The sequence below is a fragment of the Solanum stenotomum genome, chromosome 4 (assembly GCF_019186545.1).
Source record: "Solanum stenotomum isolate F172 chromosome 4, ASM1918654v1, whole genome shotgun sequence".
Classification (NCBI taxonomy): domain Eukaryota; kingdom Viridiplantae; phylum Streptophyta; class Magnoliopsida; order Solanales; family Solanaceae; genus Solanum; species Solanum stenotomum.
This window is the reverse complement of record NC_064285.1, coordinates 14,343,154-14,397,327: the sequence shown is the minus strand read 5'-3', so window position 1 is coordinate 14,397,327 and position 54,174 is coordinate 14,343,154. Positions and strand designations below refer to the sequence as shown.

The 54,174-nt window shown below is 31.4% G+C and overlaps 4 protein-coding genes across 4 annotated transcripts; 3 read left to right on the top strand and 1 right to left on the bottom strand.

Moving 5' to 3' along the window:
* Positions 1-6,755: 6,755 nt before the first annotated feature.
* Positions 6,756-9,540, top strand: LOC125863261 (non-structural maintenance of chromosomes element 4 homolog A-like). The gene is made up of 7 exons (XM_049543445.1): positions 6,756-6,890; positions 6,995-7,075; positions 7,732-7,987; positions 8,102-8,192; positions 8,501-8,711; positions 8,821-8,912; positions 9,035-9,540. The coding sequence occupies exons 1-7, from the start codon at positions 6,785-6,787 to the stop codon at positions 9,329-9,331; spliced, it is 1,134 nt and encodes a 377-aa protein (XP_049399402.1). The 5' UTR covers positions 6,756-6,784; the 3' UTR covers positions 9,332-9,540.
* Positions 9,541-9,601: 61 nt separating this feature from the next.
* Positions 9,602-13,482, bottom strand: LOC125863263 (protein NEOXANTHIN-DEFICIENT 1). Its single transcript, XM_049543446.1, has 10 exons — positions 13,258-13,482; positions 13,098-13,181; positions 12,959-13,022; positions 12,724-12,770; positions 11,695-11,749; positions 11,423-11,461; positions 10,918-11,086; positions 10,331-10,394; positions 10,182-10,238; positions 9,602-10,018 (listed from the first exon to the last, which is right to left on the bottom strand). The coding sequence occupies exons 1-10, from the start codon at positions 13,323-13,325 to the stop codon at positions 9,775-9,777; spliced, it is 891 nt and encodes a 296-aa protein (XP_049399403.1). The 5' UTR covers positions 13,326-13,482; the 3' UTR covers positions 9,602-9,774.
* A 16,272-nt stretch (positions 13,483-29,754) lies between these two features.
* Positions 29,755-33,528, top strand: LOC125861286 (glutamine synthetase cytosolic isozyme-like). Its single transcript, XM_049541219.1, has 13 exons — positions 29,755-29,837; positions 30,074-30,113; positions 31,143-31,246; positions 31,354-31,402; positions 31,535-31,641; positions 31,901-31,988; positions 32,094-32,222; positions 32,282-32,405; positions 32,673-32,746; positions 32,831-32,884; positions 32,953-32,990; positions 33,092-33,251; positions 33,376-33,528. Exons 1-13 carry the CDS (start codon positions 29,755-29,757, stop codon positions 33,526-33,528), a joined length of 1,203 nt encoding a protein of 400 aa, XP_049397176.1.
* Positions 33,529-41,378: 7,850 nt separating this feature from the next.
* Positions 41,379-43,580, top strand: LOC125863264 (nudix hydrolase 18, mitochondrial-like). The gene is made up of 5 exons (XM_049543448.1): positions 41,379-41,652; positions 41,751-41,877; positions 41,957-42,046; positions 42,489-42,617; positions 42,874-43,580. The coding sequence occupies exons 1-5, from the start codon at positions 41,567-41,569 to the stop codon at positions 43,015-43,017; spliced, it is 576 nt and encodes a 191-aa protein (XP_049399405.1). The 5' UTR covers positions 41,379-41,566; the 3' UTR covers positions 43,018-43,580.
* Positions 43,581-54,174: the final 10,594 nt, after the last annotated feature.

The window sequence follows — 54,174 nt, the reverse complement described above, 5'->3', positions numbered from 1 at the left end:
ATCATTTTTATTGATTTGAAAAGACTGTTGTGGAGGAAAAACTGATTTCGTAATTTCTCCATTGCTTAGAGTGAAATCTTTCTCTAGCATAGAAACATAGTTATGAACATGTTTACACATAAACCAAGGAACAAAAGCAACTAATTTATTTATTCCTGAATTTATAATATCGTTATAAAATTCCTCTTGAAAACTATATTGTTCTTCTTTATTAAAGTTTTTGAAGAACCATTTTCTAAAAAGTTTCCATTTTTTTCGCTGAAAGTCTTTAGCGATTCTTGCTCTTGCCGGTGATCCCGGACTAAAATCAAACTGATTGTCAGACATCATAAAACAAATATTAAGTAGTTAGTCCATCTGGAAACTTCATTTCAGATTCAGTTATATCTAAGTCTGAGCTAGGCCTGGGGACAGGTCTTACAATATTATCATTATCAATTTTTATATTATCACATCTATAATTTTCCCTAATTTGAGAAGTAGAAGCTCTGGAAGGGATCTGAACAATAGAATCAATAGGGGAAATATAAGACGAATTGGATCTAGTCATTCTAGAAGACATGCTACGATTTTCAATAAACCTATTAGTTGGTTCGGAAAATCTAATTTTAACAGTTCCATCATTTAACTGTTCAATTTTCGAAACATCCGTATTAATATTATTACGTGGTTGAGTAGCATTCTCAATAACCCATTCTTGTGGAAAATCAATTTCTTCCCACTTAATAGGTCTTCTAGTAACAACTTTGGATTTATCAAAATTAGTTTCTATTAAAATAGTTTCATTTTTGAAATCAATGATTTTACACATATGATTTAAAGTATGCAAAAGTTTATAATAAATTCTATAACAGATACAAACAACTTCAGTGTCAGGCATATAATCATAACCATGAAGTTTAACATTTAACAAAAGAGAACTTAATGAGTTCTCATCCTGCAAGGAAATCTGCAAGTTAGGATAAGCATTAAAATAAACTGGTCCATATGCTAGACTAGTTTGAATTCTCCCTATAAGAGACTTCTTCCAATTATGATTTCTACCGTCACGTAAAGCTGCTATAAAACTTTTCGGTAAACCACGTAAAGTAAGGGACTTAAAAGCTACATGTACTAAACCAATATGCATAAAACGATAAATATCCCTATAAGGGGCTAAATCATTTTCAGATAATAATCTAAAAGTTTGATTATCGCTATCAATAGTGATAGTCTCCTCTGTGGTTTTAACCACTTGCTTGAAACCAAGTTTCTCAAAAGTACTCATCTGATATATGATCCTAGGTGATATTTTCGAAATAGTCCACTTATTAAGTAGATCTAGATGTTGAGGTATATCATATTCTTCTTTCCTACTGTTTTTAACAGTAGACATCTTCTTTATGATATTCATATTTTTAAAAATTATGTTGAACAGTAACATCTATAGTTACTATAAGTTCATGGCTCTGATGCCATAACAAACGCGGATCGTACATTCATACTGTGAGGAACTTTTACTAACATAAATTCAGCCTGGCTATAATATATGAAAATTCTTACTATCCGGGTCCGCCCTCCACATGGGTAATCCAACGGATCAATTCAGTGATCTTTCATAACTATACCGGGATAATCTATGTATGACCTTAATCTGAATGCTTAAACCATATTCATGATTGTAACTTACACCATTTATTATAGTAACCTAGTATGCTACAGCTCAACACAAACAGTTTAGCCTATCATGGGGCTCAATACACAGAGATGATTAATAAGATTAAGAATAAAATTAATACCTTTAGACGACGTCTCTAGCCAACCAAATTCCAACTTTTATTCAATTGCTTAAAGAAATATTACAAATAGAGTATTTTTAGAGAGAGAGAGAGGGGTTCTAAAACCTGTCTCTTTACTAAAACACACATCCTCTTATATAGAGGTCCAGAAATCAAAAATGAATAAAAGAAGTGGCCCACAATCTTTACATTGGCCAATAGAGATACGATAAGGCCGATAAACCCTTAAGGTCTTCACATGGCCTACTTTATTCTTAGTTGGCCGACATTACTTTCGACTATCCATACTTTATAAAAGTATCTTTAAATTTTTTGGCCTCTTATGACATGTGACCAAATGACCGAATATTATGCTTTTTCTTTTCCTTTGTCAGCGGTGCTTATACTAGAATATTCTTCTATTTGTCGTTGATAATTCCCGAGAATAGTTTCAATATCTATCTCTTCATCAATGTCTTGTCCTTCGCCAGCAGCACATGTATCATCTTCTTCATTAGTATGGCTTGCTGAGGCCATAGAAATATCATCTTTTATGTAATTGTCAAGATTTCTCATTAAATCTTTCTTTACCTCCTTCATGTATAAGGCAATAGCTTCCAACTTGGAGATGAGTCCTTTCTTCATTTGAAGTTTTTTTGTAATCTTTTTAAATGGACTTAAATCTTCTATGACTTGGGGTTCCATAGTAGCAGTATCATAATACTTGCTAATCTTAACATTGATTGAATCAATAATTTCTTCGCCATGTATCTTGCCTTCAGGATTTTTCTGAAGTAGTTTACTCCAGAACTTAGTATAAAAGGTCCTTTGTAAACAAGGAAATCCTTCTAAAGTAGTATTAACTTCAATCGACCATTTCATAATCCAAGGAATAGAGAATTCAATAAAGAAATACATTAAAGATATTCCTTCGAAGAATATATTTTCTTCCTTTAAACTTATCATTTTCGGGGAGATATCTACCCATTCTAGATATAGTTTTTTGTATGACTCTCGTAAATAATAATACTAATAATAATAATAATAATAATAATATTTTAAAAAAAAACATCCTGATAGACATGTTTGTCAACCGCTTCAGTTAAAAAAATTTAAACTGACAAAACTATTAATGTCATTTTTATAGAGACTCACTCCATTAGCAAAAATTCAATGGAAAATCCAGAAAAAAATGATTTATCCTATTGCAAGAGTTTTCCACTATACATGAATCTCAACAATACATATTGCAATTATTAAAAAGAAACAGGGAACAAACATGAATGGTGATTGATTTCTTATGTTGCTTTTAAGTTAACTAATGAGTTGCATTAAAGAATAATTGTTGTGAGAGTTCATTATAACTTAATTCATTAAAGGTTGATTTAGTTTGGATTACTATTTTTTCCTTTTTTTCATGCACATACATACTCAAGAAAATATCTATATTGTAATAAAAAAAATTGATTTTTATAGACAACATTTTCATCTTGGAATCAACAATATATATATATATATATAGTTAGGTAAATTATTTTAAATTTTATATATTTTTAAAAAATATATTTTATGATTTTGCAGGATTATGGATCACACTCATCACAGTTTGATTATGGGTTAGGAGTTTGAATTCAAGACAATTATTCAACACAATTTTTTTATTATATTTACCATTTTATTAATATCGATGTCTTTTCAAACTATACTACTTCCTGTTTTACTACTCAACATGAACTTTGCTTTCCTTATACATTAAAATTCAGTTTTAGAGCCTACTTTTATATAATAGAATTTTCGTAAAATACGCATAAAAATTGCTTTTTTTTAATCAAATATACAAGATTTATATTGCACAATTTTAAGTTGATATTAAACAAAATCTTTACAATTAACAATAAAAAATATATATATAAAAACTTATTATTAAAAAAGATCTCAATATTTAAAGTATTTTGATTGCATTAAATTAAATATTGTAAATGTATGTTTGAAACATACAACCTATTGTTGTTACTTATCTGTTTTAAAAAACTCAATATTTTTTTTAAATTGCGTGAAACAAAACCTTTGCGTATGCATAATTATATATTTTAATCTAATTTTAATTATTATTAGTTTGAAATAACCTTATATATTTATATAAAACTTTTTTTAAAAAAAACAGTTCCATATAAAAACAGTTTCATAACTCTACATTACCCATCCACTACTATCTAGTCTTATAATCAATGAGATTTGTGTTGATAACCTTATATTTTATCAGTACTTATCTTAAACTAAATAAAAAATAAATAATTACGATTATTTTAATTAATTGCGTCAAAATTTAAATATTTTAATAGTTAATATCATTTTTCGTCTTTATTTAGTAAATTTATAGTTATTTTTATTTTGTAAAAATGAAAATGTAACATTTATACAGTGTGAAACTATAATTATATATAAATCACTTAACTTCTCGCATATCACATTTCAAAAGATAAAAATGTAACAAGTATAATGATATCGTTGATTTTCAAGTTATTCAGTATTTCAGCTTATTAATGATATGACCATATTTTGTATATGAATATAGTTATATTCAAACAATTGGAAAGTACATAGTAAAGTATTTAAGAGACGAAATTCATGAAGTTGACATTTTCTACATAATATTCTAAAAACTATAATTAAGAAAATAAAAATTTTAATCTAACTATTTAAAATAAGAAAAAAAAACAAAAAAATGACCAGTGATTTGAGTATATATGAAGTCATTTGAGTACGTAAAGTTTTTGTTGCTTTAAAAAAAGAATTGGAAGTGACCTGAAAAAAGAATAGAATCCTAATTCAATATAAATATTTTTATAAAGTAATTATTGAACTTTTGTTTCCTTTTTTATTTTTGAATTACTTTTATTTGTATTTATTACGTTTTTTTAATTAATGATTATATAACAATAAGCATTTCATACTTTTTTGTCGATTACTAACTTTGATTTTCTGTATAATTTCAGGTTTTACATATTAAGTTGTTAATAACTCTTACAAATTATTTGTTAATAAGTTGACTTTAAATATTAAGGATAATTTTAATTGAAACCAAACAAAAAAACGTTCAAAATGGAATAAAAAAATTCATAAATCAGTTAAGCCTATTTTGTGGAACTACCTATTTTTGTGAAATTATATTTCTACAACATACTCTTGGAAAATAATTACACATAATGTAACTAAAATTTAGGAACTTGAATTTATTTACATAAACTATGTTGATATAGTACTTAAAATAAATGAACTCTCTTTAACTTTTGGAATCTATAAATCTATAGAATGTACAGAGATTCTAAAAATAAAATGGTACAAAGGAGATTTCTTCTATTACAAGGTTTCAAAGAATGGGAAATTATTTTGTCAAAAGTGAAATACATAATACGTCATTTGATTACTTAGAAATTACTATTTAAGTAATTAGGAATTATTAAACAAAAGGTGAAAAATATTAGGCCATTTAACAAAATTATGAAACAACTAACAATTGACTAACGATTTTAGCTTTTTCACAATTGTAGGATAATTATAACACTGGAAGGTACTCTCTAATAGTGCACATAATTATTTTGTTGGTTTAAAAATATTTTTATTTGTATACAAATTCAATTTTTATCTCAATTGTGTAGAAACTTTAATAATGATCATAAATAATTTCAATCATTATTATTAATAGGACATTAGAGGAATTATTAAATTTTCTCGAGATTTTTTCGATAAAAAATAGAAATTATTGTAAGTATTAATTTTTCTATTATAATTTTACACAAATTTAGGAATGTAAAGAATATTTTGAAACTTCTAAATTCAAAAAAAAAATATAAAATATACCAGTATGTCATTTAATCTTATGATATTTAATATTTTATGTGAAAAGTTTGAATTAATAAATTCTTAACAAGAACAAAATATTAATTTATTAATATAACATAAAAATAAAGGACAAACATGTAAGTTCCCCATAATAGATTAGAACTTTTATGGGGAACTTACATAAATCCCACTAACTTAGGAGCTAGTTACTTAGATACAGTCTAGTTTGCAATATTACATATCTCACATGATTTTGGTGCCTCTAGATACATGTATCTTGGATACATGAGGTCAAATTTAGGTGTAATTTGTTCTAGATACATTGTATCCAAATGAATTCATATGTATTTGAGATACATATCAAATCTCGCTCGCCTCCCTCGCCTCTCTCCCATCTTGCTTGCCGTTCTGCCATGTATTTGGTATTCCAGATACATGTGAATCACACCAGATACATGTGTGTGTATATATATACACACACATGTATCTGGTGTGATTCACATGTATCTGGATATACACGAATCTCGCTCGCCGCTCTCCTATGTATCTGATATCCCAGATACATGCAAATCACTCCAGATACACACACATAATTGCGTGCCTTTAGATCCCGTCTTTCTTGATTCATAATCAAGACGAAAGGTCGGATGTACTTGTTCAGGTCATGTCTACTTTTGGTTATTCTTCTCTTTGAAAAATAGAATATTGCTCAAAGAAAGTGACGACACACACATATATAGTGTGATTCACATGTATCTGGATATATATGAATCTTGCTCGCCTCTATCCCTATTTTTGTGTATCTGGTAGGAAAAATATGTGTAAAATACGTATAAAACTCTTAATTAGCGGTGAGATACATAATATTTTGAAAGTATAAGTAATAATAATATATATGGTAGTGAAATATGTCTAATAAAATAATTTTTCTAACTTTTATAATTGGTAAGGGATAAATCTCCTACCCAAAAAAAGTAAAAGAAAAACCAAAACCTAAAATAAAAGGAGCGGTAAATTTCCACAAAATTTACCTTAGTGGTAAAACATTCAAACAAGCGGGAATCCTCCCCCCATTTTACGTAATTGTTCCCAAAATAAACTTCTTGTTTTCCCTTTAAAAAGAAGACACAATTTTGTTCATCGTCATCTACTTAGTAAAAAATAAATATTTTTTTTATAAAAAAATGGCTGAGAGTACTCAAGAGGAGTTGAACGGTTTTACTGAGCAACCCATATCTCAAGCAAGAGTAGTTCGTTGCAAATACTCTACTATACAAAACAGTATTTCTGGTAATTTTTGGGGGAAAAATCTCTTTTTTTATTGGCCTTTGTGTTTTTTTTTTCTTATTTTGTTAAAAAAATGTTTTTTTTTTGTTTCTTGATGTATTATACAGAGGGGAAAGATGATATTGGGAGTGTTGATTCGGAGAAGTTCAAGGAAATTATGAATGAAATTGAAAATTCTCATAATGAAGGTATTTTATGGTGTGACTATGGATGGGTTTCTTGATCTTTAATCTTGAGTATGATGGTATTTAGATGTTAAAGTTTTAATTTTTATGTTGAATATTTACAAGATTTCGCATATGGTGCTAAGAACAAGAAAGAGATACACTTAAGTTTTGAGTAAAGTTACATTCTTGATGAAATTATGGGCTTTCTTGAAGAAGTTATTATCTTACTTTTATTACAACAACATACTCAGAAAAATCTCACAAGTGAGATATGGGCAGCGGTGTTCAAGATTTTGCATATGGTGTTCAAAATTTAATATATATGTATGAAAAATAATTTTTGATTTATATATTTTGTATAGTTTTCTCTATATATATATTAGGATTTTTTGACAAAGGCTCCCTTGAGGAGGGTAGAGTGTATGTTGACCATACCCCTACCTTGTGGAAGTATTTTACTTTCATTGCGGTAGATTGTTGTAACATTGGGATTTGGGAGAATTGTTTGGTGCTACTATCTTGTTTAATGTCGCATCCTTGAAAAAGCTTTAAAGTCCTAAAGCTCGAGTTTGTACATTTTCCATTTTTATAAGGTAGAATTGAACATTCTTAATGAAATTTTGCTTACATGCTAACTAGTGATAAAAAAAATATTAATCATTGTGTTTGATTGCTAGTCAAAAAGCCAAGAGAGCAAGTTGCTGATGCAGAGGCATTATTTGATCTCACCAGAACTTTGGTGGCTTCAGTTAGATCACATTCTGCTGATGATGTTACACCTTATATATTCATTTCCTCTTTGCTCGAAGCCTTCGGGCCACGAAGTGCAAAACATGAAAACGGGCTCTCTCCAAATGAAAATACAGTAGGCTGGAAGAAACTTGGGCTTGCTCTTTCACCAATTTTTAGGAATGGAAGAGGTTGCCACACAATGTAAGTTTTGTTTTGGCAACCCTTTTCTTGAATCATAATGCTCAATATTTTGTAAGTGTATGGGGGACTTGTTCTTGCATTTTTATGTGCTTTCTTTGTTTCTTTATCCTGAAGGATTGGACCCATGAACTGTGAAGTTAAGCAACGTAAGTGTACTACACGTAAACCACGCACAAAGGTTTACTTGCATACTCAACCTAAAGAGGTATAGTCTTTCTCATATTTTGTGTACTATGCAGTTACTGTTGTAAAAATGTACATGTTAGAGTTGTGTGTTTTGAATACTGATGCACGAGTGTGTATATCAAATTCCCTTACTTTGTGTCCAATTTGGATTCAAAGTATCGTCTTGGACACAGAGTTAGAGAATTTGCTATTGTTGTTTGGGATTGAGGTGCAGTAGTTGTTTATTTACTAGAAGCATAAATGGCTGCTTGAGTTAAATTCAGAGTATCTGCTTGAGACTACGTCTTTCCAACATGACACAATGATGTATTCTGTCTTGCATCACAGCTTGATGTTACGGAGGAGAAAACAGATACAGACAGCAACATATCAACTATGTTTCAAATCCTAAGGAAGAAGAAGAGAGTTAAGCTTGAGAATCTCATAATGAACAGAAAATCCTTTGCACAAAGCATTGAGAATTTATTTGCGCTTTCTTTTCTAGTGAAAGATGGACGGGTTGTCATAGATGTCGATGAAAATGGATCTCACTTTCTTTGTAAGACACCTTTCTAAATCTTTCATTTACTGTGCAGTGCAATTTATGTATGTCCTAGTCTTTCTTTCTGTAGTTTGTTTTTTCCTTTCTAATGTTCTTCCTTTCTCAGCTCCAAGGAATGGTCCCGATGCCAATTTAGTCAAGTCTGGTGAAGTTAAATACAGCCACTTTGTCTTCAGATTGGATTTTGCTGATTGGGAGGTAGGGAGATGCTATGTGCAAGAGTCCAGATTGTTTCTTTGTTACGCGAGCAATCCATATAATCACATATTACTTTTGCTTCTTGGTCTAACATTATAACCAAATGATCATTGTGCACACAGCTGATGAAGAATGCAGTACCAGAAGAAGAGCTGATGCCAAGCAGGGACATATCGATGAATCCAGTCTTTACTGAAGCTAATAAACCAAACAGAGACATATTGGTGAATCCAGTCTTTACTGAAGCTAATAAACCAGTTGCGATGGATGATTCTCGACGAATGTTACCTATCACTTGGGTCAAGAAATTGTCAAGGAACCGAGGCAAGGTATTAAGCAAAGCTTCAGAAGCTGATAACTCCCCTGTAATTGGTGATGCCAGCATTGACAATGGCAGCCTGAAGAGGAAGCTGCTATGAGACGTAGCTATAAGTTAACCTTCAACTCTCCACTGGTTGTGAACATGATTGTATATTCCAATTAGGCTATTTTTGGTGTACATAAGAAACTTCATGCCTTCGTACTGACTTAGGATCATTTTCTGCTGGCCTTTTTTGAATGTGTAAAGCTACTGGATCTGAGACTTTCCATACATTTACTATATTAAGTTCTATCATTAATGCTTTGAGGCAATTCTGCTTTACCTCCTTAACATTTTATCTTGTATAGCAAATAGAGTGCAAGAACAAGATCAAAATATGCCTCTTGTATAAGTGATTGTCATTGTACAAGGTGAAAATGACCAAGTTTTCTGATAATGATAACAATTGAATGAACAAAAGTAATTTATTTTATAAATGAACATGCATAAATTAGAAGATAAACAATCTTATTAAGGCATGTAAAAGATATCAATGACTAGTCAAGTAGTATCATGGGAACACGCGGTAACTGTAGTAGGAGCTTCAACTCTCATTTTCAGATGATTGAATTCTAAAGCCAAAATGGGCTTGGACAGCATCACAGATATGCTGAAATTTCTCTTGGTCCCTCTGGGCACTCTGCTTACTGATTCCACATTTGAGCTTTGATCTTCAGATGAATTTTCCTTGTCTGCATCCAACGCAGATGGTCCCGAAACTTTTGCTGGTTGCACTGCTCTTACCCTACTTATGCAAAGTGAAAAACCACAAATCACTTGCCCTAACAGCGAGTTCTAATGTCAATTAGTGGCAAAGAAGATGCTTCAGTTCCACTTGCTCAAGTGACCTATGGAATATTAGCAGAGAGATATATGGCAATGAATAGGTCGGGCTAAGAAGAACAGACCTGCACTCAATCTGGCAAGAGTACTTGAGGAGATTAGAATTGTACTTCGTCCGTCCACTGAAATTTAAAGCAGAACTGCTAGTTACGAGTCCAAATTTACTTCAAGGGTAAACACCCCAAGGAGTAAGGACCAAGATAGAAACAATTACCTGAAGTTTGGTAGTGACATTTTGATAAGTGGACCCATCCATCCCTTAGAATCCTGCTGAGAAGCTGCCAATTCCCAATGGACATTGTAACATCTAAAAAATGAGTATGATATTTGCGAGAAGTTTCCAAATAACCTGCTACTGGTCAAACACTCAAACTGCAAGATTTTGCCAATACCCCTTCCCTTGGTTAGCATATTGGGATTGGCATATTAGGCTACAATGCAAGAACGGAGGAGTTGATTCCACACTAAGATATTGAGACGTAATACACCAAATATTAAAATGGGTATGATATTCGAGATGAAGTTTCCAAATAACCTGCTACTGGTCAAACATGTAAACTGCAAGATTTTGCAAACACTCTCTCCCTTGGTTAGGATATGCAGAAGAGCATATTAGGCTACAATGCAAGAACGGAGGAATTGATTGCTTATTCTATTGAATAAAGGAACTACCTATTTGGCCAGTTAGACCATGTCCTGAATCAGACTTCACAACTATTTCTACAACGGAAGTTGCAGACGAACAACAATTGGATTATGAATTTAGTCTATCAAGAGATAATGCAGTGTCATCTTATTTACCAGTGGCATTAACATTGATGTTGCAGATACTCATTGCTGTCTGTTTCTTTATTTCAGTCACTTCTACGTCCATGTGATTCTTATAGTTAGAAGAAGATGTCCTCAAGCCAATCCTTCTTAGAAAACTGCTTGATTTACTTTCCGATGTCTGTGGAAGTGCTGTAATTTTCTGCATGCAGGTCAACAAAGTGAGTTGTAGCTCAGAATATATCACTTTTTTAAACATCAGCCGAGTAATTGGATAAACATTGGCTAGAACTACATTTTCAGCTACCTTCAGTATACCTTTAGAAAGAACATAGTAAAAACCATGTGCATAGCTTGTGGAAAAAGGAAATTCATAGCCAACATGGCAGAAAAGAGTATTTGTTTAAGAAGAATAAGGTAATTTGAAAGCATTTTGCGAAAGCTTGACCAGGAGAATTGAACTGCATGATGCTTGATATACAAAATTACAACTCAAATGTTCAACAACAGAAGATCCAATCCACCAACTCATATGTACCTTCGAAAACCTGGCAACTTGGCTTGGAAGACCTACAACCTGTTACACAGGAGATATGATTAAGATTATGTCAAAACCATGCAATATACAAAAATCAAATTAGTGATGCAAACTAGATTCTTAGTAAGAACATATAGTGAGTGCCCATCTTTATTGGTTTTCAAGCCTTCATGCTGGAAATAACTGTTTTAATCAAATGATTAAAAGAAGTCGTTCTAATTAACACAGAGGTTGGGAGTACAGATGTATATCAGAAAGTAATCTCTACCTACCTTCCGTCCATGAAGGCATGCCTCATCACTGCCCACCAGCACCCTGGCAGCCCATCTATTATTGACAAAAATATGTTTGTTAGCATACACAAATAGTTTTTGGTTTAACCATTTAGTATCTGAAACAAACTGCCGTAACTAATTTAGATTAGCACACCATAAGGTCAACAAAGTGGGAAAGCACTCCCTACTAAAAGTCTCTATTTCCAAGGCTTGAACACGAGACCTCTAGTTAATTAAGGGTGGTGAGATTCATCTCATGCCACACCCTGGTAATGATACAACTATATCCTTCTCAATATCTTGTCCCTAGTTATTGATTTTCAATTTTGTCTTCCGAGATAAAAGGAAACTAAATTATTTATAGGATAATAAAATGTTTGGATTAAGGTTTACATGGATTAGCCCCATTTTTTCCTATTGCTCAATGATTTACTCGTGACAGCTAAATTAGTAGTATCAACCTGTTACTATGCGGAGCTTCAATGAAACTCCCCCTTCTAAACCACCAGAGAAGGAAAAAAAGTAGACACAAGAGAAATGTGTTTGGAATGGAGGTAAATGACTCCCCATATAGAAGTTGGGAAAACAAGTTGCATAAGTGGCTTTCCAAGTTATTGTTTGCTCCCCCACCCACACCCCTTGACCATCCCATCCCCGCCATTCTCAAACCCCACTCCCCATCCCATTCCACCTCCATAATATTTTGCTATATAACATATAAATGCTCTTGGCATAATATTTTCTTGCTTCTTTACCAAACACTAGAAACTAAGTAAGAACTAAGAAACACACTTGTTTTCCAAGAAAACATTTTCCTTCATACCAAACATACCCAAGAAGGATGTTAAATTTCAGGACAAGAAAGAAAGCAATAAAAGGAACACTAAAGAAGTCAAATTGAATCTAAACGACGAGTCCAGATTGATTTTGTTGGGGCCATACTCAGTTTTCACAAGAAGCAGAAATTCCAAAATTCTTTCATAATGTATATAACTAGTACTAAGCAAAGGAAAGTAAAACACTTACGCACAAGATGTAGGTGGATTCCACACTAATCCTGCAATCACCACAAGCTGAACAACTTGCATTAGAATAATACTATTAACTAAACTAAAAAGCAGAATTCTTTAATCAAATCTATCACAATCCTGTACAAATTAAAGCAGGCAGCCTTGCAATATAGAATGAAATAATTCAACTTAAATAATACCAAACAAATCACTTGGTCTACTAAACAAAACTATAATACACAACACGAAACCTCATCGAAAATTCCAGCAGGACTATCATCATAGCTAGCAAGAAAAAACCCACCAAGAGTATATCTGCAAGTAAAGTAGTACAAATCAAAAACAAATTGGTATTCCAAACAAAACCTACAAAAATTAAAAAATGGATACCCAAATGCCTCAACTAGTTTGCACTCTTTAGGAATGAAAGCTCTAGCGTTCTCTGCTTTGACAAGATGAAGCTGATATAAAGCACTGCAACATTAAAATTAATGGCTGATTTATATTCACAAGACTAACAATTTGTAAGATAATTGGATACAACACTTGCCTGCCTTTAAAAATCCATGGAGGCTTTCCATAGCCCAATGAAGTACAATTTGTGTCTTTCACTTCCATCAACTCCAAAATAGCAATTAAATAATAGCATATGCCTTGCAATTAGGATGAAGAAACCAAGAAAAGGAAAGCTAATACTTGGAGTTTATTTAGAAGAAGATGAGGTAAGGCAGGTGAATCCTTTTCCTTGGCCCCCAATGTTGAGGCCCAAAAATATGAAAGTACTTATTAGTAAGTACTATATATATCATACTCCCTCCTTTCATTTTTTTTAAATTTATGGTCTAAATAAATCCTTTAAGATATATGTGTAAAAAGAAAATTTAAAGTATAATAATAAGGTGACATACTTATTGGGATGTGCTAAAAAAGAAAGGGTGTCGTAAAAAAATGAAATGGAGGAAGTATTATTCTAAGGGGTCGTTTGGTTTGAAGATGAGTTATGATGGGATAAGTTATGTTGGGATAAGTTATGTTGGGATTAGTTATGATGGGATAAGTTGTGTTGGGATTATTTTTTATTGAGTGTTTGGTTTGTTGTATTCAAAATAATAAATTTTAAGAACAATTTATTTGTTTACAAAAATGCCCTTCATTAATGTAAAAAGTGATATAACAAAAGGGTTGAAAGAGACATTTTTGTCATTTACCTATTTTATCCCGGGATAACTTATCCCGGGATTACTATACCACCCAAGGAGAGGGATAACTTATCCCGGTACTAATTATTAATCCCGGGATAAGTTATCCCGAACTTGCCAACCAAACAACAAAATAAGCGGTACTATAATTTAATCCCGGGACTATTTGGTATTATCCCTCACACCAAACGACCCCTAAAAGTGCAAGCTACAAATTTAAAGTTAAATTATTATTTTATTTTTGTACTAAATTAAAATATTATAAAAAAATCTAATTAATTAAATAAATAGTAAAATTCCCAAATTTCTATCATATTTAAGTAAAAACATATTATAATAAGTTGGATCTTTTCTACTACTCATAACATTTCGTAATAAATTGAGTCTTTTTTACTATTCATAACATTTCATTATAAATAAGTCTTTTCTACTATTTGATTTGGCTAAAATGTTCATAATTTTTTCATCTCGAGTGTCACTCCCTGAGTATACACCCTGGACGTGGCCGGTACTCGAGAACCATTGTTGATCCCCAAGTGAACCCTTTGCCTGGCTCAATACTCAGCGGAAGACTTGCTCAACAATATAGGAAACTCAAATGCAAAACTCAGCTCAATATGTCTCATTAATGAAACTAGTTTAACTCAAAGTTATATGAAATACTCAAATTGCCACAAACGTTCAACTCAAAGTCTTTAAAACATCACAAAGAAAATGGGAAAAAGACTCCTCAACTACTACTGTCTATGAATGCCTCTAAATACTATGAGGGAAGTCGGGACAAGATCCACGACCTCCTTACAAAAATAAATCCATAATGTGAAGCCCTCCAGAAAGCAAGGAGGCTCACCAAAGCTAGTTGGAATGCGATGGGATCAGCAAAGCGTCGGTTGATAATCCTAAATACATGTATCTGCATTATGAAATGATGCAGGCCAAATGACGTCAGTACATTAAATGTACAAGCATGTAAAGGGAAAACTGAACATATGGATACATAACTAAACTGATAGAAAGGGAAAACATACTCACCTTAACTCAACTCAACAAGAAAATAACAATAAAAGGTGCAAGATGTATAAAGCTTTTAAAATAGTAGATAATAACTCAAATGTATGTAAAAATACAACAATAAACTCTTTACTCTTATTTGGGAGATTCTCTAACTGACAACCATCACTATGAGCTACGTGATGATACAACGTCTCGCCCACGATGCCAGAATTTTCCTATATCTTGCCGGGGTAAATCCTCAACTAAGTGGATACACTAAGTTATGCTTAAAAGAAATAAGGAATCATCTAAAAAGTATGACCCTTTACCCATGTTGGCATACATTGTTTATGAGGATTTTGAATTTTCTGAACTCATTCCCATATCAGTGCTCAATACTCCAAATAATATATAACTCATGCTCATATGCTTTAAAATCATAAATCTTCCTCAATTTGAGATATTACTCAAAAGATTCTCTTAAAAGAGACAATGCTCAAAAACTCCTCATGAACTCGTTAAGAAATCAAGGTTTCCTCTCATTTTAAATGTAAGACTTTACATACTTGGAAATACTTAGTTCCCTTATAGTCATTTTGAAATATGAAAGTCAACTCTCCTCATTCTCATACTCATTTACTCAAGTCTTAAAACAAGTTATAAAAGATTGTAAAAGACTTCTCAAAATGACTCAAAAGGTTTTCTCAAACTTTACTCTTAATCTTTACTTTGATTTGAAATGAAGATTTAAGAGTTTTGATTAGGATATATAGGATCTCTCAATGATTAATGAGGACTTAGATAATTGGTAACAAGAAGATAGCGAAGACACGATTCAAAGGAACGCCTACGGAACGAAGAACAGAGGCGAAAGGGGCCTGACGCCCCTAGCGCATGAGTGGCGCGCCGCGCCAGCCCTAAATTTATTGGGGCTGGTTTGGGGCACACTGCAGGGGCAGAGTGCTAGCCCTCTGGCGCTACGGGGGCGCGCCGCCCCAGCCCAAACCCAAAACATTCTGACGAATTTTTCTTCTCGATTTTTGGTCCTTGATTGAATAATGCCATCAAAGACACTTCATTCAATACTAAGTGTCAACAATCGTTAAGTAGTAATATAACCCAACTAAGTGAGTTGGGGTCGAGTCCCTAGGGAGTGGTTTGTACTCAAGAATCAATAGAAAAGCATGAATATGTTCAAGTCAATCATAGCTTAAAACATTTACGAATAAAAGCATGGTTCAAGTTTGGGGTAACACAAGTGTCAAATATCAGGGAGATTAGATTTCAACTATCAGATACAACAACAAATAATACAAAAATAACAAGTATAGAGATGAGTTCTTGGGATGTGATTGGAATATGGGCTAAGGTAGATAATCAGGTAATTGCAATTAATAGTGAATAGCTGTAAATCAGTGAATAAGCTAGACTTTAATGGGGGTAAACTTTCTCTCGAACAATTTACCCCGAATCAAATTGGTTTCTCTCGAAAACCAATAAGCAGCAATTAAGAACAACCTTCGCTTTAATCCATTCATTCTCTCGAGCTGAATGTGTGGAAGAGGGTTTAAAGTTCACTCTCTAGAGCTGAACCCATGACAATCCAATACCCACAGACCATCAAATCAATAACCTTGGTTTTAAAACCTCTCTCTCGAGCAAGCAAAAAACACAAAGGTAGAGTTGCATTTGCAACTACAACCCTTTAGATTAAGCCACAATTACTGAATGAAATCACTTTAAAACAACATTTACACTATCAAATAACAATACCCAACAACTAAATCAATCCATAATCACATAATCACACCCTAAGAATTGGGGTTTTAGCTAGACATAGTAAAAAGGTAGAAATCTTTACCAAGTTATGTTTCCATCAATTGGTTAGGATTGATATAGTCTTTACAAAGGTCTAAGATGAAGAATCTTCAACACCTACTTCCAATTTCTTAGAAATGGAAATCTTCAAAGCTAAGGAGAAAATGTCTCTAAAACTCAGTTCTAAGCTCTCTAACTTGAAAACTTAATAATCTCAATGATAAAAATGAACTGGTTACTAAACTAAAATTTTAAAACGTATTTATAGTCTCCCAAAAATGTGCTGCGAAGGACTATTCGATGCAATAAGTCGGGATCATCGATCCACCCTTTGGTCAGTTCCATCGCCTTTTTGCTTTGGCCTTCAGCAACTTCAAGCTCTGTAACTTTGGGCAATATAGCACTACACAGCGGAACTGTTCGGCGACTGCTCCTTTTTATCGTTGACTTNAAACACAAAGGTAGAGTTGCATTTGCAACTACAACCCTTTAGATTAAGCCACAATTACTGAATGAAATCACTTTAAAACAACATTTACACTATCAAATAACAATACCCAACAACTAAATCAATCCATAATCACATAATCACACCCTAAGAATTGGGGTTTTAGCTAGACATAGTAAAAAAGTAGAAATCTTTACCAAGTTATGTTTCCATCAATTGGTTAGGATTGATATAGTCTTTACAAAGGTCTAAGATGAAGAATCTTCAACACCTACTTCCAATTTCTTAGAAATGGAAATCTTCAAAGCTAAGGAGAAAATGTCTCTAAAACTCAGTTCTAAGCTCTCTAACTTGAAAACTTAATAATCTCAATGATAAAAATGAACTGGATACTAAACTAAGAATTTTAAAACGTATTTATAGTCTCCCAAAAATGTGCTGCGAAGGACTATTCGACGCAATAAGTCGGGATCATCGATCCACCCTTTGGTCAGTTCCATCGCCTTTTTGCTTTGGCCTTCAGCAACTTCAAGCTCTGTAACTTTGGGCAATATAGCACTGCACAGCGGAACCGTTCGGCGACTCGCCGACTGCTCCTTTTTATCGTCGACTTGATTTTCTCCTTCAGAACTTGACACACTAGAACATTAGGTGAGACCATAGCCATTCGGCGACTCGCCTAATGGTTTAGGCGATCCTCAGGCCTTTTTTTCTTCATTCTTTCAGCTGCCTTGTTCTTTTTTGCTCATTAGTGTCCATGCTTTGTTCCTCAATCCAAAAACCTGAAAATCAAGGATTTGCATCAGTTATTGGCAAAAAATATGCATTTGAGGACACTAAATCTATTAAAATAAAGCCCTAAATGAGTCCAAATCGTGGAATCATCAGTCCTAAATCACCTAGAATCGATTGATTTCTTCCAAACTCCCTTAGATTATTTCATAAAACCAACACAATTAATCGAAAAACCACTCAAAATCCCTCAAGAACAACACTCATTCGCAAAACCCTCACCTCAAGAACTCAAAACCTCCATTGATAAAGAATGGGGTTAAGACTTCAAGAACCCTTTCAAGAATCTTATCATAAACAATTTCATGGATAAATTAATGAACGAAATACATACTTGGCGTGAGGATGAACTAATCCATCACTATGAGAAACCTTCATACCTCGAAAGAACTAAGTTCTTGGCAATTTCCCCAAATCCTTGAAGAACTCTTGAAACCTCCTCTTGAACTTTGCCCAACTTTCTTAAATGTTTTTGAAAGAATGAAAAACTGACCTCAATCAACTTAGATCCCTAGTTGGGTGAGAAAAACGTTTAGGCCTAGTGGGGTAGGGAAAAGACCAAAATACCCCTTCTTAAAACGGATGAAAAGGCATTATCTAGAGAGGTTGCACTCAAATGGGCATAACTCCTTCATCCGAACTCAATTTTAGCAAACTTGGCGGCGTTGGAAAGAGGACTCGAAGGCCTTCGATTTGATACCTCATGGGCCACCTAAATCATTCTATGCTGGAAGTTATGGTTGTTTGAAGCTGACCCAAAAACTCAAAATTTGAAGAGTAACTTGAATGAATCTCAGTTTAGCTCGTTCTAATTTAGCTCTTTCTAAGTCCGAGGTGTTACATCGACTGTTTCCTCCAAGCTGACATATTCATCTTAGGGATAGGATAATCAACTTCAAATAGTTGTTGGGTGAGGCATTACATGAGGTTTGACTCAGATTTAAAAAGAAGATTGTTCAATGTCCAAATTACAAGCTACCAAATGAAGTGTTGCTAGAAAACTTCTACAAGTTTGCAATCAAGAAGTTTGTGGCAAAAAATGGTGTAATAGATTCATTGATGGGTCATACTTTATGATAAAGCCGATGCTTTGCTTAATGGAATGACTAAGACCAATAGGGCTTGGCACACCAGATAAGCTAAGGTAGTTAGTAGTGCATCAACCATAAAACTGTTAAAAAAAAAACTTACAACAGAGGCCAGAAAAAAAAAGGGATAAGGCATAAGTACCTCACTCAAGTATGGAACGAAATCGCAGTGACACATCCTAATATAAGTAGGGTCCTATTACCCTCCCCTCCCCTCCCCTCAAACTCATATTTTTTGTATTTTCGTGCTGATATGACACCTTCAATCAAATAAGTTGGTTGCGTTTGTATAACACACATCGCCACGTGTGTAATATTTTATTTTTAAAAAATAATTTATTTTCTTTGTCTTGTATTTAAACAAAGTTGATGCACATAATATTTTTTTAAAAAATTGCTTTGTATTTAAACTTTTTTTCTCTTCATTTTTCTTACCTTCATTCATTGTCTTTTCTCATTTTTTATATTGACTTTATTTATTTGTTTGTTTTCTTCATCTTTCCTTTAGATTTGATTTCAAATGTCTTGTATTTAAAATAATTTAATTTCGTACAAATATTAAAATAAATGAATAAAACCAAATAAAACATAAAAAAATTTAAAGCATTAAAATTAAATGACACATTTTTAAAATATTATTGCTGTATATTTTTTTAAAAAAAATAATTAAAAGTGACAAAGTAAGAAATTAATGAAAGAGAAAAAGAAATTCAAAATGAGGAGGGAAATGATTATTTTATAAAGAAAGAAATGAAAATAATTAAATATACATAAATTTTAATGTCAATAATTATATGTACTAACTAATTGTAAAATGATAAATTAAAAAATGACATGTGTCCAATTTCTTCGGAATTTACTTGCCTTCAAGAGAGTGCACTATCTCTATGCCACATCATCATCTAGGTGTGTTTATTTCATTTTAAAATAGTTTAAGAGGATAATAAGACCCTAGTTAAGTTTATGTCCGCCGCTGAAATTTTGGATATAATTCGNGGGGGGGGGGGGGGGGGGGGGGGGGGGGGGGGGGGGGGGGGGGGGTCTTATGTATTTTTTCAAAAGAAAAAGATGGCACGTTTGATGAAACAAATTAAGATTTTGCCCAAATATGTGATGAGTTCCCCAATCCAAAAGGTGAACGTTGTGACTTATCACGATCTTGGTCCGTCGTAAGTGGCACTGTAACACCCCGAAATGCTAACCAAGAGTCGTTTGTCGATACACCTTTGCTTAATTACTACAGTATGTTTTACTTTCATTTTGAGAACTTGAAATGTTGTGATATTTGCAAACTTGCTTAACATAAATTGTGATTGTCATTTAATGGATTGTATTGAGGTATTTGCGTAATATTCTAGTTGGAATTATCTATAACTTGAAAAGGAGGTGAGGTATACATATTGGTATATATGTATACTTTTGGGCAGCACACCCTTTACTTTTGGGCAGTCAACCTTTGACTTTGGTTGTATCTAGTAAGTGATAAATATCACTTTTATAACCTATAATTTCACAACTCCTCTATAAGAATTCGTGTCCTTTAACTCTAAGAAACCTGTAGAAATTCCTCTAACCATATTACTCACAAAATTTCAAGAAAATCTTGGTCCTTTTGGCTGGAATTTGAGATACACCCTTCTCTTTGGTAAGTAGTCGAAATATGTTTTTTGCGCTGAGTAGTGTTTATTACTTTTAGAATATCTCGTTCTCCAAAACTCCTTTTTCGGTGAATAAATATGATTTGGAAATACAATTCATATACCTACGACTCTTATGTTTATGTACAACTCTAATTTAGCTGTTATGGATTCGAAATATGGGACGCAACATAGGACAAGTTCTGTCCAGATTTCGAATTTAGAAATCATGTATGAACAACTGTTAGTGTATCGATGATATCTTTTTGTACAAAATATATTTTGTGGTGATTTTTGATTGTTTTCAACCTTAAGAGATGTACCTACATCTTTCATGAAGGATATACAATCCATTTTTGCCGTTTTCCTTTTCATATCTAAGTTGCGACATGAGGTGCTAGGCCGTCAGAATTACTGTTTTGGGAGCATAGTCGTATTTGTACAGGCTAAGCTTACTTGTAATGATAGTCCTTTTTTACATTAACATTATTGAGCTACTAGGGATTAAAGAAGTTATTTAATTTTTATTTTAAGGTTGTATATACTCGTGAACAAGTTGAGGACCTTGATACGTTGGTTGGTCTATGATTTGAACTCTTGAAGTTGTGTTGGACTGTTTCTAAGCTAAGCATTGAGGTTTGTGTATAAACTTGTACTTGTAGTCTTTTTACCTTCTGGTATATCTGAAAGTTTATCTTGGTACCTTGGTTACCCCTTGTCACTTTACATTGTCGTGTTGGTATCCTTTAAGACATTAAAGACGCTTGTGTAACTCACCCACTTGTACAGATTGTTTGATTACTTGGTACTCTTGTTGGGATCTTGTCCTTCTTGTGGCTGTGACTTTGTCACTATTGACATGCCTCTTGATTCGGATCATTTGCCATCTTGACTCTGGAGTTTTAGTCTGTCTTAAGAATGAAAGTTGTCCATTTTAAGTACGAACTAGAAAGCCATTTTTAATATGGTTCTTGGTTCTCTTGATTTGACCTTTCTTGATACAGGGCATTGGCCCTTCTTGATACCTGCTTGTGCTTGGTGTGACGACATGATGTATATATTGGGCAAGCTTTGTTATTGAATCTCTTGGAAAATGGTGCTATGAGCGTTCTTGACATTTGGATCTTTAAATATCAAACTTGATACTCTTTATTTATTGTTTACTTGATTTGTTTGTTATGTTTCAATTGTGTTGCCTATGACTTGAGAAAGGTAGCTTGGTGAATCTGAGGGCTCCGAACATATAGTTTTTACACCACTAAGCTATATGCTTAGCGATAGTTGTTTCTATCGTAGGGAATGATCTAGAGGAGGCATGAAGCTGTCCATTGAAGATGGAGATTTTGAGAGCCTTAAAGAAGATCACATTTGCATATAGGCATCTATATTTTGTATAAACCTTGGGACTTATACATGATCTTTGTGTTGTATATTTACATGAAATTTTGAGGGCTAATTTGATCATGTTGCCATGAGTTGTAATATAAGTATGACTATATGTTTTGTTCTTTTGGGGTGTGTAAGCCCAAGTCTTGTAATTTATTAAATTTACCACTTATTTTGAATGGTTGTGTGAAGCATGAACCACCTAATTTGGGTACTCGAAAGTTAGTAATATTCTTTTTATATCATTTTTACAGTGTGGGGATAATATATGCATAAAAATCTTGTGAGTTATTGGCTTATATTATTTTGGAAGGGTTTTTCCACTATAAGTTAAAATTCTGCGCAATATCAATTTGACATCAAATAAATGTTTAAATGGGCAGGATGTGCATCCTTAACTATTTCTTTTTTTTTTCTTTATGAACCTAATCCCTCTACTAAATTATAATCAATATGGCCATAGTTAATCTCTTTTAAATGTCGCGAGTATTTAATTAGATTTCTTGTTTAAGTGGTAATATCCTTTTGAAAGGGTCGCTACAGGCACCCACACTAACCCTCTGCTAGGAGAACTATTTTCCTAACCCAACAACCCTTAAATAGAGCAAATTATGAGTTTTCGGCTAAAATCATCCTCAACTATGATTCAAATCTAATGTACATCTTTGTATTATCTAAGTGAGCAAAAACATCCTTATACTAACAAAAAAATAACAAGAATCATCCTTCCATCTATTTTTGTCAGGAAATTGATTGAATCAACATATATATATATATATATATATATTAATTTGATCATGTTTTAGCCACGATGAGAAGATCAAAGTTACCTAAAATGAATAAGTATATGGATAGGAAATGAATCTTTCATTCTTAGAATTTAATTTTTTGTGTTATTAGTTTATATGTTTTTTTGCATCATCAAGTAAATTGACTTTCAACAATGCATAAGTCTTGAAATATTTATACGATATGTTTTGACGGTTAGAAAGATTATGTGAAAACTTCATTTTAAAAATATTACGCCCAACTAGTCTTGAAATAGTACGTATGTACGTTATATACAATGCAATTCACATTTTATACAATGTACAAAAATGCTGGAGAATTAGTGAAATTATGTGGGTGTTTAGTTATGAAAACAAAAAAATATTTTATTTGAAATTTTTGAAGTTGGAGTTGTATTTGGCCATACTTTTTACAAAGAATATTTAGAATTTGAATATATTTTGTTTGAATATGGTTTAAGCCCTCAATTTCTAAAAATTAGAAAAACAACTTGACTAGCTTAACCATGTGTACATATATTCATTCAACTTTACACATTTTTTTGTTGGTGAAGTGAGTTTCTTACAAAAATAAACGAAGGATGAATCTTGCAATTTCTTGGATATTGTAAGAATGTTTTTTGTTCACTTATATAACACAAGGATGTACTTTCGATTTAAGTCATAGTTGATGATTTTAGCCAAAAACTCAGCAAATTACTTTAACAAATCATTGAGTTCCCATAAACTTAACAAATCATTATAACGATGACATGATTCAACCTCTAGAATCTGAAAGTCATAGTACTAGGATTCTAAATAGTCAACAGTGAGAATGCAACCCCCAAAACTAGAAAACATTAACCTAATAGTCTAAAAAAATATGCGTCCGAAAAAAGGGATAAAAAAGTAGAGAAGAATCCATGGTCTTCTGGATGAGTAGCTCACCCTTGGATTCAAAGGTCAAATGTCTTTCAATTGAGGCTTCGTATCACGCGCCTAAATATGCCATGTACTCAACAAGAAAAAAACAAATGCAGTATTAGTATACACCAACCGTGTACTGATAGAATCATACAAATAGATCTAAAATATGAATGTAAACAAGTAACCACATAATAGTAATACATGCCAACACATATACTAACAATCATAACATAATACAGATTCTAAATCACAATATCCTGAATCAACCAATTCATGAAACATGTCTCACGTGATCACAAATGCATATCATTGGTCCTCTCACGGATCCCTAAGACATCATTTACAATATTTAACATGCAATCCCAGTCTATACAAGGCCCATCTCAACATTTTAACACGAATTTCGGCCACTCATGAACTGACATACGACAATCACATCATGAAAAAGTAAACATGGTTCACTCATGGAACCAACATGCAAATCTGATTCTCTCATGGAACCCACTCACAAACTGTTAGTGTACCAACACTGTATTCAAGCCAACCATAAATGATTCATACCAGACGTGATATCCAAGCCAACCGTTAGTAATTTGTACCGACGTGGTACCCAAGTCAACCATCAATCACAAACATACACAACGACAATCACAATGAACAACCACACTTGAAACCATAAGCAATTAAAATGTTCATTACATGAAGTTATCAACATATGTCATCATTTCACATTACCTTTTTAGTTTCATCACATGCATTGCACAAGTGATACTACAAAGCAGTAGACATGCATACATTACATACTTGGAAAACACACGACCATCATCTACCTTGAATCAAACCTTTGGAACCTCTAAAGAATTTGATCTTTTCCCTTTTGCAATGTCTTGACTTGTTCTTGGTCTAAACAAATAATAAAACACAACAATCAATAATTAATGGCCTAAAATATCTAGATTATACTCAAATTCTAACCCCATGCTAATTATAATCATTCTACCTTAGGGCTTTTCCCACCATGAAACAAACCAAAATCATCTCCCAAGAGCAATACCTTAGATTCTAAGGCTGAAGAATCAATTTAAAAAATAAGGGAGTAACTAACTTATCTTTATCGAAGATTTTGGTGGAAAAACGGGTGATGACTCTAAATCGTCCCTCTCAATTTCAAGAACGAAGAGCAAAATATGATTTTTTGAGACTTTTCTATATAAAATTCCAACTTACTACGCTATAGCGGCATCACCATAGCAACTTCCCCCGCTATAGCGCCTGCACAACCGCCATAACAGCTTCCCCCGCTATAGCACCAGCACAACCGCTATAACAACTGCACAGACATCCCGCTATAGTGCCATGCCAACCGACATAACTGCTTGTACGGAACCAGAGACTCGTAAACCTCCCATTTCGCAACATGCCTTCAATCCTTGATGTTCTATACCAACCCTTTTAGGTCAAGTTCAATTTCGGTAGTTTTACTAACCCGAATTCGATTCTGAAAGGCCCGATGTGTTCCTTAATGTCTTGGCTACTAGACAATATAATTCAAACCTAAACATATCACCTAAATCATTTTCGAATTTTCCTAGACCTCACCTCTTTCAGATTTCATCTAAGACTAGCCTAACCTAAAATTTTTAAGTCACTACCTAAAAAAAATTCTGACCCAATTTCTTTCACCATTGGCCTACTCATACTGACCGAGACAGATCATTATATGACTACAAATGATCAAGGATAAAGGAACGAGGAAGCTTTCTATACTTATGAGAATGACACTCATTAGGTGAACAATCAGTCGGAGGATTTCCGTCCTGACTATCAAGGTTTCAATCAAGATTAGAACAAAGAGCAACAAAATACAAGGTGAAGATACACGAGCCATGATAATTGGGACCAAGGCTTCAATCACAAAAGTGCAAATTCATATGTCCCATCCCAAGATAGTCACTATAATGCAGAACAAATCATCTACTCTTATCAACCAAGTTGAGCTGCATGTCAGCAATAATAAACCAGAGGCAGAAGGACACTTTTGCCCGTGACACATAACTAATCCAAAAATTATAAGAAGTAATGCGAGTCAGTGCATGGCTATCGCAACACAAACAAAAATTAATATTATTATTTTCATCAAATGCACATATGAAGGGACTCATTATTTATGTTCATCAGTTAAATTTTCTTATATCTTTAATTATTAAGTACTTTGTATATCATAAATAACTATTTTTTTCGATATACATCATGAAATTGATAACATATAATCTACTAATAATCATTAAGAAGACATCGACTTTGTGAATAATATCTACGAGATATTACTTTCATTCAATAATATAAATGTCGGTTGAAATAGTTTAATTGTTCATTAATTTGGGCTTATATTTTTACCATTAATTTTATTATATAACATACGCAAAAACATAAAGTTACCACTGAAATTGTCCTGAATTTTTAAAAAGACACCTTAACTTTGCGGGCGTCGTGTTTGAAGTCGGAGACATTGCATGTATTCTTTGGAAATATTTCTCTAATGCTTGTGGAATCCTTCACAACTCTAATGAAAATGTCAGGGCTAAGATTATTAGATGGTGGTTGATCAAATATGTCAACAAAGTTCATGAACTCCTTCTCCAGAGTCTTCCATCTATTATTTGCTGGGAAACTTGGAAATATAGGTGCAATTTCAAACATGAAGGTGTTAGAATTCCTATTCCTAGAATCATTGATCAGATCTCCAACCTCCTCTATTTGATTATTAAATCTATTTTCCATAGCTTCCACTTTCACCTTATGTTATCAGTGTCTCTCATCTCACAAATCACATCACACCAAAACTTGAATTTAAATTGGTGAAATGGAAGAGACCAAACTATAATGAGCTAAAACTGAATGTGGATGGCTGTAGTAAAGAAAAGCTTGGTAGCCATGCTGGACAAATGATTATGGCGTTCAATGCCTATGTTGGTTTTTGCTCAAATAATTCAGCTGAGGCTCTAACTCTAAAGACTGGACTAAGATGGTGTCTAGATCATGGTTTTCACAGAGTTACTGTTGAGTACGACTCCCTCTTAATTATTCAGATGGTTCAATGTATGATCAATCCCCCTTGGTAGATGAAAGATGATATTAAACGAATCCAATCCATGAGTTCACTTGGTGACTTCTCTTTCATTCACACCGTCAGAGAAGGTAACACTACAACTGATTTACTCGCAAATATGGCTGAACATTGCAAAACAACTACCTTCTTCATCGAGGCCATAAATCTTCCTTCTAAGGTTACTTTCACTTTGAAGAATGATGTAGTTGGCAAGCCCAGCATTAGAATTCGAGTGAAGAAGGGCAACTTCATATTCGACCTTGGTTAAATTTTGTTTGGTTGCTTCTAGTTTATGAATTCTAGAATTTTTTGTAAGCTTATGTGACGAGGAGCAACCCTCCTCCTTTTTCTTTCCTTTTATTTTGATAAGTTAGAGAGTAAGGATGTGCCCTCACTCCTAGTTTTGTAATGCGGAGGTGATTAGGTTTCACCTCCCTCCATGCTCCTTTGGCTTATCTATTGAAGCCCTTTGAGGGAACCTTTAAATGAAAAAAAAAGGTTTGTCTTAAAAAAAAAAATAATGCGGGCGTCCTATTATCTCACCAAAGTATTGAATATCTTTGTAAGAGGCCATTTTGATCCATTTCTCACCTGGTTTGTGAACACGCATAACACGCGTGTGAATGTTTGTTTTTCGTGCTAAAAACTAACTAAAAGGTGCCCGTTTCAGTTCTTTTCTTTATTAATTATTTACTTTATTTAAATTCATCTTCTTCCCTAGAACAAGCTCAAAAGTGCCGTGGAACTCTCTTTGACGAATTCATCTTCCCCAAAAACTATTTGTTTTTAATTTCCAATCGAAGAACTTAATTTGAAATTATTCAAGATTTAATTTATTCTTAATTTTATTTAGTTTTGAGAAATCAAGATATTTTTGTGATAAGGTTTAATTTCTTTTTAAAAATATGACCTTTTTCAAGTAATATAAGAAAACCCTAACTTATTAACCTTTGACTCCTTGTTTACTCAGCTATATATTCCTCTAAAAATTTTGACTACAAATTTTCAAAAATGAAGCAGATGATCTCTACTCCACTATCACTTGACTAAGAAATCGAAGAGGCATGAAAAGCTGAGAAATGAAAAAGAAAAGAAAGATATTCAATATCAAGTGATGCTCACGACGCGTGTCTTATCAGGTGAGAAAATGGCTCATAATGTTTCTTTTACAAAGATATTCAATACAGATAATAAAATATCTAAAAAGTTAAAATGCCTTTTTAAAAATCTGAAACAATAATATTATTTATATTGTTTAAAATATTTTTAACAGCTTGGAACACACGTATTAAAAAATAAATTAAAAAAGCAAACTAAAAAATCACTTGTCCACATATTGGGATGAGAGTGAACACATGCAACCGCAACATAACACCTCAGCACTTCCTTTTGATGTTTTCGTATAGTACTACACACGTATGCACAACACATTATGTCATGTCCACCGATACTTAGAGGTAGAGGTAACAGTCTAAATGATAAATTTATATTACAGTAATAAATTTATTATATATAATATTATTATAAAACTTAAAATCAATAAAAATTAAAATTCTAATTTTGAGCTTTACTAGAAATATATGTATATTCTCCATTTTTGTTCTCTACAAACTTGTACACAGATTAATTCATATGAGAGCAACCAAAATTCATCTGAAAACACATTTTAAATATATATAAGTTGAAGAAGGGAAATTAAGAATATAGCACTCTTCTAACGTGGTTGTGGTTTTGGCTGTTAATTCAAAGTTCAAATTAGCTTCTTATAATAAGGTCTATCTCTTTCCCTACTCATTCTAAACATATTGCAATTTTTGTTAGCTTCATTTCTCTTCATTAATTAGGTATATTTATGTTTTTTCTTGTAATAATGCAATTAATTTCCTTTGAGATTTACTATAGAGTATGAAGTTGAGCTTTGATTTGACTTGTGTTTTGTAGTTGACTCAATTATTTTGTAACATACTATGTTTTGCCCGCTATAATTTTTGTTCTTGATTTTAATTGATGCTACTACATCTCCAAAGTAACAATTTCCACCTTTTCTTTTATAGTGATTTGAATGGTCTTATAATCAGAATTTTCACTCTGAGTTTAAAATATGAAGAAGTAAGTACACAAATAATCTGAACACTGTCTGCTTTTAGCGACAATAAATATGAACATTAACAAAAGAGTGCTAAAACCGTTAATTATCATTTGATTCAACGTCGCTACATATTTTAGGAACATTTACAAAGAGTGTTAATCGTCTCTATGTATAAATAGTATAAATTTTCGCTGAAAAAAGTACGAATGTTCCCTACTCCCCTACGTGGCTACTAGGGCTAGCTGTTAATGACTATGGTTAAAAAATCAAATCGAACTGCAATCTGAACCAAATCGATTAAAAAATTTGATATTTGGTTTGGTTAAGTTTGGTTTTTAATTTTGAAAATCAATACTATTTGATTTGGTTTTGGTTTTACTTAAAAAATTGCAAAAATGACCTAATCGAACCGAGAAATTATATAATATTAATTTTATAATTATTTACATAGTATTTATAATAAAATATAAATATTTTGTTAAATTTAATTAATTTACTTAAGTCTTTGGTGTATAATGACTTTAATATTGCTTAACTAAATCATTTTGTTCGTGTAATAATAACTCTAGCATTGCTTAATTGCTTATTGAATCCACATTAGCTTTTCTGTAGATTGTTCATGTAGTAGGTGTCGTCTATGTCTATCAAGATGTGTATTCCTTTAACAAAATTATTACTTTCAAACCGAAAAAATAAAAAAAATCAAACCAAAACGACAATCATTGCTGAATACATATGGCTGAATCCACAGTAGCTTTTTTGTAGATTTTTTGCTTGACAGTGAGTTAAGAAACATGTCACTGTTGGATCTTCTCAACTTGGATCTCTCTGAATGCCACAAGACAAACAAAAGTAAAATCATTGCTGAATACATATGGTTAGTTTCAGATCTTTGTTTTCCATTTTCTCTACAGTTTTTTGTTGTATGCTTTGTATTCTTTTCCTTATTGCTTTGTTTATTGGTGTTTCTCGTTACAAGTTTTGATCATTTCATATAATATTGACTTACTATTTCATAGTATATAATACATATATTCTTTTTGTGTAATAGGTAGTGTTTAGTTTTATTATACTAAAATATAATTTTCTTGTTCTGATATGTGCATTTATCAGGATTGATGGATCTGGTATGAACCTGAGAAGCAAAGGAAGGGTAATTCATATCTCCCTTTTCCTTTTTCAATATTTGCATGGCAATATATACATGTATGTTTGTTTGATTTGGTAACAACTTTGGGCCTAACTCACGCCCCCAAAAGCTCACAAGTTTATTTAAGTCCCACTTCAGCAGATTTGTGACACACAAGATCGTAACAATAATTAATGGCAGAGTTAGGATTATTATTTTTAATAAGGAGGTTCAAAATCTAAAGAACTGAACACACGAACTAGGGGTTCGACACATGAAAAAAATATATATTAATCATATGTATATAATATAATATTTTTCCGCCGAAGGGGGTTCAAATGAACCCCTGACCCAAGTGGGCTTCGCCATTGATAACAATCTCCTCGCTTGATACCAATAACATCGTTAGTCACAACTGTCACCTCTCTCGAGTCCAGGCCACCACTATTGACACATAGATCACCATTCCGAGTGTTGACCCTATCTGTCAAACGATTGGCTCTGATGTCATGTAACAACCTTGGGCCTTTCGGGGAGTGAGTTAGGCTCAATGTTGTTACAAATTTTATGATAAAAAAGGTCTATTGTGTTTTCTCGGAATTATGATCTTTAAGGGAATATTGACATCTAGGGTGTGTTCGGTACGAAGGATAATGTGTTCTCTTAAAAAAATATTTTTTAGGAAATTAAGTGAGTTCCTTACTTATTTTCTTTTGTTAAGTACGTAAGCAAAATTTATTATTCTAAACACATTTATATATAATCTAGACGAATACTATAGGAATTAGGGGTGTGGAGTGGTAGGGATCAGGGCTATCGGGGTTGGGGTGAAGATGAGGTATGTTGAAGGACAGGGAGGATACAATTAATGTAGAATGCCAATAGTGAAACTTGTTTTCCCTCTTTTGTTAGGAAAATCATTGTCCGAACTTGTTTTTCTGGACAATTTTTTTTCAAAAATTTGATCAACCGAACCGAACATCAGAAAACTGAATTCTTGTTTCCTCCAAACGGAACACACCCCTTATTGTGAATTCAATCTGTGGGTGACAGACCCTACATGGTCCTGTTACTAATCCTTCTCAAATTCCAAAATGGAACTATGATGGTTCGAGCACTGGCCAAGCTCCTGGTGAAGATAGTGAAGTCATCTTATAGTATGTAATCACTTGTTTTTTTCACGTTTCCATTTCCATTTTCGAAGTTTCATCTGTCGTTTCAAGTTTCTATGTTTGGCATTCCTTATGTTTTTTTGTTTATATAGTCCCCAGGCAATTTATAAGGACCCATTCAGGAGAAGAAATCATATTCTTGTAAGTTCTCTCTCTATTTCATTTTTGACAAGGTAGTGGTAAGGTTGAGCCTCCCCGGACCCCACTTTTGTGGGATTACACCGAGTATGTCATTTGAAGGAATGGACATCTTTTCTGGATTTTGATAATTAGGTCATGTGTGATGCTTATACTCCAGCTGGAGAGCCCATCCCAACAAACAAAAGGTTTAATGCTGTAAAGATATTCAGCCACCCTGAAGTCCTGACTGAGGAACCTTGGTAAGTTTAGGAATCATGGACTATGTTAGTGAAACCGGTGATAAAAGAGTCATTGTCCTATGCTAGCGCACTTCCGTGCAATAGTTCGACCAAAGCTTATCCATTTACAGTACTAGCTTCAGGGACATATTCTATATATTACTTTACTAATACTATTGTCATTGTCCAATAACCTATTTTCCGAAGATGCAGTTAATTTGTTTGTGTGTATGTCATCTTCAAATTCATCCTCAATAACTTCCATTATTCTCTATGATAGGTTTGGTATAGAGCAGGAGTACACTTTGTTGCAGAAAAATCTGAATTGGCCACTTGGTTGGCCAATTGGAGGATATCGTGGACCTCAGGTAGTGTGATAAGAAGCTTTTCTTGAAGTTCCTAGTTTTCTTGGTTCATAAACAAATATCTGTTTGGAAACATAATACTTTTCTTGTGCCGTGTATTGGTAATAGGGACCATACTACTGTGGTGTTGGTGCAGAAAAAGCCTTTGGCCGGGATATTGTCGACTCACACTACAAAGCTTGTTTATACGCTGGTGTCAACATTGGTGGAATCAATGCTGAAGTTATGGCAGGCCAGGTAAAACTAAAAAGAAAAAAAAAGCTTTCATGTGAATTCCCATGATGTCGTAAAGGGAGGATATTATAGGGAAGCATCAAATGGAGAAGCTAGAACTGGATGAGGGGAAACTCTCATGTCCGGCTCAGAGGGCAGGGTATCTCGATTCTACTAGCATTAAGCCTGCAATGTTATTTGGTTCAAGTCAGTTGAGAATACAATTAAATAACAAAAATGTGGTCTCTCTAACAACTTAAACCTTTAGATGGTCATATACTTCAACATGGTATCAAAGCATACCTCTCATCACCCATTATCAAAAAGAATTTCCACGTGTTTGGTCCATAAAAAAGATCAGGTCTACACGTGAGGAGGTATTGAGAATACAATTTAATAATAGAAGTGCGCTTTCTCTAACAACATAAACTGTGAGATGAGATGGTCACACACTTCAATGAGATTGTTTGTGAGTGAAACTATATGTTGGACCAACAGTAGGCATTTCTCCTTGTGATGACCTTTGGGTTGCACGTTACATTCTAGTGGTAGTTCTCTTTCACCTTCCAGCTAAAGCTAATAGAAAATTTTAAAAACCAACGTTTACGTTTCCTTGTTTGTGGTTCTAACAGAGGATTGCAGAAGCAGCTGGTGTAATTGTTTCTTTTGATCCAAAACCTGTTGAGGTTAGGTTCTGTTTAATCTTTTACATAAATATATGTCATATTATATCTTAGCATACGTCTCGTGGCAGGGTGATTGCAATGGTACTGGTGCTCATACAAATTACAGGTACATTTTCCGTTGATACATACGTTCATCTCCCTCATCCCGGGTAACTTCCAATGAAAGGTAAAAAAGAGTTTGGCTTGACATATTGTTGTTGTGATTAGTACCAAGTCTATGAGGGCTGATGGAGGGCTAGAAGTAATAAACAAGGCCATTGAGAAGCTAGGCAAGAGGCACAAGGAACATATTGCTGCTTATGGGGTTGGCAACGAACGTCGTCTCACAGGAGAGCATGAAACAGCTTACATTAACACCTTCAATTTTGTAATAACACTTGTGACCTAAGACAAGTTCTGTTTATTGATCGATCGATCAATGTAGATATTGCTTTTAGGGTGTGGTCAATGTAGTTCTTTGACATGATTTGTGTTATCGATCTTTTACATAGGGAATTGCTGATCGTGGAGCATCGATAAGGATCGGAAGGGACACACAGAAAGCAGGAAAGGGATACTTGGAGGATAGAAGGCCTTCTTCAAACATGGATCCTTATGTGGTAACTTCTATGATTGCAGAAACAACCATCCTCTGGAAACCATGACACTTTTATGATTGTCATCTTGCATGTGAACGAAAATAACAAAAAGGATAGTACAAAGGTGAATTTTATGCCTTCATAAGAGTTGATGAAACTTTAATATAATATTGTTAGCCACTAGCCAGGTTCTACATCACACCCCTTGAGGTGCGACTCTTTTTTGGACGATGCTAATGTGGGATACTTTGCTCAACAAGTTGTTTTTTTTTACATAATTTTGAAGTCTACCTAAATAGCTACTACGTATTTGCTCAATTTTTTCTAATAAAATATTCTCTCTGTTTTAAATTTGTTCGTCATGTTTGCTTGATACAAGTTTAAAAGTAGAAACATTTGTTTTGAATTTTGTGGTTTTAAATGAATGATATATCATATCAAAAATATTTGTTCATTTTATGGTCTTAAATATGTGGAGAAATTGAAATTAAAGAATTACGAATATTCTTTTAGTACATACAAATTAATACGGAGGGAGTAGTTATGTTTATCATCCTACAAATTATAGTGTGACCACAGTTAAGTCTGGGCCAACAATAAATAGTCCACTATATAAAAATAGTAATTACACAGTACATTAGAAAATGCTTTGGCCAGAAGCAAGTGTTTATGTTGATAGCACATGTCAATTTGTCAATATAACATGTATATATACAACATAGTCAATTTCATTGTAAGAGTTAAAAAAATTGCTTGAGACTACTGAGCTCCATTCAATGGACAATTTTCCTATAGTTATCAATCAGTCACCCAGTAAAGTTATGTTATTTTTTTATTAGTTGCTTTTTATAAGCGGTAAATTCAAGATTTAAATTTTATGAATTTAAATTGAAATTATTATCTCAACTATAAATACATAATTAATATGAGCATCAACATATGTATTTTTTTTAAAATCTATAGTAGAGAAACAATATGTAAAAGGATGTATAGATAAATTAATAATTCATTAGCTTCTGAAGTAATGAATTAAATGCATTACCTTCTAAAAAATTTAACTTATTTTCTAACTTTAATTTTATTCATGCATGTACAAATCTTCAAAACTATTTATTTCGAATTTTTCAGTTTCATTGATATTATATGCCTAATCACATCAATTATATCAACAATAAAATGAACAATAATTTTATAACATCCATTATTAGCAAACAAATGTTACACTTTAAATATGTATCATAATAATTTTAACAATATCTAAAAACTAAAGATAAAAATTCAATGTGTTAAGGCATCACACACAATAGAAACACCGTTGGACCACCACCCTCCATTGTTTCTTCATAAGCTTTCCGTCATTCAACCGCCATCGACTTTCAAAGATAAAAATCTGTTAAAATTAGCAAAGAATAGATCATCACTATCTAATCATTGAGTAGAAATTTTTAAAATTTTAAATACTCTATTCATTATTTGAAGAAACACATAAAAATCCTCAAAATGGAGTGATTTTCTTGACTTCGTTGTTGTTGCTGTAAACTGATCAGTGATTTAATTTAAAAGGGACTTCCGCATTAAATGCCATGTGAATGACACATTGCATGTCAATACTAATTACTCTTTTTTTCACTGCCACATAGACTAAAACCTCATTTATTTGCACTTAATAAAGGTCTGAATCTGAATTGTTCGGACTTCAACCTATTAAGTGCATTTGTTTTGATTCAATCTAACCACTTAATTCCTCTGAAAGCCTCTGACTGAGTCAGACTTAGTATAGAGTCTGAAAATCGTTCAGATCTCTATTTTTAGTGCTCTTCATTTTCTTTAATACTTCCTCCGTCCCTATTTACTTGTCCATATTTCTTTATTTGGTTGTCCCTATTTAGTTGTCCATTTTGACAAATCAAGAAAGGACAACAAATTTTTTCCTATTATACCCTTATTTACACTTCTTGAAAATTGTAAAAGTGTATGTTGTTTCCCTCCAATTTATTTCACTTTAATTCAAATAAGTGGTTGTAATTTTGAAGTGAAAAGTTGTCATAAGGGTAAAATTGTAACTTCACTGTGCTAATCATTGTTGCCTTAATCTGTGTGCCATTTCTAAAGTGAACAACTAAAAAGGGACGGAGGGAGTAATAAATTCTAATTCATTTCTCTTCTTCTCCACTTTTCCTGCAAACTCACCACACCCATTACACCATTACTAACCTGCACTTTCATTTTACTTATATCTTGCTTGGTAACTCTTTCGTCTTCCAAATCACTACACCACCATTTGCCAAAAAACATATATAACTGAATTTATTGACGAAAATATTAAATCGATGACTTGAGGATACTAACTATTAATCATTCCATGGAAAAAATCATGAACAAGATCTATAAGAGCTTGAACTTTTTCTTAAAATGCATCGATAATTGCTTCGCTAGATGCTACCATACGTGGACAAAGCTTGTGGGTTCTCCGATAGCGTAAATACGCGGACGGGTGAATTTTGGGAATTAAATTGAATTTGTTTTCTTCTTTCTCGTCTTTGGAATTTGAGTTTTGGAGCTAAAAATTGATTTTAATGGAGATGTTAAAAGCTCAATTTGTTGATGAATGTGGAATGCTACAGCAAAGGGAAATGTTGACTTCATAGTGTAATGTGCCAAAAAGAATGTGAGAAACTTGAAAGTTGATTTAATTAAAAAAAATATTTATTATTTAAAATAATATAAATTATGTACATTCAGATATTGAATAACAAACGATCTTAGTTATTCAGTGTTCAAATCTAGAAATAACATCTTAATATTCAGATGTGCATTCAGATTTAGACGTCTTAATCTTAATGAAAACAAATGAGTCTTAAATCCGTAAATCCTAATTACTCTTTTTATCTCCTCATTTCATTATTTTTCATAAACAATTTCACCCCTTCTCCCTCATTGAAGTTTCATTTTTGTCCAGATTTTGTGATGCTTATTTCCAGTTTTTACTTAATGTTTGCTAATGCATTTCTTCATTAGTTCTTTACTTAGTTTATGTCCAGCTTTTGTGAAGTTTATTTTCAGCTTTTGTGAAGTTTATTTCTAGTTTCTCTATTTCTTCATTAGTTCTTTACTTAGTTTATTTCCAGCTATTGACCAATTCTACTAGTTTTTAACAAACAACAAGCTGGTGGGGGGTTTTGTATTTGGAGTAGTGTGTTTTGTGCTCAACATATTTTGTATGAAGTTCAAATATTTACTTCCACTGTTAATGTTCCTCATTTTACAAATTAGTTTATCAAGTTACGATTGTTGGTGTTCTATTGCTGAATGCTTTCTGGTTAGCGGTGATAAAGTTTACTTGTTCAATAACATACTTCAATGAGGGAGAAGGGTGAAATAGTTTCTGGAAAATAATGAAATGAGGGGAAAAAAAGGAGTAATTAAGATTTAGGGATTTAGTCCATGTGACAGTGAAAAAAAAAGTAATTTGAATTGGCATGCAATGTGGCATCCACATGATATTTAACAACTTCCATTAATAAGAAAGGTACTTTTGATCCAATAGTTTGACTGAAAGGGTAGTTTTGAGCTGAAATATAGTTTAAGGGTATATATGAGCTATTCGAATAGTTTAATGGTATTTTTGACCCTTTTTCGATATTTATAATGAGAAATACATGCTAAATGTGATGAGATTGTCCGTACTATGTGAGATGGTTATATAAAAGAGTAATACACTATAATTTATTGTAGACATTGAAATTTTGTAAGACTCTATAAAATGAGGGAAGAGGCTCCTCTCCAGTACACTAATCTCTTCAGTTGGTCCAGTGCATATTTAATTTAATGACATCTGTCAATTTTAAAATCTAATGGTTCATATTTGTTTAAATAAAGCAACCTTTAAACCATGGTCAAATATCATTAACCATGGTTATTACTATTTCTCTGTCTCTCTCCTCTCTTTCTTTCTCACTTAATTCTGCAACAAATCTTTTCTCGATCAGCAAAGAATTTGCTCTGTTAACAATAAATCGCGTTTTTTTTCCATTATTTTCACACCGTGATAAAAGAAGACAAAATTCAAAGGATGAGCTTGGGTTATAAAATTTAAAAAATCCAACCCATGAGACTACTTCTTTAAAGTTTGGTTCGGTCACAATAGTTATCCAGAAAACTCTATCGTCTTCTTCGTAACATCAATTTTTTCAATTTGGAGTTTCTGCAAAAGCCAACTAAAGGATCTGGAAAGGGCATGGAAAATGGGTAGGAAAATATTTTTTCATATACATTTTTTTTAATAGGTGAAATTCTCCATTTATTTTTTGGGTCTTCTTTTCTTGTGGTATTTATAGCTGTAATCTTTAATTGGAGCTAATCACTCCATTTCAATCTTTCTCTTTTGAGACTCTCCATAGTTGTTCATATGTAAATGTAAAAACATTAAAATATTGATGTAATTTTAATTTTCAATTGTTTGATTGCTCTATTTTTCGGAGAGTTTTGGAGGGGGAAGAAGTGTTTCTTTGCTGATTGAGAAAGGAATGAGAGGAGAGAGAATTACTAATAACCATGGTTAATGGTTTTTGGTCAAGAAAATTAATCTGGTCCATTAACAATTAAATGGACACATGTCAACTATATGAAATAGCACTGGGGGAACTGGAGAGATCATCACTGGAGAGGAGCCTCTTCCATAAAATGAGTCCTATTTGGGTTAGAGTTTCTTGGAGGCTACTCTACTGTATACCCTAACCTAATTCATGCACACAAACAATTATTGACATAATAAATTTATCATTTTACCCTTATTAAATTATGAAGTGAATGAATTAAAAATTTAAGATTTTCAAAAAGTTTTATCTTTTTCAAAATAATTAATTGAGAGTATAATAGATAAAAAAAATTATCCTTTCTTAATTTGTCAAAATGGATAAATAATTATGGACACCTAAAAAGTAATGGACAAATCTATCTATATATAATAGGAGAAGAAAAAAACGCCACATGTCAGCACCACAAATTTTCAAAATTTTAAATAATAAATAATTAAATATTAAATAGGATGATGTAACTGATCTGTATTTAAGTGATTAAAAAAATTAAAATATTGAAAAAAACTCCCTTTTTATAGGAAAGAAAATGAATAATTCTTTATTTAATTACTCCCGTTATTTTTAATTCAAAGCATTGTGACAATAGTGGAAGTTTTCTGGCAGTTTTGCCAGTAATTTTTTTTATATATATAAAAAATAACTTTATCAAGATTTTCTTTTAATAAAATTTGAGTTTAAATCCAAATTCAAATCATGAGAATAGTAGTAGAAAAAATAATCCAAACGAAATGCTTCTTACAAATTTTTGCGGTTATGCCAGCTTTTTTTTTAAAAAAAAATAATAAATTTGCCAGTTTTTCTTTTAATATAATTTGAATGAGATTGAATTCTTATTAAAATATTAATCAGTTACCATTTTCAAATTTGAAACTTATAGAATAACTTCTCTCCTATTTCTTAATATTAATATTTATAGATTTGAAACTAATACAATAACTTCTCCCTTATTTCTCAGTATTGTCTTTCTATTATCTTTTATTGTTGAAACGAGATTTTTTTTTACTTTCACATATCTCCCAATGTATGCAAATAGATATATACATTATATAAAATGAAAAGCAAATGCCTGAAGATCTAAGGAGATGAAGAACCAAGGAAATAAAAGAAAGACAAATTCATAAAGGAGAAACGAAAATCTCATAAATTCAATCGTCATTCTCATGAAGGTAAAGTTGAGAATTTACTGGATTTAAATTAGGAATTTTGTACTTAAATTAGGCTTATAAAAATTTAATTGTAAAGATTTAATTTGTTGCAGTAATTAATACAATCAATCTATTATTGTGATGTGATCTATAATTATCTTGGAGACTCTTAAAATGGGTTTTACTTCTTAATTTAGTTGATGAATATCTAGAGAAAGTGAAGCTATTACAACAGATTGGGATGCGGATTGGATGTGGTTTACTTTGATGTCTAGGTATTTCTTTTATCTAAATTTTGCTTAAATTTACTTGATAAGAGTCACACATCTGGAAATTGACATGAACGAAAAGAACAAAAAAAATTCGCCACACTATAGTGACATGTTATGTTATCACTTATACTATGGTATATAGGTGAGTGTTTCTTACTTCTTTATATTTGATTGAGTGTTATCAAGAAGTAAGTAAAAATATAAGTTATATATTAGATATTTTGTTAACAAATTTTAAATTAGAATTTGTATACCAAACATCGCAGCATACGGGCTCATCATATTTGTTTGGATAAAGTTTTGTGTTTTGATATAGATCAAAGTAAAAAATTGTCAAAGCATGGATCTGTTTTGAATTCAAAACAGGGTTTTTAGGTGAGTGCTTTTTACTCTTATTCTTTAAATTTAATTGAATTATATCAAATGAAACTAAATTCAAAAATAGTATATTGTTATATTAATTAAGAATATAATATTATACTACAATTGTTGATCTTGTGCAGAATACATCGTGAAAAATGTTGCATATTAGTGTTAAAAGATTAGTTAATACGAAGCATGGACCTTGGAGAACCAACTTCAAATACAGATCTGCGGAGCCGTACATAATAAACTTTGCCTCACATGTTCTCGATATATATTTTTCTCCTAAAACACTTCTTATGAATACTTATCTAAATTGGATTAAATATCGCCGCAAAAATGATATTATTTTTGTGAAAACTTATCTAAATTGAATTAAATACTTCTTATGAACTTATCTAAATTGGACCAAATATCATCCTAAAAATGACATTACTTATCTAAATTGAATTAAAATTTGTTTCAAATAGTAAATTGTGAAAATTCAAAAAATATAATAGTTCATGAAAAGTTATCTAATATATTTAATTTTATTTAAATTGAATTAAATTTCGTTTCAAATAGTAAATTGTGAGAATTCAAAATATATAATAATTCATTAAAAGTTGTCTAATATATTTCATAAATTAACTCTTTATTGAGTTCTAATTAGATTTGGTCTAATCCATTAGATGTTTAATTCTTAAGTTTTATAAGTTTATTTATCAAAATTCTTATAACTGCATTTATATTTTACTTTCATGTACAAACACTTTAATTTATTGTTTATTTGTTTATATTCACATGTTATATTAAATCAAGAAGATGATTTTATTGGGAAATAACGAGAGGTATAAATCAAATTAACTTAGAAAATTGGGAAATGAAGTTACAAGGATGATGGTGATGATGATGGATGCAGTGTAATTTTATATCATTTTCAATAGTTTAAGGATATTTTAGATCATTTTATGTTAAAATAATTATTACCCTCTTACATTGCTCTTTATATCAAAGTTATATTATATTTCAGTTGGTTTAATTTGTATCACTAACTATATGAGAATTGCTTATGAAATTAATTCTTGAAAATTTCTAAGAATTATTTTAAAAAAATTAAGTTTTATTGTACATAATATAAGATCTTACGATAGTTTTAAGTCAATTGGTTGCTTTTTTTCCTTTACTATTTGTTAGATTATGATAAGCTTTCGATAAAACCTGAACAATGGCATTTTAAATAAATTGAAATAAATAAAAAATAAAAAATGTTATAAATTTAATTTAACATTGCTATATTTTAAAATATCCGTACAACGCGCTGGCACAAATACTAATAATTAGGAAGAGAAGAAGTATAAATTAACCTTACTTTTAACGAATGAATAAAGTCGATATCAAATGAGTCATCTCCAATTATTGAGCCACGCATAACGTGTGTATTAATTCTCATATCTATTCATCTCTCTCATCTTCTACTAAAGGAACGGACAAACAAACATTAAAATTCTCATATTATCCACACAATTAATTATATTAAGAGAAAAAAAAAATTAATTCTATCTCTCACATATATTTAAATTTTTTTCTTTGAAATTTATGATGTAACCCAAGAAAATAGCTAAACATAATTGTACGCGCAAAATTTTATGTCCTCTGTAACAGCCTAATTTCAATCCTATATATATTTGTGTCTTTTGTTGCATACCCTTTTTGTTTCAGAAAAAAATATTTAGTTTTGTTGAATATGCAAATAAAGAAATCGTTCTCTATGAATTCACGCACAGGAAGAGATTTACAGAGATACAATCGTGGTTGTCGTCAAGTTGTTGGGTCTCTGTTCTTAACTTTAATCTTTAATTTTAAATTATATTTAAGAATGATTTAAAATGGAGATTTAATTTTATGATAATGATAATTGTTGTTGGCAGATGTATTCCATATAGAAGCAAAAAAAGGGATCCATCATCATGTGTTCAACAGGGTAGTACCCCTATTGATGATTTGGAATTTTTATTGATTAGCTCACAGAAGAATCCAAGAATGATGTTCCCTAAGGTATATATTTATCGAATTTGTACAATTCAATTCGATTCGATTCGATTGAATATGTATGATTGCGCAATTGAAAATGCAGGGTGGTTGGGAAATTGATGAATCATTGGAAGAGGCTGCTTCAAGGGAGACTTTTGAAGAAGCTGGTGTTGTTGGCGAGGTTGAAGTTCAGGTTCGTATCTAAATACTTCCCTTTTTTGTTGTAAATATACCACAGGCGAATTCAGAATTTGAAAACTTCGGGTGCACCAAATATGATTGAGAATTGAACCCTAGTCTTGTGGGTGGATCCTCTACCTTGTACCAACAACACAAGAACACTCCTATAACACTGTTAATTATATATATATACACATTATTTTTTTTGAAGTTACGGGTGCACATCCACCCTACTAATCAAGGTGGGTCCGCCTCTGAGTGCAATAGAGGATTATATTGTTTTTTCAGGTTGAAGACACATGTAAGAGATAAAGTACTCATTTCTGACTGTTTTCAATTAGTGTTCATTATTGAGTGATCGCTGGTAGGAAAATTCTCATTTATTACTTAGGGATTGATGCATAATTATTATTAGAATTGTTTTCTTAAACATGCATTTTGCTCATTGTTTGCAGGAATATTTAGGTACGTGGAGTTTCAAAAGCAAAAGCCAAGGCATATTTCATGAGGGGCACATGTTTCCTCTGCGTGTAACCGAGGAACTAGACGATTGGCCTGAGAAAAGTGTTCGTCGACGTTTATGGGTACGTGTGTATATACACTACATCAAAAATGATCTTTAGCAGCAACTAATTAACAACAATAACTTAAGTGCCGCTAAATATGTTCTTTTAGATACAATAACTAGTGACAATTACATTTCAGTACTCTTTGTAAAGTCTGCACATAAAAACATCAATACTCTTTATTAATGTTTATATTTATTGCTGCTAAAAGCTGTTTTTGTTGTAGAATCCTCGGATTTGAAATGAAAATGTATTTGATTTTTCAACATTGTAGGTGAAGTTTAGTGAAGCAAGAGAAGTATGTTGGCATCCATGGATGAAAGAAGCATTGGATGTGTTTGCTTCAAAGGTGTCAAAGAGAAAAGAAGGAACCCAAATATACCATTTCAAGGAAAATACTGTAGTCTGCTGTAGTTAACTCAATAGTACTACTACTAGCAAGCATTCTTCAATCATCAAGATACCACATTCTCTATCCCAAATGTCAAAATTTCACACCCTTCTTCATGAATTGCAAACATTGAGTTCAATGACGATGTTAGAATGATCACTACTCCAAAAGCCAAGCCAATTAGTACTACTCTATGTTAAGCGAAGAGTCGAGAATGAACACCAAATCAAAGACAAGAACAAACATTGTATGATTAGCAATGAAAGGAAGGAAAAAACATGTTCCATATTATGAACCAAGAATGAGTAATGTAGCTTGAAGTCCTTGGATCGATGGCTACCTGGAATCAAGAATCTTTCGAACCTTAATTTACATGACAACTTGAAATGGAGGGAATCAACATTATTGTGCAATCAATCTTTGGTTGCAAGTGTTTAGCAGCAGAGGAGAGGTGAAGAGAAGTCTAAGAAGTTTGTTTGATAGAGGTCAAAAGTTGAGAGAACTAGAGTACATGGGTTAAGAGAATTGTAGAATATATGTACAAAATTTTTTCCAACTTTGTATGTAATTAATCCAAATTTATTCATTCATCTTTTCACAACTTCTCTTCCTATTTCATTGAATTATTGAACTAGCTAATCGTTTGATCAATCCCTTTATTGAGATAAAATTACAAGTTGTTAGCACAAACTAATTCATTGAATGTGCAATTATGGAAGTATTCTTAGTAAAAGTCATAAATCCCATCACTCCTACTAAGGCCAATATTCTTGGTATATGCTGTTGTCATTAAATCTGTGACTCTTTAACTAACACAAGTAGTTAATGCAACAAAGTGATCAATTATATTAATTTATAGAATTTACGTTATTGGTTTGACATAGAATTGTAAACGAGATATCAATAACAATATATTCCAAAAAAAAATTCAAAAACAAAATTTGACGATTTTTATTTATTCCATTTGCTTCGTTTTCTTTTTGTTTATTGGGAGTTGTAGGTTGAAGTATCAAAGTTAGTCTATTATTGTGGTGTATCAACTATGTCAACCATTCAAGTTCTGATACAACATTCTGTTGATGATATCGTGATACCTTTTCGGCATATGACGTATCATGAATACATTTCCGATAAATAACATCATGATATATACCTTTCTTATTGCATCATGATACATTTTTGATACATTACAAAGTTAATATCTTAAAAGGTCACTCAACTATTAGAATTGATGTAATAAAGTCATTGAACTTTATTTTTTATCAATAAAATCACTCAACCAAATTTTATCATTAAAAAATAATCTAACATGATAAAATAAATTATTTTTGTATGTATTGAAACATAAACCCACAAATAAATAAAATTAAAAGAAAAACCATTTACACTTCTTCTTCGAGAAAAAAAATACTTGAATTAAAACGGTATTGTGCTTTTCTTTTGGGATTTCGTTATGTGCCCTCAGAAATTTATAGTTTATTCTGTGCAATTATAATGTATGAATTTAGATTTTCTATTAAATTTCATGTCTTCGTTTCTTTTATAAACTGTTGTTGAGCTTCTTCTTTTTGTCTGGTTCTTTAATTTATTCACCAAAAAGAGACCCTCAAAAAATTGTTTCAGATTATTCATGTTATTTTTCTTAAATAATGAATTTCTTCTTAGAGTTCTTACAAAGTATTAAGGTTTAATTTGCCTAAATATTATGTAAAGAAAAAATAAAAAATATAACAGTAAACACATTTATGAATATATATGCTAAAATGAATCTCTGACTCCAACTTTTACCAACAATTCTTCGGATAAGCCTAAATTCTTATTCATAAGTTAAATTGTAAGGTTATTAATATTATCTTATATAAATTTAGTTGTCCATTTATGTGAATCCATTGTTTAAAAAGATTTTAACATGAACAATATTAAAGAATCTTCTGAAGGCCTTTTTTATGAGAATTTTTTGTGGAAATAGAGAAATAAAGGGAGAAGAGGTGTAATGGATTTTCTTTAATTTTATTTATTTATGCATTTTATGCTTCAATAGATACAAAAATAATTTATTTTGTCATGTTAGATTTTCTTTTAATGATAAAATTTGGTTGAGTGATTTTGGCAAATAAAAACCTTAGGTTGAGTTTTTTTTTTTATACAAAACAAAGTTTAATGACTTTGCTACATCAATTCTAATAGTTGAGTGACCTTTTAGGATATTAACTCTACATTACATAGTGATACATTTCCGATACATGATGTATCATGATACAATGGACATATTAAAAAAAAAAGGAAAAATTACCTATATACACACCTTTATTTTCCATAATTTCCATTATTCTCTACCATTTTAAAATATTTCCAAAATCCCTTATTATTCCCCAATTCTCAAGTCCGCTGATACATTACTCCTAACCAGGGGTGTTCATGGTTTGGATAAAAACCAAACCAAACTGATTAAATGAACCAATTTAATTTGGGTTTTGGTTTGGTTTGGTTTTAGATTATTAAAAACCGATAGTATTTGGTTTGGTTATGATTTTGTTCGAAAAAAATCGAAGAAATAACCGAACCGAACCAACAAGTTATATACATAAATTTTATTATTATACATACATAATATATTATATTCATAAACAATTTTAAAGATTTTATATATGTTTCATCAAAAATTATTTATAATTTACTTATGAAAGAAAAACTGTCTAAGGTGAGAACATTTTTCTTATTGGTTTCATGTATATGAGTGTCTATGGAAATTCTTTGTGGGACTGAAAATGTCATTGTCTCTTCCTTCTATGCCAAAATAGTGAATTTTGAAGTTTTATTCAGTAAATTCAATGATTGAAAGTTCTATAATGCCAGTCATTCTAACTATTTTTTTGTTTGAATGGATTGTTGTCACTTTTTTCACGTTTTGAATGAATTGTTTCTTTTATTTTTATGTATGGTTAATAGCCGAAAAACCGCACCAAACCAAATCAAAACCGAAAACAACCAAACCGATAAATGTATATTATATTTGGTTTGGTTTGGTTTTGATAATTTTAAAATCGATTAAGTTGGTTTGGTTTTGGTTTTGACCAATAACCGACCAAAACCAAACCGTGAACACCCCTACTCCTAACACAACAAACCCACGTTTCCCCTCCTATTTTTGCTCCTTAAATCTCTCCCTTATTTCACTCCCATAATCTGATCAGTTACATCCTTCATCCCAATTTGAATTTCAAAAGGTTTCTCTCTCTAATATCAATCAATTTCAAATCACTGAATATGTAGTTTTCATCTTCTCAATTCTATTGTTCTTCGATTTTTTTTTGAAGTTTTCATCTTCTTCATCTAGCATTGATTGAATTAAACTCATCTAAGATTAATAATACTAGTGCTTATGAGAACGACGCAGTTCTTAATTTCTATGTCATTGCTAATTTCAGTCCCCAATATTAGTCTTATTTTTATGTCGAGGTAAATTTTTTTGATTTATTTTTGGTGGGGGTGTACTTGGATATTGTTCCAACAGAACAGGAGAAACAGAAAAGACTGATGATTAATCCAAAATAAACAATATTAGTTCATCAAGTTGTAATGAGTATTAAATATAAATTTTTGACAGATGTTTGATATTGCCCTTTGTTAGTTGTTTAAGAAATTTGATATATTAATGGCAAAGTGTTGTTCTTGTATTGTCATGTATCATAAGTTAAATATATTATATCGATACATAAAATTCTAATTTTGTTCTCTTTTTGAATAGGTGTCATGAATGTATCAAGTTATAAAGTTCACATTGTAGAATGGGCAGTAATATGCAGAATGTTGTATCATATACATATAACTATACATGATACATAAATATTACATAACGAGTATATGAAGTTATAATTAGTATCAAATATAAGTTTTTGATACATTTGCACTTAATCAAGCTGTAATGAGTATCTATATTAGATACACAGTTAAAATACTTTATATTTGCTATTATGTATCATATACTTGAATTTCAATATGTATCAAATTCAAAAGTTTGTTGAAATGTATCAAATTCACACATAAGATACATTACAAGTTACTAATTTAATTGTTTGTCATTTTGTTTAGATTATGTGCGTACACGATATGCAACCCTATTATGGAAAAACGGTATTGAAAAGGCTAATGTAGGATACGTAAGTGAAAATGAGGATCCACCAAGGCCTAAGAGTGAATTCACAGCACCAGCTCAAGATGATTTGGTGAATGTTGAATTAAGATTATCTAGCAGTTGTTAGACACTTTTTTATAGTGTTGAGATACACAAACTTTAGTTTTAGAGTTTGTTGTTTTTATTGTTTTAAGATACTCGTACTCAAGTTTTAGAGTCTTTTTGTAAAAAGTTATTTATTTTGACTTTAACTTTCATTATTTTTAGTTGTTATTCACTGTATGGATTGTCGTACACATTTGTCTTATATAAACTAATACAAATTTGGATAAAATTAAGTATCAGATTCATTAATGCATAAACACACAATATTATTTCTTCTCATTAGTTTTAGTTAATTGCCGATACATTTTGACACGTAACCAATGTAATGTAATTTATAACTTGATTGCTGATTCAATTATGTATTTACTTGATAATTTTGTTCTAGTTAGTTGCGTATTGATTTATGTTGATACATTGAATAATTAGTTGTAGTTAGTGCCTGATTCATTCATGTATCTAATAGATAAATTAATTCTTACTTGCCGTGATACATTTATAAATACACTTAATTTTATTTACATACTACGTACTTTTCGCAACGTTATTGTATCATATACATTTTCAACTAGCTCAGGATACATTATATAAATGTATCTGAACCATATTGAGGAGTACCATCTCCAAAAACACGCTATCTGGTACATTATTATCAAATAGCTAATGATACGTTATTTTTTAAAAAGGTATATAAAACATAATGTGTTACAAAAAATGAACACAAGGTTGAAAATCTTAACATTTCAATTTATTGTATCAAAATTTCACCAGGTAATAGTAAATTGTAATGTTTTATCAAGGTAAAAGTTGAAAAGCAAAACTGAAAATCTATAATTTCAAAATAATGTATCTGAAACATAACAGTAGTCCCAAAAGAGAGTTTGTCAATCTTCTTTCGAAAAGAAAGTACAAGTTCATCAGTTATGACCTTTTTGTCCATGACGTTCACAACAGTTTGTGTTTGTGCTTATTTTTGATTAGGTTTTTCCCTTCTTTTCCTTGGTCATCCAGGCATCTTTTTTTACCTAGGTGGCAAGACAATTTCTTCCAAAACAAACTCTGGCACTGACCAATCGTCCTTATCCAGCATTGAAACCATTGAAACTTTATATGTGTTTGCTAATGCAGCTGGTTTGTAGTAATCAAAGTAGTATGAATGTATCTTTGTAATACTTTTGCTCTTCGCAACAATAATTGTGTGCGCACAAGATATCTCGTCATGCTAAAATCTCCTATAGTTACATATTTTTCTCTCAAGGTAAACAATGTATCGTCGTCCACCTTTATACACTGAATAAATAAATTTAGAAGATGGAACAACTTGTGCACATTTAAAAGTTAGAGATACATCACATATCAATCAACTCAATTTAAGATACACAACCGCCTAATGATAATTAACTGCAGATACACGATAGTTTATATATTGATGCATACATTCATATATTGATATAGAAATTCATATACTGATAAAGAAAAATTCACATGTGTCTGATACGTTATAGTAACAACATACTGACTCGCATCTATAAAAATTCATTACATATACATCAAACTAAAATTGAATCAAGTTGAAATAAGTAATTTATCATGATTTATATGTGCATATACAAATTCAAAAATTAAAAATGAAATTCACATGTATCTAATACTTTATATTAAGAGTACAGTAACTCACAGATCTGCAAACCCATAACATATACGTCAAAATTTTAATGTATCAAGTTCTAATCAGTAATGTATCATGGCTTATCGATCAATATACAAATTCATGAATGAAAAACAATTATTAAAGCACATGATTATGCATTTCATACCTTTTGTTATCAGATTTTTAACTCGAAAATTGAAGTTATGGGAAATACATAACTATTTTTGCCCAAGATAATTATAAAATAACAACTTTCAATTGCCTTCATATTTGGGATCTGCCATCACACAATGGTAAGCAACCACCAGCACAAAAATAAAGATACCAAGAAAATTGGCAAAGAAACCCAGATCGTCCATAGTGAGATTTGTGTAGAATTCGAAGAACCCAAAAACTACGATCTTCGATTTTTTCTTCCTTCGAGAGTGTCACTCAAAAATAAAAATATTCATTATGTATCTTATCAAATTTTCAACAAAAAAATTGAATCCTACTCGAAAGTTTCTTCGTTGAAATAGGGACAAAGATGAACATGAATTTTGAATTGATTTGTTATTTTAGAATATACGTTTCTCTGATTGACACAATAAAAAGGAACTAAATTGCATAAATTGTGGGATTTTAATTTGATTTTCAGTTTTATTTTCCTTTTTAAACGCAACAGCCATATATATAATGTGTCACAATTAATGTATCCAGACAGCCAATTATGTATCCGGATGGCTAATATTTTAAGGGATTTTTGTAAAATAAAAAAAAGTAGGGATAGAATGTAATTTAAGTTTTATACTATGAGATTTATGTAAGTTATACTTTTCTTTATATTAGACTAAGACATGTACAGATGATGTGAATGGCCATAAGGCCAAATCAGAATTAAGCCGAAATACTGGCCCAGGCGGACAGAATCAGACTTGGGCCCAAATCTTCTCTCCTTATCTATTTATTTGCTACAAGGTGTTTACATGTTTATTTAATTTTAAGGTTTCCTAATCAATTCCCCAAAAGATAGTCACTTCGGGATTTTCTAAAGACTAAATAATCATATGCTTATTTTTCTACTTAAATTTCTTTAAAATTTTACTTAATATTATTTTTAATATTTCCCTCTCCCCTAAAAATGATTTTAAATCTTAATTGCTTATTCCCTCCATTTAATCAAGTATGCCAATTTTCTTTAAAATAACTAACCAAATAGTTAATTATTAAATAACCGTGTGTTAGCGGGCATTTCGGGTGCTTTTAAATTCTTTCCAAAATGTTAATGTGAACCCCGAACCCTTTAATATTTTCAATTGATTTCTGTTTTAATCTTTTGAAAAAATTAGTTTTCTTAATTTTTCTTTAAAAATTAAGTGGTGACTCTTAAAAAACAACGTCGTTTTCATTCCTTTTTAAATAAAACAAGCATTAATTCCTATTTTTAAAATTATTTGGTTATTATATATAATTTTATTGGTTGAATCAGACACATACAAAGCACGTATACTAAATTATTAATTTAAAAATTCTCTACACTATATGAGCTATGGCTATATAAAGAACTTGTTCTTGAATCATTCCCCTATTTTTATTTTAAAATATATTTCACACGAAAAATCAAATTCTGACCAACAAAATAAAAGAGATAGCTAACCAACTGATTAAGTTACTAAAACCCTCCTAATTTTTTTGTTTACTAACCCCACTATGCTAAAAGCAACCATATTTCTTCATATATAATAAAGAGTAGAACTAGCTTTTAAGTCCCACATATTCCAATTCTAAAATCCATTTTTTTCTATCAAGAAATGCAATCTTCATCTCCACATAAGAAAACCATCACCAAGTATTGTTGTTCCAATTCATGATAAATATAATAATAATAATATTTCCCTTCTTGATAAGTATGAGATTGAAAGAATCTTAAAGGAGTTAAATCACTACATAGAAACTAGTAGTGCAAGTCAAAAAATTGGTCATGATGTGCAAATTATGAGGATCAAGAAATCAAAAGGGTGGCTATGGTTTAAATATGGCATGATGATGTGTAAATCAAGGCATGATGTTGTGGTGGGGAGTAGTAGATTTTCCGGCAATCCGTGGTCGCCGGAGAAACATGCTCAGGCAGGCAATGGCGGTGACAATTGCTTTTCATACGTTGATTAAAGTCATGATACATATAGCTTTTATTGTTGAGTTAGATCCAAAACTATTTCGTGTCAACTAGCCAGTCAATAGTGCCTCTAGTTCGGATTATGTGTAAGAAGAAAAAAAATGTTTATGTAATATAAGAAACATTTAATTTTTGTGTTGGTATATGACTATATACGAAGTTTAAGAAAAATAATAAAGACTTTTGAAATTTATGTTTTCAAATATGTTATAGAATTATAATTATTTTGTGACAATAAAAACTTAGATTAAAATGAAAAGGTCCAAATTATTTAACAGTAAGACTATTTTTTGAAATATACGAATACATATGATAGAAAGTCACATAAGGTAGATTGAGTTGGTTCGTGCGCGGTAGCGCTAAGGGGTTTATCCGAATCGTTTTTGATGGAAAATTACATTGTTATATATGTTTTTATTTTTTATTTTTTTATGTGTATCTATTAGATGTTGAATCTCCTTTAACTTCCTCATGTATTTATTTCTTCATATTTTAAACTTACTTAATAAAAATTCTGGCTCGACCACCCTTTTTCATGCATTTTAATTTGCAATACTTGGAAGGAGTTTCAACTCTTGCGAGATTGGTAAGAATTGCTTGTGTAGTTTCAATTGTACGTTCATTAATTTTTCTATATATGTTGTTCAATTGTTTACAAGTCTTACCAAATTGACAGAATCTACATGAATTATTATTCAATTCTCACGTCTAATTAATTATTTTCTTGATCAACCATGTTATCTATAGAGATAAAAATAAATACGACATGGGATGTTTATATAACTAGTATGCGTGCTCGCGCGTTGTGCGGATATTTTTAAATTAGGAATAATTTATAAAATTTATTATGGTTTTTTTTTAAAAAAGGTTATAATAATACATTATTACTATTTATATAATCATATTAACTTAATGTTATATGCAATAATATTTAAAATAATATAGTAATACTAATTCGTATGTGATAAAAATTAAAAGCTATACTATTTTTAAAAAAATTTCTTCTTCTGTACGGATCATGACTTTGCCAAAATTTCAAAAGAAAAAACAATGACAATTAAGAAATTATTTGTGCCATTAAAAATTACTTCTGATGAAAAAATATATTTCGAAAATCAAATAAATTTGGTTAATTAAGAAGATAACTATGAATTGATTTTGGTTAGATAAAAAAGAGGATTAAATTTCCCTTACTATGTTTTATCGTAATTATAATTATATTCAAAAAAATATTTTATTAATTACTTATTTAAGTTATCAAGTTTATCTTAAAAAATATTTAATGGTGTAGAAAATCTTATACACCAACAGTGCACAAAACTTAAACTCAAATATATAAATATATATACTAGATACGTATATTGTTATGTTAAATGTTATGACATAATTGAATGGATAGGTTTTAAAAGTTTTTTCCTTAAATTTCGTGCAAATATTTTTTACCTAGGTCACGAAGCACCAGGGCCTGTTTTTTGTTAATTATTCAAAAAATATTTTTTAAAAGAGTAGTTGAAAAGGCAGTTCTTGTGTTTTGAATTAATTATAAAACTATTTTCTCAAGATATTATTCCCTAAAAGTTATTCCTTTGTTTCACTTTATTTCATACCATTTCATTTTAAATGTGTTAGAAAAAGAATTATATTTAATTGATGAATGTTTTTAGGTTCATATGAATGTTAAAGAAGATCTTTCTTAGAAGCGAAAGGGTTTATTAAAAACAGTCTTCTCTATTTTTGCGGTAGAAGTGAGATTTATAAATATTCTATCCTATTTAGATTCTACTTTGTGAGGATATATATACTAGGTACGTATGTTATTATGTTAAAAGCAAAATGTTAAAACACACTTAAACTATCTCTTTTTTTTTTTAATTTCATATCAAAATTATTAGAATCATATTTAAACTATCACTCGTTAGTTTGAAAACACACATCAACTTATATAAATTGAGGTATATACTACATTCTCTCTTTATTTAAAAATTTCGCTACATGATATTTGTAACATCTCGCAACTAGAAAGAACTAGAAGGAAGTTTAAAATTTGAAAATAGTTAATTTTGGAAAGTATAAGGAAATCTGGAAAAAATTTTAAGCAAGTTAAAGTGAGTTATTGGTCAACTTCAAACGACCATAACTCCTAGCTCAGGATGAGTTAGGTGTAGTTCCAGATATGGTTGGAAATCTCTTGGAATGATCTTTTCAACGCCGCTAAGTTTGTGCGATTCTGAGTTCGTTATGAGTGAGTTATTTCCTTTGGAAGTTGGACTGTTCGAATAAGAAAATGCCCAATCCGGATTTTGAAGAGTAATTTGGTCTTTTCCTTACCCAATTTATTAAATCCATTTTTAATAAAATAGTTGGGGTCAAAAATGAGTTAGTTCAGTTTGCACTTTTGAGAAATAGAGTTAGGGCTTTTGGAGAAAGAACGCATGAGAAAGGACAAGAGGAAAAGCAAGATTCGCCAAGAGCGATCGATTTCGATTGCGGATTTCAAGGAATTGACCCCACAAGGAATGTGAGATCACATAGCGTTGGGTTAGTTCACCAACGCGCCAAGCATGTTTAATTCAGCGTATTTTTGTCTTAAAAAAATTGAGAATTTGATGTTCTTGAATTGATTTCGTTCTTGAATATGAGTTGGGATTTAGGAGTTTCTTGATGATTAAGTGTTGTTTCCTTGAGTTGTTTGGGTTGGATTTTGTGTATATAATTTGGGTACATGAATCTAAAGTGAATTTGGAGAAAGAATCAGATTAAAACGATTTAGGATTCAGAAAATGAGTTGAAAAACTTGTCAGACGCACCTGGGGAGGGCCAAGCGCGTCGGGCCCTCATAACGCTAGGAGGCTGGGGATGCGCGCCTGCAGTGCGCCCAAAACAAGCCCAGTAAGTTTGGGCCTGGCGCGGCGCGCCAGGGGCCGCGCCCAGATTAGCGTTTTTCACCAATTTTTCATCGTTTAGCCTATTGAAGTTATTCTAAAGTGTCCTAACACTTTCCATTGATTCTAACTACTCAAAAGGACTTCTAAACACCTAGAAATCATCCAGAAACATGAATTATAACCTTGAGTCCATAAATTCAAATTCAATGAAAATTAAGATCCAAGTCTAGGAAGTTCTTCGAGTCTTTTGCAAATG

Bases quoted from the DNA above. Each gene is read 5' to 3' on its own strand.
- LOC125863261 (XM_049543445.1), top strand. From the start codon at position 6,785: ATGGCTGAGAGTACTCAAGAGGAGTTGAACGGTTTTACTGAGCAACCC. The intron at 7,076-7,731 runs GTATTTTATGGT...TTTGATTGCTAG, and splicing joins TGAAAATTCTCATAATGAAG to TCAAAAAGCCAAGAGAGCAA. The intron at 8,712-8,820 runs GTAAGACACCTT...TTCCTTTCTCAG, and splicing joins AAATGGATCTCACTTTCTTT to CTCCAAGGAATGGTCCCGAT.
- LOC125863263 (XM_049543446.1), bottom strand. From the start codon at position 13,325: ATGGAAGTGAAAGACACAAATTGTACTTCATTGGGCTATGGAAAGCCT. The intron at 13,182-13,257 runs GCAAGTGTTGTA...TTAATGTTGCAG, and splicing joins CCATGGATTTTTAAAGGCAG to TGCTTTATATCAGCTTCATC. The intron at 13,023-13,097 runs GTATCCATTTTT...CTTTACTTGCAG, and splicing joins AAACTAGTTGAGGCATTTGG to ATATACTCTTGGTGGGTTTT.
- LOC125861286 (XM_049541219.1), top strand. From the start codon at position 29,755: ATGTCACTGTTGGATCTTCTCAACTTGGATCTCTCTGAATGCCACAAG. The intron at 31,642-31,900 runs GTAAGTTTAGGA...TCTCTATGATAG, and splicing joins GTCCTGACTGAGGAACCTTG to GTTTGGTATAGAGCAGGAGT. The intron at 32,885-32,952 runs GTTAGGTTCTGT...GTCTCGTGGCAG, and splicing joins TTGATCCAAAACCTGTTGAG to GGTGATTGCAATGGTACTGG.
- LOC125863264 (XM_049543448.1), top strand. From the start codon at position 41,567: ATGCAAATAAAGAAATCGTTCTCTATGAATTCACGCACAGGAAGAGAT. The intron at 41,653-41,750 runs GTCTCTGTTCTT...TGTTGTTGGCAG, and splicing joins GGTTGTCGTCAAGTTGTTGG to ATGTATTCCATATAGAAGCA. The intron at 42,047-42,488 runs GTTCGTATCTAA...CATTGTTTGCAG, and splicing joins TTGGCGAGGTTGAAGTTCAG to GAATATTTAGGTACGTGGAG.